At 39.6% G+C, this 64922-nt stretch overlaps 2 protein-coding genes across 4 annotated transcripts in view; one reads left to right on the top strand and one right to left on the bottom strand.

Annotated features, from left to right (window-relative positions):
* The first annotated feature begins 12610 nt into the window (after positions 1–12610).
* ACBD5 (acyl-CoA binding domain containing 5) lies at positions 12611–43254 on the top strand. Of its 3 annotated transcripts, XM_039548426.1 has the most exons (13): positions 12612–12812; positions 13966–14086; positions 15560–15632; positions 19309–19420; positions 19549–19581; positions 29901–30038; positions 30785–30985; positions 31716–31822; positions 33800–34076; positions 35301–35500; positions 37067–37117; positions 37399–37508; positions 41257–43254. In XM_039548426.1, exons 1-13 carry the CDS (start codon positions 12737–12739, stop codon positions 41267–41269), a joined length of 1512 nt encoding a protein of 503 aa, XP_039404360.1. In that variant the 5' UTR covers positions 12612–12736; the 3' UTR covers positions 41270–43254. The 3 variants fall into 3 exon arrangements, with proteins under 3 accessions (XP_039404362.1, XP_039404360.1, XP_039404361.1); XM_039548428.1 differs by lacking the exon at positions 37399–37508 and having other exon boundaries at positions 12611–12812; XM_039548427.1 differs by lacking the exon at positions 19549–19581 and having other exon boundaries at positions 12613–12812.
* Positions 43255–50058: 6804 nt separating this feature from the next.
* Positions 50059–64922, bottom strand: part of MASTL (microtubule associated serine/threonine kinase like) — a 17103-nt gene continuing 2239 nt past the window's right edge. Inside the window, exons 3-12 of the mRNA XM_039549892.1 lie at positions 64458–64597; positions 63622–63710; positions 61694–61800; positions 61211–61346; positions 60451–60623; positions 58031–59266; positions 57100–57238; positions 53703–53816; positions 53515–53616; positions 50059–52094 (exon numbers count right to left, since the gene is read on the bottom strand). Coding sequence (XP_039405826.1) covers positions 51937–52094; positions 53515–53616; positions 53703–53816; positions 57100–57238; positions 58031–59266; positions 60451–60623; positions 61211–61346; positions 61694–61800; positions 63622–63710; positions 64458–64597 — 2394 coding nt within the window. The 3' untranslated portion in view covers positions 50059–51936. The remainder of the gene's footprint in view (positions 52095–53514; positions 53617–53702; positions 53817–57099; positions 57239–58030; positions 59267–60450; positions 60624–61210; positions 61347–61693; positions 61801–63621; positions 63711–64457; positions 64598–64922) is intronic.

Raw genomic sequence — 64922 nt, 5'->3', positions numbered from 1 at the left:
AGAAAATTTGTTGAAACAGGCTCTCTTTTGAAAACTCCTTTGGTTTCCAGTGGAAAAAAAAATGTTTTGTAAAAAAAGTTGGGCCTTTCTCAAGTGCCTAATACACATAATTTTTAATTATTTTTATTGTGTGTCCGAAAGGTTCCTTATCTCATTTCAGAGAATAGAATTCAGTATTCAAATGCCTTCTTGTTCTGCATTAGGAAAAGAGCAGCAAATCTGACACACAGATATTATGTCTTCATAACTGAAAAAGCCTCATTTCAGTAACCTCTTTAAGTACTATTTACAATAGCCTCCTGCTATAATAGTCTATTAGAACAATAAAATTGCTATGAAGTGATTTCCCATTACAGTTCTGTGATGGATATAAACGAAATCAACCTGTAACCCAAGACTGTAGCTGAAGCTGTTCCATTGCTGCAGTTCAGCTGAAAGCTGGGAGGTGTTGGCTAAAGCAGCATCAAGCCAGTCCCAACTCTGCCACCTTCCAGCAGGGTCAGTGCTGGCCTTCACCCACCGGGGTTAGGCCGGAGACTGGCAGCTGCCAGGCATTCCCGTGGTGAATGGCAGACAGCTGCATTTTCTGGATCAGAGTATCACTTGTTTTTCCACTTAAGCAGTATTAGTGGAAATGAGTGGAAGAGTTACCAAATGACAATGTGAATATTGTGTATTATCAGTACATAACTAAGATACTAATAGGAAGGGCTAGGAGGTTATCCCGTACATATGTTGAATATGGCAAAATTGTCCTCTGTACTTTATATCCAGCTTTTTATACCCTCTAATTTTAAATGTACCTAACTGAAAACAGCCTGGAGCTTCCAATCCAGCAGCTGTCAGACTGTTCCACAGTCCACTATGGTACTGGACAACTTGTGCAATGCTAAGAGTGACAGTGCCATATAACTTTTCACAGATTTGCATAGAAATGTACTTTGCAAAGGTTTAGTGAAGCCACAGGGGAATATATTTATTTATAAGTGCCTAGGAATAAGGGTCACAGCAATAATCTAACAATTTATGTATAATCCATTGCTAGTGCTTATTCACAAAATAGACTGTATAAATTATGCTGTCTAATTCATAACCATTTTTGTATGAAAGGTTTTAATCAAATAAAAGGAAATGTCCAGAGAAGGTCGACCAAGCTGGTGAAAGAGCTGGAGAATGTCTTACAAGGAGCAGCTGAGGGAGCTGGGATTGTTTAGCCTGGAGAAAAGGAGGCTCAGGGGAGACCTTGCAACTCTCTACAACTGCCTGACAGGAGGTTGTAGCCAAGTGGGGGTCAGTCTCTTCTCCCAGGTAGCAAGTGACAGGATGAGAAAAAATGGCCTCAAGTTGCACCAGGAGATGTTTAGATTGGATATTAGGAAAAAAAATCTTCACTGAAAGGGTGGTTAAGCATTGAAAAAGGCTGCCCAGGGAACTGGTGGAATCAGTATCCTTAGAAGTGTTGAAAAAACATGTGGATGGGGCACTTCAGTGGGGAACATGGTAGTGCCAGATTAATGGTTGGACTTGATGATATTAGAAGTCTTTTCCAACCTTGACAGTTCTAGGATTCTAAGTATTTTTTATTCATATGCAGAGTAATACCAAAACTATTATATCAGTTTTAAATTCATGCCTTAATTTATGTCAGAAATCTCACAATAGCAGGCTGGATTTTGTGTGTCCCTCCCCTCCTCCCCTTGCCAAGCAGATTTCTCCTATCATTTGTCTTCTGAATTTGTGTAGGAAAACTTCAGAATAATGATAAGACATGTTTTGCCCTCAGCTGGCATGTATTTATATATTAAAGCAATACACCAGTATCTGATATATCTCATACTTCTTATCCTTCTCTGTTGGTTAGCAGGAAGATATTTAGTCACAAGAGGGTTTATTTTCATATGAATCAGTAATCTGAAAGCTAAATTCAGGACACAAAAGCAGTCAGTCTCTGATTTTAGCTGGAGGGTTGGTATGAATTTCTTCCTTTTCACTATTCCTGCCATTTAGAAATCTGGTTTGATATTTGATTATATTACTCAATAATTAATCCAGAATAATTTAGCATACCTCCTAACACTTAAAGTTATTTGGTTTTGCTCAACCCTTTCTCAACATCATACTTGTAGAAGGGGAAGGACAGAAATTTGATTACTATAAAACATACTGCCACATCTGTTATACAGGGAGAGCCATGTTACATCATGAAAAAATTAATCCTATCTATCTGCTTAATACAGATGTTTAGGACACACCTGACTTTTGTGCAGGTGTGAATGGAGAAATGTGTCTACCTCACAAATATCCTGCTCCAGCAGGATAGAAAATACCTGTTACCGTATTTCCAAAGTGCTTCAGCTCAGCTGTGGGAGCCTGGTTCTTCAGGGCAGCATAACTAACCCCAGGCCCAATCCCAACTGTGCCATGACCATGGGGGTTTGCTCAAACATCTACATCCATGCAAGAGGATGTGCTGGAATGGTTTTGTGGCCAAGACTTGGCCATGCTCACACAGCCCTGCCAGGGCAAATCTGTAACAGGGACTTGGTCAACAGCTTTAAACTGTTTGACTGAACCTCCTTTACTCTGGCTGGAAGGAGTAGAGGAGCATTAAGGAGAGCAGTTTCAGAGGCAGATCAGAGGAACAGCAATCAGCAGCCCTACATGTGCAGGAGATGGTCACCTCAGCCTCTTGGAAGTAGCTAGCAAGAAATGTGTGGATGCAGCTTGAATTTGTGGAAATAGGTTTTGAAAATTATTTACTTTATTAAAATGTAATTTGCCTCTGTCAGTTAAAACAGGGTAAAGCTTGAAAATTAGTAATTTGTTCTATTTTGTTTTTCATTCCGAGCCTTGGATTGAAGAGGGAATTCAGTTATGCTACAGGGTGAGTTGACACCCTTGTTCTGGCACCATCCTGCTCTTTTGAATAGTGCCTGATCTGTGAGCTAATCTGATAAATGAAGACATTTTGTGCACACATGGTGTGCATTTTAAATAGCTTCAGTGTGTTAACAAACTGCTCTGAATATGGTGGCCTCCACCAGAAAGCACATAATTTGATGAACATGAGAAAGAAATGCAGAGCTGAGGAAGTAAAGAAGGTTCATTTGGAATGACTGAATAGCCACCACAGAGCTGCTTTCTAGGATGGGCATGAGCTTTCACTTGCTTTTAATACAACTATTTAAAATGTGCTTTCTCAAATCATTCCCAATCACTTTTCGATACCTCTTTTCAAGAATGCAAAATATCCAGACCCATTGATTTGGGGGCTTAACCTGTTTCTTTGTACCTTCAAATTTTCTGTTTCAAGACATGTAAGACAGCTTAATATTTTCAATATCTGTGGTCAAAAATGTAACAATTTTATAATTTTTGTGCATATTTATTCTGTTATCATTGATTCCCTATACCAGTTATACCAGAGATTCTTTAATGAAATATATTACAATGATGCTTTGGTGATGCAGATGATGGCATCCAGCAACCATGAACCTCTTTCACAATGACTTAGAAAATACCCATCTGTGAATCCTACTGTGAGTGCAAATCTGAGTCAAGAAATAAGGGAATGGCAGGTGGCAGGAGAAAAAACCACAAGGCCAGAACTCCTGACAGCCAAGGGCTTATAAATGTATATAGGACTAAATTTTATTATTATAAAATCAGTGGGATGCTCAGGATGTTGAGGTTGAACATGTGCATAATCACAGGCTTAAGTCAGCACAACTGCTATTTTATCTTCAAAAGACACATATTTGGCCTGTGGTTACAGTGGTTTGGTCTTTGATTTGTGAATGTGTCGTGTTCCTTCCTCTGTCCTGCACATAATTTTGGATTTATTTTTGCAGAATAAAAGGGGAGCTGTGGTGGGAGTGGGGTCAGAAGGTTTGTGCAGCCATATGAGCTACAGCACAACCCACCTAATCCATGGGAAAACCCTGCCTGGAGTACTGCATCCAGCTCTGGGGTCCTGACTACAGGAAAGACATGAACCTATTAGAGCGGGTCTGGAGGAGGCCACAAGGATGATCAGTGTGAGGGAATAACTCTCCTATGAGGAAAGGCTGCCACAGTTGGGGCTGTTCAGCCTGGAGAAGAGAAGGCTCTGGGGAGACCTTGTTGTGGCCTTTCAGTACTTAAAAGGGGCAAACATTTTATCAGGACCTCTTGCAATAGGACAAGGGGTAGTTTTTAAACTAAAAGGTGGTAGATTTGGACTAGATACAAGGAAGATATTTTTTACAATGAGAGTGGTGAAACATGGGAACAGGTTGCCCAGGGACCTGGTAGATGCTCCAACCCTGAAAACATTCAAGATCAGGTTGGATGGCGCTCTGAGCAGCCTGATCTAGTTGCACATGTTCCAGCTCATTGCAGTGGGTTTGGACAAGATGATATTTAAAGGTCCCTTACAACCCAAACTATTCTATGATTCTGTGATTTTACCAATAGGTCATAATGTACTCATCAATTTCATATAGAACATCACTACTTTATACTCTATTATGTATGTACAAATATACATGTATATAGTTGGTCATTGCACTGTTCCCTCTGTTATAAACCAGAAATACATTCTCCAAAGATTTAACTATTTTAAAACTTTTTGAAAAAGGAAGTCAGTAAATAGTGTCTGCAGTACATTTATCATGACATAGACTCTGGAACAGAGAACACTACTAATCAAAAGCTTTAATCACAGTGTTTAAAACCCATATTTATATTTATATTAAAAGGAAAAACAAGGGAGATCTAGTTATCTGCATCTTCTAAAATTAGATCTCCTTACATAAGCACATACAGATTAATCACATCCAAGAATTTTTAATGAGCCAGCAGAGAGTGTTACAGACTGTTAATATTCATTCTCAGACAGTTTTCAAACATTGGAGAAGTTCCAGAGCACTGAAAGAAAGCAAAGGTTGTGCCAATATTGAAAAGAGATATATAGGTATTATAGCCCTATCAACTTAATATTGATCCCAAGTATATGGCAGAATGACTAATAGGAGATTCCACTAAGAAAGAATTAAAGAAGAACAATTTAATTAATGCAAATCAATAGGAATGTATGGAGAAGTATACATATTTTCAGGATAACTCAATATCCTTTTGTGTGAGAATACAAGTTGAATAGATAAATGTGTTGTAGAAATGTATTTATACTTCTGTAAAATATCTAACTGTAAAATATCTGTAAAATATCTAACTAACAAAACTTTGAGACACCACAATAAAAAAAATTAAATAATTATTTTAATAGGAAATCATTATGGTCCATGTGAAATAAAAAAAGGCTGATATGCTTCAAAAGTGGCCATAAAGGGTATACTGATCTTGACTCCTTGTTGCTTAACTTATTTTGATTATCCTCCAGGAAAACAATAAAATCATTGCTGATAAAAATTTGCACAGAGCACAGTGATAAAGACAGTGACAAATAATTAAAATAACAGACTGACATGATGACAGTCTGATGAGCTAGTTTCAAAAACAGCAAAACTGATTGCAACCCAACCTTGTTCCCACCACTCCGAACAAAAACTTTAGGAGTACACAGTTAAAACAGGGGTCCTTGACTACAAGTAGGGTAAGAAGGTCCTGTGCTTTGAGACCTTCACCCACCTCTATATCCAAAAGGGCCAATGAATTCTGGACATAAGAGTGAGAATATTGAGTTTGGAGAAGGCAATACTTCAGTCTTGTATTACCTCTGACATTAATGCAAGTATTCCTGAAGCATTGTACCTAGTAGTAGTATCAATGATTCACAAAAGCTGTTAAAATATTGGAAAGATATAGCAGTGAAAGAATGAATTCACTGGAGTGAAAACATGGGTGAATTCAATTCTAAAGAAAAGAAATCCAGGAGCTGCTTGATTTCTATTTATACAGGTTCGTAGGATTGTTGGAGAACCCTTCAGGAGGATAATAGGGAGCTTAATAACCTAGTAGACATGGCTGCATGGGGATTGAAAACTGATATTTTTAATATTGTGCATGGCATTTTAGTATTATTCAGGGCATATTTTGCTGTTCTGTTTCTTTTGCATGGCAAAATGTAGTATTAGTATTTGTTTTCAGGATGTGTTAAAGTAATCTCTATGACACTGAAGACTTGGGCTCTTTAATGGGTACATCTTTGGGAGGAGACTTATAATGCCTCCTGAAACTGCCCTCTGCCCTCTGGTAGATAACTCTGTTTCAGATTCCAATGTAATTGTCACAGTGACGTGGCCGCCCAGCTCCCCACTAACTTTAGGGCTGCACTTCTGTCTTTATCTGCTGCAGACATTTAAACACCTCTCTTTAGGTGCATTCAGAGACTTCTGTGGTTTCAAGGATCATTTTCATTTTATATAGCTAAATTGTCTCTATTTCTTGGGTTATTTTTTAAAACCAACAGTAATTTACTTAGGAATCTATTCAGCAAGTTGATTTTTTTCTAGTTTTTGGGAAACAAAAACTGACAGCTGTCTTTTCTCATTAACCTATCATTTACAGAAGCTTTGATATTAACTTTCTCATGCTGAACATATGTTATAGTGATCAGAATATTTTAGTGCAAAGAAAACTAAAAAACCACTTACGACACTTGATTTCCTCACTTTTCATCCATCCTATTTATTCATACAATAGTTTTCTACTTTAGAATACTCAGTCTAATAATTAATTTTTTGTTTTAAATGGCAAAACCCATAAGGTCTGATCATGAGATGTTGTACATTGTTGTAGTTCACCCATCTACCCCATCTAAGTGAACTGGACAGGCCTTATCACCCCAAAACTATGAAGCAAAGACAGTGCCTTTATTTCAGTTGAGCAGAAATGATTTAACAGTATAAACTGAAACAGTTCCTGAATGTCAAACTTCTTTCTCAATAAATCTTCCCAGATAAATTTTGTTAGAAATGTCTTGCAGCAAATGTGATCTGAATATGAGAGTGAAAAATCCATGGTTTACAACTGGAAAAGTGTCTAGCTGGCACTGATTTCTACAGAAGTCTTGTTGGAGTGAAAGCTCCTCTGGACTCAGGCCCAGAGGGAAGCCAAAGCACAGGGGTTGAATTAAAACCTTTGGACAAGCTGAGATACATGAAGCCACACCAAAGTGAAATAGAAATACAGATTTTTAACTTTTAGTAGAAATATATGCTAAGTGCCTTAAACATTAAAAAGCTGTAGCAGAGACCTTAAACACAGTTCTTGCTGCAGCAGTGGTACCTTTTCACAGAATTCTTTACATTAGACAAAATATAGATAGAATTATACTGTTCACATTTTTTAGATAGAGTGTTCACATAAACAATAAGAGCTGATAGAAACTGTATATGCAAATCTGTGTAATACCTATGTAACACTTGTGTAAGACTTAAGACTGATAGAATTAGACCTGGATAGGTTAAGAAAAGGAAAACTAGAATTGTGTGTTAATCTTATTGGTCAGTTAACAAATATAATCCATACTTCTGTACGAAAAAAAATAGAGTCTAGAGTACAGAGCATATAGAGTATAGAGCATATAGAGTCTAGAGTACAGAGCATATAGAGCATAGAGCATATAGAGCATAGAGTCTAGAGTATAGAGCATGTAGAGTATAGAGCATATAGAGCATACAGAAGAAGAAGAAGCTGGTTTTGCCAGCTGTTTGCTGTTGCTGCTTGCCTTTATCATGTAACCCCCTTCGAACTCTGCCTTCAAGAAAGCTATGAGACTATGAAATAAAGAACTTAGCAGAACAGCAGCCTCCTCTGCTCTTTTACCCTGGTCCAAGAAGGAAGGGTACCCCATCAAAAGCTCTACAAAGTCTGATCTTTACTACGACTGGTACAGCAAAAGAGCTGGGTGCTTATGGGGATTGCAATGGAATGGGGGTCCCGTGCTGAGACACCCGATTAAACTCACTCTTAAATCCTTCTGAGAGCTTGTTGGAGGACTCATTCCAGTAATTCACCAATCTGTTGAATTAATTGTTGAAACCCATTTACTAAAACCACAGTGGTATATTTTCTGCCTGGATAAATATCCACAATGATAAACACAGGCCTGCAAATACTTGAGATGTTTGCCAGTTATATTCCAGGCTTTGTACACACATTAAAAATGTCATTAAAATCACCAAATTTTCACAAGGTCATTTTTCAGACTTGCTAGAAAGAATAATAAAATTCTTTGCTAGAGTTTTAAAAGAACATGCATAAAGTAAGGGTGTTTCATTTTTTTCCCCCTTCAGATACTGAAAAGAAAATATCACAAGAGCTGTCTGGCTATAAATACGCCATTGCATAAGCACATTAATATGATCCAGTCACAGTATTTTGTCTCCTATTCCCAAGAGGCAAATTACACAGGGATAGGCTGCTAAAACTTTAGAAGCAGTAGCTGAGAAGACAAGAAGCACAAATGTCAAAACGGAAATAATATACCAGACACAGTTCAATTTTTCAGAGTCAAATTCTTACTCATTTGCATTATGAAAATGTGTAACACCATAAATATTATTCCCAAAATCAATCAAGTAATTCCAAATTTATATCACTGTAAATGACAGCACAATTTGACCTCCAGAAACTGTATATTTTACTGAAGGGAAAGGATTAAGTATTTATTACGAGCTGTCTTCTGTTGTTTAATAAGACACAGTTTGTCATTGCTGCAAGATGAAACTACATACTTTTCAAAGCTCAGTTTACGGCTCTGTAAGGGAACGGGATTTTTAAAATGTTCTTTCTAGAATATGCAAAATCTGAACAATTCTCTTATAACTATCTGCTGGCTCTACAAGAACAAAACCTTGAGGCAGTAAGGAAAACTGAACTTTATTAAAAATTTCATCAAAGAGATGAATAGTAGGCTTGGAGAAAAAAAGAGGGACTTAAGACACAATATGGCACTGCATTATACTTCAGAACCTACAAAGATATAAACCTGTAAAAGGTTTTGACTTCGTAAGTGCTGTATAGTTCAATGCAAAGTCAAATACTGCTGCATGTCTTTGAAAGTATGATCATATTTTGTTCTTCAAAGAGCATTTTATGAAACAGATCTAAGCTTATATTCTTGTAACTCCATCTACTTTTTTGAAATATGTGTGAAGTGGGGGAACATGGCAGAAAACAAAAACATGGGTTGAAATATTGATCACTGAAAGACCTGAGATGCCTGAATTGAATCACTCAAAAGAGATTTGAAATGGGATCTGTTACCTTTAATGCCTTTGACAACAAGGAGGCTAATCCTTAAGCAGAGAAGCTGCTGTTAATAATGGTTAAAAATAATTCCGGTACTTAATCCCCAACTGTGAAATGAATGGGTATTTCTAGTCGAGTTATTAAGGGGTGTAACTGAACCTCACAAGGAAACTTCTATCCCCAAAAGCATTCTTGTTTGTGTCAAACTAGTCCTTTGCCCAAAGGGCTTTTCCCAAGGAACACAGATTGGCCTACATAAGTGAACAAATTTCAGCTGCTGTTTTTGCCATATTCATGATAAGTAAATAGTTCTCTTTCTCCAGAGCTGTTGGTTTTGACACTAATATCCTTCACTGTTTCATTAAAAAATCCTCCAAGTAAATGTTATTTGAAACATTAGCCTTTCTACTGTAAACAGTATAGAAAGTTGCTCCTTACAAAAAACTCTTCCCTTCTTAGACAACATCTTTTCATTCTTCATCAGCATGTAGATTTGACTTAGAAATTGTAATGCTAATTTAGTTCTCCATAATTATGACTATTAGGTTTTAAATAATTCATTTTTCCTCCCCGCTGGATTACATACTTCAAAAAGTAAGCCTTGCTAAAATTACATGCTCTTGGATCTGGTAGCTTACAGAACTTGCTCATAATGCATATGAGACTATGGTCCACTTTCTTGAGAACAATTTTTAAAGTATTCTGTAAAATACACTGCTGTGATTCAGACCCTTGAGGGAGCAATAGGCATAATTGGTTCCAGTTTCAGCTTTTCACTTGCATGATTTAACTGACTCCTTTGTCCCTCAAGTAAAATGAAGGTGCTCTTCAAGCTGGGCTGGGGTCTAGCTCAGCACTGCAAGCAACTGCTAGAAAACTAATGCAGTAGGATACAAATGAAAACTATATGAAGGGAGAGTGGCAGCTCACAAACAGCACAAAATTAGGATTGTGAGGTAGCTCTACACATCAGACTTTGATAGACTATCCTGTGGCATAACAGCGCTGAACTCAATAACCATCCCTAATGCACCTGTGAAGGTCCAAGGTTACACTCAAAATCATGATTGTCTGCCTTTTCTTCAGAGTTCCCCTAAATGTATGCCTTCAGCAACTCCAAAAGCATGCTTCCATACAAGATTTTATGTGTCTTAATGCTGCTAGGAATGCCTCATATTAGTGATTCATGGGATCTCCATAAGTAGTTCGTGAAACACCAAGTGAAGAGGAGTGTGAGGACTGCAAATCATTCAGACATGTCAAGTGTCACACATTGCACTTGCTGCCAAATCACACTGGTAGTAGAGTGCCATGGTCTCTCCTCTCTCACATCTCAACTGATGGGCAGCATTGGTCACTGTTTCTATCACAGTTCCCAAAGCTTGGCTTCTCATACACTGGATGCTAAAAAAAATAAGAGCAAGTCATACTTAAGATTACTTTGGAAACTGCTCTTGTGGAACAATAGAAACACAGCCCAGTTTAACATACATGTTATAATTAGATTTTGCAAGCATGAATATAATTTTGTTCCCTAAAGAATGGAGCCTAGGTCCTCCTTGAGATAAAACTGCAGATCCATTCCTGGCTGTCTGTGAGAGATGAGAGGGTCTCCTTTATTACCTGTACTCCACATTTAATTATTGTTAACTCTTCATGGAAGTCACAGCACTGAGAATGCAAAATATACATAAAGACATCTAATAACAATGCTAATTAGTATTATATATGAGCATTAAAATTAACTAGTCATTTGTGATATGTTCTCACAATATGTTCATCAGTGCTCAAAATTTGCCTCTCATTTACTATTTCATGCTTGTGTCAGAGCATGATGGTACTGATTATTTTGGGTTATTTCAATTACCTCATTCTGGATCTGCAGATCTTACACTCTCACACATCTTCAGTTCAAAGAGGGCAGCTTCTGTTTCTGTGCACGGCCATTATATAGGTTGTCATTTGCATCTCTTTTAAAGCCTACTTCCAGTGAAAGTCTGGGAACATTCATTATAAAAATGCAGACTGCATTTCTCTTAAATCAATTAAAAGGTGAACATCATTATGGATTGTCTCGGATAAACAGAATTTACACATCAGCTGGCGTCACAAAGAGCTCCTAATTTTTGTATTACTTTTTTGAAATTAACTCCTTGAATGCTCAAAGAATACAGAGACCCCTTTATCTTCAAAAAGCACTTCCCTTTGATCTGAGCTTCTGTCATTGCTACCTTCGTGGATAAAAAAAGATGATAGATCTTAGTATGAAGCTCACAAATGCTTTAGAAATCTAGCACTCAAAATGAAAAATGCAGAGAAATTATTCTGTAACATTCAGGAGTGGTGCAGTGCTCATAACACGGCTTCATCGTTTGCCCAGTGTGGGGAATCCTATCTGAACACCTCTGGAAGTGTCAGCTTCTCTCCAGCAAAGCTCTCCCCAGGCCAGCTGGCTGCTGACCTTGTGGAATGTACTAGCTCAGCAGAGCTGGGGCTGATCTGCTCTAATTCCCTCTCTCTGGAGCTTTTCTGTCCCACCAGAGGACACTGTGAGCACACAACTGCCTTCAGAGGAATTTAAAATATATATTGTGTACTAGATAAATGAACTGACTTGAATGCCAAGATTTTGTACTCAGTTCCATTCAATGGGGCTGTTAATTCATCCTGTTGCTCACTGGGTAAATTATTCCATTTGCTACAAAAGCAGTTGGTTTAGCATACTTTTGTTTGACTTTGCAGAGTGCTGGATGCGCAGCGCTTTTGAATAAGGCCATTCATTTATTTAGCTACTGAGCTAACTGGTAGTACTGTGCTGGTATTCACCCACATCTCTGGATACCATGGAAATAGTTGCTCCCTGGGTTCTAGGCATGCCTAAAATTTTAATGTAAATAAGAGTCATTGAAACTATTTTTAAAAATGTGTCTACAGTGGTAATTTAGGTGAATTGTGTGGGACTAGGTGCGGGTATGAGGATGGCTGTGAGGAGGGGAGGTAGCAGCACAGCAGGCTGCCAGGGTGCTGGATGGTAGATGTCCTGAGGATAGCTGAGGTCCGTAAAACGGGTGGATTATGACACGTTTCTAAATTTTCATTTTCCTGTATTGTGGCAATACAAGCAGGGGAGAAAGAGGGGAGGAAGAGGAAGACGAAGGAGAGAGAAAGAAACTACGTTTCCCGGCGTGCCCCCGCGGCCTCGGGGCGGTGCGGGAGGAGGGAAGGGCAGGGAGCCACTGTGGGAGACGCAACATGGGCGCCTGAGGCCGGGGCGGAGGTCGGGGTGGGCTGAGCGCGGGGCCGGGCGGGGGTGCGGACGAGGCCGGTCTGAGGTGCTGGGCGGGCTCTCCCGGCCCCGCCGGAGGGGAGGGCGCGGGGGCGGGGGCCGAGGCCGGGAACGGGGTTGGGGCTGGGGCTGGGTACGGCCCGGCACCTCCCGGCACCGCCCCCGTGCAGGCGGCTGCGGCGGGGGCGCTGAGCTGAGCCTGCCCCGCGGGACGCGGCCCGGCAGCCGAGCAGGAGGCGGTGAGGGGCCGGGGCCATGGCCGAGACCGGCTCTGTGCACGCCACCAGGTTCGAGGCGGCCGTGAAGGTGATCCAGAGCCTGCCCAAAAATGGTGAGTGCGGCGGGGGGGGGGGTCCGGCGGCACCTGCGCCACCGGGGCCGGGCGGGCGGCGGGGCGAGGCCGCGGCCGCGGCAGGATCAGGGTAGCGGGGCCGCCCCGGCTGGGCGCTGTCAGCGGCTGGAGGGCCGCTGGAAATTCGGCATTAGTGCTGCTCTCCGCCTCTCGGGGAAGCGCCGGCTCGGGGGCTTCCGAGCCCTGCCAGGAGTTCCTGAGTCGGGAGCCTGGACCAGGGGATCTGTCAGCTCCCCGCGATTTCAGCCTCCCTGAAATCTTGAAGTTGCTTTAACAAAGCTGTTACCGTGAGTTCCCCTCTGCTGAAAGAGTTAACAAAATGGAAAAGCAAAAAAAAAAAAAAATCAGAACGTATCTTTTTGATAAGAGTTATGATAATAATTTTTTTTGGAAGTTGATTATTACATACATCATTAATTCTGGTGTAAGTAAAATCGCATTTTTTTGAGGTTTTGAGGTAAAGGTCACTGTAAACTTCTAATGATTAGAATCCAACCTCAAGCTACTTGATTTAATGGATTGGTTATGAATCTTCACTGCCAGCTGTTAAGAGTTTTATATTTACATTTTCTACCTCTACAAAAGTGTGTTCCACAAAGGAAGAAAAGAAAAACAAATCGGGAGGTATATTGAAACTGTTACTGAAAGTGTTGTCAAATACCTAAAGTAAACAAAAACACTGCAGAAGGCTGTGTTTTGAGTTGTGTTTGTTTGGTTTGTTTATTTTTGAGTTCTGGAGACTCTCAATAAGTTATCATTTGTTAACAGTAAAATGACTTGCAAGATACTTTATTTACTGGGAGCTAAACCTGTCCCTTTAAACTGAGTGAAAGGACATTGGCTATATGTTACTTATTACCTTTTTTTATTCTAATTGTGGAGTCTGACCTTAGCAGTAGTAAAGGTTATAGTCCTTTAAACTCCATCTGAAACTTGCTGTTTGTACAGTAAATATTTTCAGTGGTGCTGGTTCTCGGTAGATGAGGTGAAGATGTTCTCTGTTGACTTATATTGTACTGCTGTGAGTCAGGCTGTAACAGACTGCAGGCTGTTTTCTCACAGAACCATTAAGCTTGTAAAATACTAATATTCTTGATGACAATTTAATTGTCTTTTAAAATGCTTTCACTAGGTTCATTCCAGCCAACGAATGAAATGATGCTCAAGTTCTATAGCTTTTATAAGCAAGCAACCCAAGGACCCTGTAACATTCCTCGGCCTGGATTTTGGGATCCAATTGGTAGATACAAATGGTAACTTTTCATGAGTTGTTGTTTTGGGGATTTCTTTTATGCTTGGAGTGGAGATGTTTAGAAGAGTAGCGCTTGGAGAAAGAATCTCACTAAACTCCTTCTTTTTAAAATAAAAATAACATTTACAAACTTTGATGCTCGAATTAGTTTTCTGTTGTACTCCAGCTTTCTAGCTCAAATAATTTATAACTTCTCAGAGTTGCAGGTGGAAATGTTCCCTTTGATTATGCAGGTGGGCAGGTTTTTCTTGGACAACCAGCATCATGGTACCTCTGCAGTGTTTATCCCGTGTTGTAAAGTGAAATTTTAGGTGCTCTGCAGAATAAGTGATGTGGATGAGTGTCTGGAGTTCTTCCTTCTTGAGTTTTCATGTGTGATGTGAACCTGAAGTAAATAAGTGCTCACTGGCAACCACTAATACAGCTTTGAGCTCTTTGTGGGGAGGTTGGGTTTATGTGTCTTTCTGGTTTGTCTGCTCAGTGGAAGGGCTTCCCACTGTCTGTGTTTGCCTTGTCCTGGGAAGACCTCTGATTCACCAAATTGCTAAGTTCTGTTTGAAAAACCAATGTGAATGTTTTGCTTACAGTATTTTAATGATGATTTGTCCTGAAGAAAATAATTCTTGCTGTGTTATGGTCGTGGTGGTCTTGGGAATCTGTGAAATGATTCCTAGGACTTTTTTTTCCCTCCTTCCTTCCTCCTCAGCCTACCCAAACCAGAGGGCAGGGGACAGACTAGGGCAGGGGGCAGACTAGGGCAGTGAGCTTTCATCCACCTGGCTGATTGTAGCTGGAGTGTGAGCCACCAACCTTGGTGGTTTTCTGTGAGTGGGACGAATACTCTGGAATGTCAAGTCATGTGCAAGACTGAGGAAATGTTTTATTACAGTCTGTGTTCTGACAGATTCCTTGTGCAATACTGATAAATTTGGTTAGAGTCTTCTGTCTTGCGGAGTTGGAGAGGGGAAGATTTTATTTAGGTTATAAGTAGCTGCTGTGGTAACTGGGCTGATGGCTACACTATTTGCCTAGTAGGCTGATGTGTCTTTTCCCAATTGCTAAACTCAAAAAGGACAGATTTTTCTTTTTGGCCTGTTCTGCCCCAGTGACAGCTGTTTGTAAGTGCTGGCTGAAGTGTCTGGGCCTGTTTGTTTTATACAGCAGAGGATCTTAAACTCAACTTAGTCAATAGGGTAATGTTTGTGTCTTACTTACAGCTTACTGGGTACAAAATCATAGGCAGTCAGTGAGGAGCTCTTCAGTCCCTAGTCTGTTCAGTTTGTTGCTGCTTCTTCCGCTGTGTGATTATCCTAGCAAATTATATATTTGTACTTAAAAAAAAAAGTGAATCGCTCTTGCATTTTACTTGTATCAGAGAAACTTCAGACATTACATAACTGACCTACTTAAGGCCAAGTTGAAAAAAATCCAGTATGCCCTGAAGATACTGAAGGTGTGCGACTTTCTTTCCTAGGGATGCTTGGAGTGCCTTGGGAAACATGTCCAAAGAAGAAGCCATGATAGCCTATGTTGATGAAATGAAAAAGGTATGTTTACTAATGCAGGGATTTTCTAGAACAAATGTTCCAGAAATAGAGGAATGTGAGTTGGGTCTTGCTGACTACTACTGCCAAAGCTCGAAATGAGTTATCCCCTATGTGAACTGTTACATTTCAGTACTATACTGTTTGGCCTGTGGGGAGAAGAAAATTACAAAGTTCCTTTGTAAGCTACAGAATTTGTGTTGTTTTCAGAGAAACATGAGAGTTCTAGCTGATTAGAAGCTTCAGTGACAGAGCTAAAGAAAGTGAAATACTGAAATCATGATTAAGGGGGCAGTAAGGAAAAAAAAACTGTACTGCAAACTGCATCAGTTCTTAGAGCTGAGAGAGGTAAGTGATCCTTATCCCAGAAAAGAGACTAAAACAACTTTCCAGAAGGACTTCAGGAGAAAAGGTCTCACTCTCATGACTGGAGACATGAATATAATCATATATGTAAACTTAATATTTTTCGATTTTTCAGGAAGAACTCAGCAACCTGAATTTTCTGTACTTGTCATGAAAATACACCATGTATATTATAGTTGCAGTGAAACTGTTAGCATTGAATAATGTGCTCTGTTTTGGAATAGATGTGTAGCTTGTAAACAGTCACAGTTACCATATTAAGCAGGAATTGCAGCATTAACTAAATTAAACAGAGTTAAAGTTTCATGTCTTTTATTAACTAACCCTTTTCACTGCAGTCTTTTCACTGAAACTTCTCGAAATTACTTTTCCAGTTTAAAGATTGTTTGCTGTCAATCTGGATAAAAGTATAATTGTAATCTATTATTATAATGAGGTTAGCATCAAAGGGAGAAGATCAAGGGGAAAAAGTTCTACTCCAAATACACGTGCTTTTTTCCTAGGCCACTATCTTGACATCAAACTCTGAACCTGTTTAATGGACAATGCAACAAAAATTTTTACTAGGCAAGGAGCTGGAGTCTGATTTACTGTTCTTTTGCCTATCCATAGTTTTGGTAATTTAGTTCCTGCTGGTATTACTGTATCTGCTTTAAAATGAAAAATAAGCTACTCCTGAAAACACAGAAGGCCAAATACTGTTTGTTTGATTAAAAATCCTACTAAATTTTAATAATTACTTTGAATGTGTGCCACAAGGTTTAGTGCTTAATTTCAAATCTTGGATTCAATATATGTTGATATTTCAGTAGATTGCCTTGTGGGTTTTTTTAGGTGCAGTAACTGGTTTGGTCAGGACACCAAAACTAAGTGATACTGCAATGTTTGTTCTAAAACAACTCTAGTAAGCCTCCTTCTAGGAAGTCTGCTTACTTGACCCTAATGAACCACAAATACTCTTCCTCTGTGCGGATTACATGTAGGGATTGGAGAGCAAAGGACTTCTTGCCTTGCTCAGCTTTGAAACTGGAGAGTCTGTTTACCTTGCTTTTGGTTTCAGCTCTCACATTTGGAATACTAGCTTCAGCTTTTCCATCCCAATTGATTCTACTTGAAATGTCAATGGAAGTGCATTTCAAATGTTTCCACTGGGTGGTTCTATCAGCACATACTGCACTAATCCTTGTGGACTTACTGTGGGCAGTCTGCTGTTGCTGCATCCATGTCTAAGAGACCAAAAACCCACTTGCAGGCTGATATCCCAGAACTGTGTTTAAGGGTGTATAAGATTCCCATATTCTCCCAGTCCTGGGGCATTCCCTGGCATTTGCACATTGTATTTGGGCTATACATGCATCAGATGACCCTGTCACAAAATTCTAAATTTGTTTTGGGTTTTTTTTCTCTCCTTATGTGGTAACCTTGAAAATCACAGTTGAGGAATGTGTCTTGGGTGAGATTTTGATATGCTGGTGAGAGATGATGAAATGTCTTATTTTAAAATAAACAAAATGCACCTGAGCTCAGACTCAAGGTTAGTTTGTTTCAAGTAGCATTTCTGAAATTTATTTTGCAATGCTGTTTAAACTAATTTGTTTACATTTCAGATACAATGTTTTGTTACATATTACAAATAAGTGATATCTTAGCCTGAAGCATTAACACTATATGGTGATTCTAATTTAAAACATGAGTATATATGAATTATGTGTCATCCAAGGAAAACAGTAAATCAGGATACATAATAACTTATTTTTCACTGTCAAATTTTGAGATTGCTTATTAAGCCTGGTGGCTATATAAGTAAGGAGTTGCTTTTGTTTGTGGAAGTGTTTTTTCTTTCCATGCTCACGTAAAAGCTAGCAGGTAGAAAAAATTCTAAGAATTGCTCTAAGTAGCACAGAATATATTGAGGTCTATTTAGAATACATGAAGAGCAGTAATGTGCAGACATCATAGAAATGCATGTATGAAACAGTTTACAGAGCTGACTATAGAAATAAATACGTAACAAATACAAGCCTTATTCTAGAATAGGCTTCTTGTTTCTCTCAATGTTATTGAAGTGAAAAAAGGCAATCACAAAACTGTTCAATCTCTGTTTCATATCCAGCTCTGTATCTGAGTATTTCTCCCTAACAAAGACAGAATGAATTACGTTCACTGGACAGATCAGAGAAGTGGCAATGAAACCGCAGGTCGATAGAATTGTTGTCTCTTGGTATCGTTGACTGGTTTGCAAGTGTTGACTTGCTAGGTGTTAGCCTGCCTGGAGCTCCTGCTTTGTGCAATAATGCTGCAGCTTTTGCTCCTGCTGCTTACTGGTGTGCTTGGTGCCTTTGAGCAGCATGTTCTGTGGCAGCATGTACCTTCATCTGTTGCTTTCTTGGTGCCCTTCAGGAGGAGGAGGTGTGCTGTAGCTGTTAGTTTGTTTCAGTCTGAGTTTCTACCTATAGCTATTGCCACTTTTAAAATATGGTAACTAAAGAAGTAGAGGATGAAAAAGGAACAAAGCTATTGGCAAAAAGCTTGTTTGAAAGGACTTAAACTAGAATGGGACAATAATACCATGTGCTTTTAAAATAGTATCCAACTATTTAATCTCTTCTGTTTAATTTATTTTAGATTTAAGATTTTGCATTCCTATCATATGATCAAAGGTATTGTTTTTGTAACTTAAAATGAAGAAATGCTCCACATGACTTCAAGAGCAGAACTTGGTTCTAGTTTGTTCTTCTTCTGAGTGTGTCTTTGTGCTGTCCCAGTTTTGCTGTATTGTGTCCACTTCTTCGTTTGGGTTTAGAAGCACCTAGTAGTGCACTTCTGATCTGCTCCTTGTGTTCCATTGAAGATGGCAGGGTTTGACAGTACAAAGAATCCTCTAAGACGAAAAAAGTATTTCCGTTTTATTTTCTTTGTGGAAAGACTTGTCTATAAAATAATTATATCAGATAATAGCAGCCTTTTGAATTTTGAGATGGTTTAGTTCGAAATTGCAGAAATAATGGATTCCAACGTCTACTAATAAATACGGTGTCAAGAGCTGTGTTTTAGTCTTGGCAAATGTGTTAGCTCTCTCATCTTGTCTTCACCTGAAGAAAATTAAGTAGAAGATTCTTGTTCAATAACTTAGTTTTATGTTTTTTCCCTGTAATTAAGAAAAGTTTAAAAAAATCAGAATAACATGTTTAGTGACTTAGTGAAGCGTTACTGAGCTTTACAATGACCAGCAGTTTCTAAAATCAGTTGAAATGAATGAATGAATCATTAAAATGCTGTTTCATAAGATGCTTCATGTTTTGGATTTGTGCAGATTCTTGAGAGTATGCCAATGACGGACAAAGTTGAAGAGTTACTACAAGTAATAGGCCCATTCTATGAAATAGTAGAAGATAAAAAGAACAGAGGATCTGACCTAACATCAGGTTCGGACAAATAACTTTCGTTGTACTACTGATAATCATAACTCAGTGTTTTGGGGGGCTTGTTTTCTGTAAATAATTTAAAAGCTAAATGTTACATGTCTCTGTTCATTCTCTTTACCATATGGCAGTTCGAATGGAGAAAGTCTCTAAGTATTTGGAAGGTAGGAATAATAAATTATGTGTAAATCCATCGTTTCCATTGTTTTGGTGCTGTAGGAACTTCCTGCTAACACTTGTGACTTCTGAGCTTGCCACCTCATTAGGCTGGATTTTGTTTTATTTTACTTTTGGGGTGATTAGATCCAGAAAGTTGCATGTTTAGTCCTTGTAGATGGGCTTTTTGAGCTTCTGAAGGAAGCCTGGAGACAGGAGAGTATTTAAAATAAAACAACTCTCCCAACCAAATCAAGTTGTGCCTTTCTATTATGAAAAGGAACAACTAATGTGTACTGATACATTCTGATGTAGCTGTGGATTATCAAACTGAATGCAGTTCTGGTAATCCAGCTCTGTCATCTAATCTAAAATTAAAAAAAACCCACAGTAAAACCCCATGCTTTTTAAATCATGGCTTCTTTAACACACACAAATTTTCTGATGCTCAAGTTCATTAAAGGAATATTTGAATAGTTTAAATTACTGTCAGGTGGCAAACCTAGTGGTGTCACAGCTGCATAAAAATCAGTGTGTTGATTTATATTTAGCAATACCACTGTGAGGCTGTTTTGATCATACCAGTTATTATGTGTTCATAAGGTTGTAATGTGTTCATAAGGTTGTCATGTAAGTCTTACAGTTCTTTAAATCTGGCTTAAAATGACATTTAAGAACTGAAATGCAACAGGGCAAAACTTGAAACTGATTTTAAAAACCAAATCCATTGCACAAATAAATTGGTTAATGTCCTTAAGAAGTATGAGTCGACTGGTTAAGTTGCCTTTTGTGTGTGGCTTTTTTCCCCCTACCTTAAAGGAAAATGGTTTTGTTATCAAGCATCAGAGAAACAGAAATAGTTTTTCATTGTTTTGGGGGAAGAGTAATGGTAGAAGTTTTTACATGGCCATTTTGAAAGTGCATATGACTTTTTCTCAACTGAAGTTGTGTATATTTCATGTGTGGGATGCAGTAAGTTTGCCTGACAGCTGGATTGATAGGCAGGTACGAGTATCAGTAGATTCAGGTCGGTGATCTGTCTAATAAGGATTTACTTAGTCTTGGTGTCTATGGCACAGTGCCAGAAGCCACTTCTTTAAAAAATGACTTGCCTAGATACACAGAGAATCATGGAAGTTAAAGTGTACCTGTTTCCATAACAAATCTAACATACTTGTTTTTTAAAGAGGCAGTTTAAACATAAGGTGGTGTAAGTTAAACAGAATAGCAGATTTCAGCTTTACCTTGTTCTGTCATTGTTGCAATAATTCTGGTGATATGTCATTGTTCATACCGCTTACAGGTGCAAGCAATATCTGATTATGCCACAATAAATTACGGCAGAATTTTCACAAAGTCCCTTGTGTGTTACAACTTTACCATTGCATTTAAGGTTTTGAAGCCCTTTCTTTGGCGCTCTTACCACTTCCCTGAATAAAAGCAAAGCTGGAAATAATTATTGTTGTTTACAGTACAGATATCAAAATATTTCACAGAAGTATGGAAGCATGATTACCGTCAGTCTTTCAGATACACACTAAGGAATAGAACCAACGTACCCAAGTCTGTGTTTGAGATAATACAGACACTGGTGACAATACTGTTAAAAATTGACACATGGTTATGTTTTGATTGTTTGAGTTTATCCAGTCCTGTTTCTTTCCTCACCTCCAAGCCCCTACAGTCTGTATATTCTGTTGTGGAAGGTATGTTTTTCAGGGGTGCACAGTTGGTATGTTCTGAAAACTGGGACCCTTCTCTGGACTACCTTGCTTCATATTGTACCCTGTCTTCTGGTCCATTCTGTTTTGAGTTTGCCTTCTGTTCTTCCATCAAACTTTAATCATGCAGATCATTATCTAACTGTTTAAGAATTGGATGCCACTACCTCAAAATCAACAGTTTCTTGAATTAGTGGAGAAGAATTGTCTGTAAGTTCAGTGTACATCACATATGGATTCTGTATTGTCTCTAGCAGATTGGCCTCAACAGAAAAGTATAGCCTTTTAAAATTGCATTTCTAGTCTTTGTGGTTTCTTTGAAAATGTTAAATACAAACCATTGAAATACTGTCTTTCTGAACCAATAGAGCCTGTGGCTCCTTAATAAAGAACACAGAAGTCTGTCATGTCAGCATTGAAATAAATGACTTGTAACATCTACTAGAAAACCAAGACAAACTTACTGGATCCATGAGTTACAAATATCCAGACTTGAATATGTTGGTAAAGAAAGAAAAACAAATAATTCCCTCCAATAGGCTGAGCAAATCTGAGAGTTATTTTGAAAGCATGTAACCTGGGTAGTGTTTGGAAAGGTCACCCTGCAGCTGTGTGAGAAGCTTGACTTCTCTGGAAAGCTGTGTCAGTAGTCTCTTTCTGACAGGTATGAAGTGCTTCTTTACAGAAAAAGCCACTGACAAATTATTTTTGGGTACATGAAATACTTGACATCAAAGAAGAAAGTGGGCTCTTAGCTGACATAGCACTGCAGAAGGGAAGATGCAACTCTTGCAGCATTATAGAAAGACTCTTGTTTGTAGCTGCTGGAAGAGTAGAGGGACTGTCCCATAAGGTGGGAGGGTGCTTTAGAGGAGCAGCATTTTAACGTTTTGTACTTGCTAGTAAATGCACAAGAAATCTGATGTCTAAGCCAATGCTAAAAAGGCAAAGAAGTTTCCAAACACCATTGCTCAGTAAATGTGAAATTTTTAGAATGCACATTCAAGGTTTCTTTTGTAATACTTGAAGAAGCCAAAGGTGGGCTAGGATTGGCACCCTAGTCATCTGATACTGTGTGGAAAATATTGAGAGTTTCAGAACCAATTCATGCTTCAGAATGTTCCCCTGAAATGTTTGTGGATGCTTTCTTTTTTCTGAATGAGAGTAAACCAAAGCGGGGCAAGAAAATCCCTGTCTGACAGGCCCACACTAAGTTAAGGTATCTGAACAACTAAGCAAAGTATCTGGAAATTGTTTACAAGTTGTTCAGTAGAATTTTTCTGTATAATCTTTCTGCTTTGTGATAAGACATTTAATCTGTTCTAAAATCCTATCAAATAAAGACAACCCTTTGCCTGCATGCTGAGTAGTAATGGTGTTAGTAAGCCTGTGAAAATGAAGTGCTCCCTCCAGTAACAACAAGCTGAATACTGCAGAGGTGGTAGAAAGTTTCAGCATTATAATACTCTTAAACTTTGGCTTCCTAAGGAGTGTTTCTCGCCCGAAAGCTTTGCTCCCAGCTGCGTTGCAGTTGCACCAGATGAAGGTCTATTGAAGTAAGGTGCTGTGTATTGTTGCATATGCTGGTTTTGGGCAATGCTGATGGCAGCATGGGCTGTTAGAGAGGAGCCTGTGCAGGGCACTGCTTGTGTGCATGGCAGAAGTTGGCCTGGCTCACAGGCAGACACAGCTGTTTAACAATTTGCTTGGTGTCTTCCTGCATTGGATGTGGGAGCTATGTTTAAAAAACAATACTCACTGAGGTCTGTGTGCTTTTAGAACAACCAAATACATGTAAACATTTGTATTTCAAGGGCAGTAGTTAGTACAGGACGTAGGTCAGCTTTGAAAAAAGTGAACCTGTTCTTCATTATTACTTTCCAAGTGGAAATACTTTTCTTACTCTTAAAACAGTATGTTTTCCAACTGTGTTTCTTTAGATTGCCTATGACTAGTTTATCTTTTTGAATAGTTTTGTTTTATCAAAGACCTTCTCAGATTATTTTCAACATCTTGGCTTTCTAATGGGGAATTTGGTGGCTCTTCCTACTCGTGTGCGAGCCTTTGCTGTGAAACACACTGTTTGCTTCATAAGCTCACTTTTTCATGGCAGTTTGACGTCAAAGATACTTGCTTAACAGATTTCCTTCTCTTTCCTTCCACCTTTCTTCACTAGAATTCAGTGTTGGTGAATCTTCTTAGTCATTCATAAGAAGAGGAAAAAGAGCTAAAATCCATGTTGCTCTGAAGTGCAGTGCGTTATTAGGTTCTGTTAGTGGCTGCACCATAGTGAGGAAGTGCATTGAGGCAGGAGGAGCTGCTGGGTGTGTGGGTGAATGAGGTTTTTAAAATCCCATCCTTTAAACTTTTCTCCCCTTCTAGTTTCCAGTGATAAATTAACAGGTGTAATCAAGGTTACAGATGATATTCAGAAAGGCTAGTGTGAAACTTACTATACAATTTTTTTTGTTACTATCTCAGCAATTTAACCTTCAGAAGTGTCTAGAACATTCTCTCCAGCATTTGCTGCAGGCTGGGATTATTATAAAAGATAAGGGCTGGGCCAGCAAGTGTCAGTCAGTGGAGAATCTCAGTGAGATGTGGAATCAGTGTCTCAACAAGCCATGACTTGTCCTGTTGCAATCTATACCTGCTTCAGGTTTTACACGCCAAATCTCAGCCTCCTTTGTGACTCGACTCCAAGCTGATGGCTTTATGTCAGTGCTGTCTAACAGTGCTGGAAATTAGGGCAGAGCATCAGTGTAGCTCTAAGCTTGAGTATTTCAATGGCTCTCCTCTCATTCAGAGTGGTAGAGAATATATTGCCATGGGTGAGCAGCAAAGTATCCTATTGTGAAAATGTAAGATTAAAAATTGTTTCTTTCTAAGTGGAGGGAGCTATGAGAAGATTTCTTCTATGAAAAAAAAAGCCTGTCTGTATTGTGATTCATGCTGGGTTGAGTCAGCAGTAACAGTTTTGGTGCATAACTGGTTGTTGAACTTGGATTTTTTTCCTTCCAGCCAGACAAGATTTCCCTGTAAAAGGGAAAGTAAATGTCAAAAGCTCTTCAGGTTTCATAATCTAGAAGAAGATGTACCCACTTGCTATAAAATTCTGGTGTTTTATATTTTAGCTGTCTCATTGTAGTTAAGATCTTGTGATGAAAGAACTGGAATCCCTATTTCTCACAGCTCTGTTCTATAAAGACAAGCTACAAAGAAGCAGTGGATAGAGGTGTGGGAGGCTGGGGAAGGACAGCTGTAGGTAGTCCTATCTTGATTGCTGTCAGAAAAGTTCCCAGTGGACACGGACTGGTGTTTGTTTCATGTTTAACTTTGTATAGCAAAAATAATTAATTATAGCCTTTAAGATGCATGGAAAAGACATTTATTTTACCTCTGAGGCTGTGTTTGATACGGGCTTTGTAAAAGGCAGTTCAGATGGTAGGCTTGGAGCAGATGGCAGGAGAACATGATCTTAGTGTTGTTTCACTTTTGTTTGTTTTTTTCTTGTACAGGGCAAAACAATTTTTGATTCGGGCTACAATATGTGACTCAGTAATGTGGCCTTGTGTTGTTTTCAAGCATAATTCAGTTTTCTTTATAGAGTTCTGAGTTCACTGTGCTCGTGTTTTGCATTTTCTGGGACAGAACTCAAGAGTGTAATAATGCTCCTTCCTATTTGCCATGGAAAGTGAAAGTTCCAAATGATGACTGTATCTCTTCTGCACAGAAGAGAGCTTAGCAAGTTTTGCTCCTCCCAGAGGGAAGTAGTACCGAACTTGGGGACATCCTGGATCCTGGAGTAATCTTACTATGCTTGCAAGTTACAATATCTAAGAAGCAGCTGTTGTTCATGTTCATTCTCACATGTTGGCTAAGGTGCTGACAGTAAGCTGGCAAAGCCTGGATCCGTTGGTCTTGCTGCACGTGCACCGCGTAACCAACCTGCATGTGCTTGGTGGCCCTGTGCTCTGGACATCTGGGGGCCTTCGTGGAACTACCTGCTAGTGCTGGGAATGCCTGTGGAGCAGCTGCTGTTCTCCCTGGGCTTCTGTCTGCCAGGAAATCCCAGGAAGGTTGTCTCTACTGCAGAAGGCTGAGGAGCATCAGGGAGGAGGGAAATGCATCCAAGTCAACCCCAAAACTTGGTATCTTTATTTATATGGCACATATTCTGAAAATTCAAGGGAAAAGGTACTGGTGAGATGGATGGAAATGACAAACTCAGTAGATAATATCCATTAGATGCTGGAAAGTGTAAAGGTCTGGGATGACTAGTCAGTAATCCTAAGTACTGTACTTGCAAGTTAATATAAATGTCTGAAAAGTTGCTGTTTTCTGTGTTTGTTCTTATCCACAAGCTATTGTTTTAATGCTTATTAATGGTAAATAAAGGGATTAAATTGTTTTATTAAATACAGTGGCATCTCTTTGGGTGTAACAGCCTGAAAAGCACATAAGCAGAGAGAGGAGTGCTGACAAAACAAGGCTGTAGTCTTTTGGAGTATATTAAAAGAAAAATAAAAATGAGGAGAGGCTTCTTTTTCTGTTATAGTAAAGTTTAGGAAAACTAAACCACAAAAAAAAAAAGGAAAACTATATAGAGGAAGATGTGGCTGCCCCAATATGTGTGTTTAGGGTGTACATTTTTCAGAGACCTTGTACCTAATGCACTTAAATTTAAAAAAAATAAAACCATGGTAGTTAAAGTGATGAATTTTAGATTTTTCAGTCTGTGTTTCTGACAGACTCTTCTAAAATCTCTTTTTATTTGTGATGGGCTCTTGTTTGAGTAGTGTAGAACAGATGTTACAGAGCAGGCTGGGCCCCCGGAAATTTTCTTTGTAGTGTCCTACATTAAAAAGAATGTAAGGAAATGAGGGTATAGAAACTCTTGTTCTAGCTGAAGAGCTTATTGCTCCCAGATGCTTGCATGTACCTCTTGTGTCTCCTGCAGGCACTCCTTGCAGTATTTCAGTGTATCAGTTTCAAAATGAGGTGGGGATTTGTGTAACCACGTGTATTGGAAACAGCAGAACATGGTTGCACAAACTTGGAATTGAAGCAGAGAGCCTACTTGGATCGGTAACAAGCATGAAACATCAAGGGTTGATGGCTAGAAAATAATTATAGTTACCTGATTATCAAAACAATTTTGTACAGTATATAGGTCTCCTGGCGGTTTAACATAAACACAGGCGTGCAGGGAGATCCCTTTACAAGGCGATACAAGTGTAGGTCATGGAAATAATCTTCTAATGGCTAAGATTTTGCTGCTATTGAGCAGATAATAAAGTTAAGGTATTTCATGAAAGCATGTAATTTTTATTAAACAATGAGGGTGTACACAGCTAGCTAAATATTTTATCATGTCTTTCATGTGCTGTTGTAGACTGGCTCCTGATCACTGCTGTTTTCAAAGCATGTGAGAGGCTGTAGTACTTGTATGAGGATGATACTGGGCTAACCATCAGTACAGGTCCAGCAATGCATGTTAATTTTGTATAAGCATTACATGCCTGTTCATAAAACAAAAATACAAGGCATTTGAGAAAAACCTGCTAGGCAAGGTTCTCTTTGCAAAGTGACCTTCAAGCTGGGGCATATCTACAGAGGCATTTAAGCTCTGAACTCCCATCTGGGTAACGAAAACAGCCTCAAAATATGTGGAGAGTTAGAAATCACATACTTCTGAGAAACTTAGCCCCATTATACAGGTCATTGAAAAGAATTGTAGTGCTCCCTTTAAAGAATATATTTAGAATGGCTTTAGAAATCCCTCAATAGAGCTGTAGAGCTGTGACTAGAAAATAAACATCTAGTGAAAGTTTGTAGAGAAGCTGCATGTCTGTTCTTCACATCCTTTCCATCTTGCCTTTTTTTTTTTTTTTTTTTGGTGAAATCGTCTTCCTTTCTATTTCGTCTTCTTACTGTTATACAGCTCCTACTATTTAGCTTTAAAAACTGTCACAAATCTCACAGGTTGATGTTGTATGTAGTGAGATGAAAGTAATAAATGAAGAGGAATTCTATAGTATATAAACTATGGCAACAGAAAGAGCTACTAACATTTTGCATGCAGTTGAAGTGAGTAAATGAAATAAAGGGGTGAGGGGTGGCTGGGTGGGATTAGCACAAACCAAGTAAGGTTTTAAAAGCTTGCTTAACTTGTGTCATTCACATTAAGAATATACATTCCTCACAGAACAGCCATTAACCTACTAACAGGGGATGTAGAAGTCACTGCTACTTGGCTCTGTTTAGTCTTTAACCCTGTCACCCCCAGGATTAGTCATCATATCTGGTTCCTTAGCAGATACTCAGAGCAACGAGGATGGTAGCCAACCTTGGTTTTACCGTGTAGTGAGAGCAGTTGGGGATGGACCTGAGGAGGGATAGCAGTGTAAGGGTTCTGAGGAAAAGCACACAATCAGGCCTGGCCTTTCAAGTGGCCAAACTGTACAGGGTTTTGTTCTTAGAGTCTGCATCAAAGCAATGCCTCTTTATGGTCTTTGGGAGCACTGTTGCTAAGAATGACTTTGTGGAAGAAATATGCTCCTGATGGATTTCAGTTATCCAGGTGTCCTGTGGTGTGATACCATAAATCTGTAACTGTTGATACATTCTCCTAGTTCCTCCTCTTAATTTAAATGTATGTGATATATCACTTAGAAGTTTCCCCAAATGAATAATCTCCTTACTGAAAGTAAGCAAAGAAAAAACATGCTTGAATGTTCAAAGACCTTCCTTTCAAAAAGAAAATAAGTAAATCTTAGGAAAAAGCTTATGGTATAGCTGGGGCTTTTTACAGTAGCTTTGGTAGGCTGAGGAGCTTTACAGTTTTAATTCGCCTTCACAGCTCAGTGTTCCTCCTGGTCTTGTCTTTCCTGTTCACTCCCACGGCTGGGTAGGACGCATGGATGATTGTGTCCCCGCTCCCTTGTTGTTCAAAAGGAAGGGTGATGTGTGCCTTACGGTGCCAAGGGGGCTGTGTCTGTGCCTAATGCTCATGCTGTGAGGACATAACTGTTGCCTTATACTTCTTATGCTGCTACTTCTCAGAAAAACATCTTGAGAACTTGGATTCACAATTAATGAAACACACACATGAGAAAAAAGATGAGAATATGTTGGTATTTCTCTTTTGTGAAACAAATTTCTGTGCCAGTAAGAAGTGTCCTTCAACAAGGAGAAAATGAGCAGGTGCTTATATTCTTGTACTGTACAAGACAGACAATTGCTTTTCCAATTCTCGTTTTACAATAAAGCAGGGTTTTTTTAATCTTCAGATAAGAGATGGGTTAGCAATCCAAAACAGTGATGCAGGGTGCTCACAGAAACATTACCTTGCAATAAAACTCAGGTGAACTTAATATTTAACATACTCATTGTTACTATACAGTAAGTTATTTTACCTTTTTTTCTTTTTTTTTAAGTGCTGTGGATAAGCTTGGAAACTAGAGAAGTGTGGGAAGGCTCTTCATGGGAAGGTTAAAGTAGAAAAAAGCCTTAGCCTTAAATTAACCATGCAGCAGAGAAAGTAGTGAAGCTGATTTGGCAACTCCAGTGTAATTGGATACTATTTTGCTGTTTAATGTTAAGCCTAAATGTAAGAATAAATCTTTCAAGGTTCTGACAAGGGAACGTAGCAATTATGTAAATGAAATGCTGTGGTGACAATGAAAACAGTCAGATTTCAGCCGTGGAGCCAGTAAACTGTGTCTCACAGAACCTCTGTACCTTTATACTCTGTCCTGACATAGGAGGCTTAAATGATCGTCAGGATGTATTTGACTGTAACTTTTTTTACAGGATGTGGGAGAATTGTCCTTTTATATACTTCATATTTTTAAAGAGTCTTTACATTTCAGTTCTTTGTACAGTTACAGTAAATTGTGATCAAAGATATGGAAAACAAGGATTTGGTAGTTACTTAGTCTATTTCAGTATTTGTTTTTTTAAATATTTATGAAAAAAATGCTCAGTGTATATATTAATGTCATCAACTTTTTCACTGAAATCAGAGAACTTATTTCCATGTGTCGTTTGCTAGGTAAAGATCTGTATAAATGTAAGTCTTCTTACCATATTTTGCATCTGCATAAATTACAGCAGATGTGTGGAATATTGTATTTACCTTATTCAGAATTCTGTTGTTCACATAATTGAATAGATTGTTTCAAGATTTGCCTTTGAACTGTGAGCAGTTTTGAAGCATTTCAGCCCAAAAGGGAAATTCTGTTAAAACACTGACTTCTGGGTTTAAAAGAACGTGGCCACATCAGTCCCAGCTGCAGCTGTAACGTAAATACTGTAATAGGCTTGGTCTGAGTCTTCTTCTGGAAGTGGCTGCAGTCTCTTTCCTGTGGGTTGTCTCAGAGTCATTGAGAATATCTGCACCAGCGGTCAGGCACTCAGTGATGGGCCACAAAAGAGAAACGTTAAACCAATTAATAAAGAGCTTACAGAAATAAGCTGCCATTATTTGGTACATCTTCTAATATGGAAATACTTTCCTAGAACTGTGACTGATAGTTTTGGGGGTGGTGGTGTATGTTTGTTTCTTTTAAAATACATCTTTTTTTCTTTGCTTTTTTTCTTAGACCTTAGTAATGTTATGAATTCCACTCCAAATATAAAGGCTGTAAATGGAAAAGCTGAAAGCAGTGATAGCGGAGCAGAATCGGAAGAAGAAGGGCTTCGTGAAGAGGAAGAAAAAGAACTGCAGATAAATGGAAAGGGTAAGTTTTCCAGACCATTGGGTCTCCCAGAGTTATTCTTAGTCACCTAAGTGGTGAAGTATCATGAATGCTGTACTTTTCCAAGAGAATTAGATGCGAGTACATGTGAATGCGTATGTGAAAAATGTCTGTGTTTCAACCTAGGCTGTAAGAATTAAAACTAGTACAAATTTGTAAACTATGCCATATGATTTTTGACTTGCCTAGCAAGTTCTGTCAGAAGGTTACCTAAACATCTATACCCTGCATTGTTTTGGGTTTTGTTGCCAGTGCTTTTTTGTAAGAGCGGTGACTGGCTACATGGCCTGTATGAGTAGAATTGAAAATTATTTTCTTCAGAGAAAATAAAACAGAACTTTCAGTGAGATTCATTCAGAGAGTCCATAAAGAATTGGATGCTGAAATAAGAGCATCTGCTGAAAACCAAATGAAATTGCATACTTAGAATTCTATACCGATGTTCTCCAAGGACATTAGGATTATTATTTCGTTTAGCAGAGAGACGTACTTTGGATTTACTTACTTATGTTTAAAGTATCTGCTCTTTATGCAAATTAAATTTTACATTTATACTTTTTATAAGGACAAGACAATCCACACAAATGGGAATCTAGGAGCATTTACATGTTTTGTTCTGCAGATACATTGTACATACGGTCCATTAGCAAGTTAGGTGCTTGAAGAAATATGTTTTGAGCTATTAGGTGTAGAGCTTTCTCTTTGCAAAGTTTTCTTTTCTTTTACAGATTATAAGAATGTGAAACCTGAATCAGCAGCTGCTAAGGATTTGGAAAGTATTGTTAGTAATGGCTGTTATAAGGACAGCTTTATCCCAGATATGCAAAATGGCATCCAGACCAAATCTGCCTTGAATGGCTTGAACCCAGAGGAAGAAACAAATAAAATGGAGCCAAGCCTAGAAATAGCTCATAATGCTGCTCACCAAGGTATTGTCCTTCCAAGACCATGTTTTCATTTGCATATGTTTTTCATGAAATACATTCTTTTTCTGAAAGCTTAATCCCAGGATTCAGAGAGTAGCAATGGTGTCTTTCAGTTGCAAAAACCTGAAGACAGAATACTAAAAAAAAAACCCAACTAATTCCAGTTTAAAATAAAGCTTTTTTTTTTTACTATGTCCTACAGAAAGAGAGATGCATTCAGAGACAGAGAGGCCCAAGCCTACAAAAATAGAATTGTTTTCTTGTAATATCATTATGTTACCTATGCAAATACTATTTGCCTTTGAAAGTGAATTTGTAGTAAAACAAAAATCACTTTTATCTGATCTATCATTCTGAAAGGCTGAACATTTTATAAATGCCAGTTTGTTGAAACTGGGATCTGAATATATACTTTTAATACTAATGTAACTTTAGGCAAAACTACTTTATACTGAGCTTAGGAAGGAGATGGTAATGAAAAAGGCAAAATTAAAATTTATAATGCAGAAAAGTCAGTATGAGGTATAGTTTTCCCACAGTAAAGGTTTTATGTAATTCCTAAATTAATATAACATCTTTATTCAGAATCTAAGTTTAGGATGACAGTCGTAGATAGACAGGTCATTAACTGATGCTCACCTACACATTTTAACTCATTGCACTAGTCTTTGCCAGGGTTGGCTCAACTGACTCACATTTACAAAGCAGGTGTGCTATCCCCCCTTCCCTGCAGGTGCAAGTGAAGAGAATACTGAAGAGATCTCAGCAGCTCAGCATTTAACCAGTGATTCAGACAGTGAAGTTTATTGTGACTCTATGGAGCAGCTTGGACTAGAAGAGGTAGGGGTTTAGTATTCCTGGGTGCATTTTGAAGCTGGTATGCTGCTTATTTTTTAATAGGTTCCTCTCCATCAGGTGAACATGGACATGCAGAGGTGAATGATGTGGCTCATGCATGCTGTCCTTCTGTTTGAACTATTTGTCAGCATTTTACAACCTGGTTACTGCTGATCTAAAAGCCTTGAAGCCCTCAGAGAATTTATGTGAGGAGAAGGCTTCAAAAACAACAGTATAAAGAAACAATTGTTAAAAAAGGAAGAACAGTACAAAGAAACTAAGGTCTGTGCCCACAAATTAATTTATGGTCTCATAACATGTGTAGGGACCAAAATTCAGCTATTTTTAAGAAACGGGAAGTATCTTTGTAACAATTCACTTTTTGCTTGCTTTTTTTATGCCCTGATGAATTCTGCATTTGTTTCTTAGAATAAATAAAGAATAAGCATTAGCAGGTGGCCTGTAGACCAGTGCCTGCAAGTAGCCTAGGTCTAAAGTGGGAGATAACAAGGACTTCTGTGTTCTCTTGTATTCTCTTCAGTCATAATGTACATCTCTGACTTTCCTATAAAAGGTGAGCACCAACTGTGCTGCCGTAGTTTTGACTGGATTTGTGCTCCTGCTCATTACTACTCATAACTGTAGCCTTAGGTGGCTTACTGGTCTAGACCGCCTTCAGAGGCCCAGGTCAAGTGTGGGCTTTGTAGATTGTACTCAGATACCTTGTTTCCTAATTCTAGAGAGGAATATGTGAATGGGGCCTGGGATCAGAAAAGCCAGTAAGCACTCAAATATTGCATCATTCTCTTGTCTAGCTTCTCCCTGAGTATGTAGGGAATTAATTTTAACAAATCAAAATTTTGCCCAGTAATGAAGCATGCTGGGAAATGTAATTTGAGAGAAGTGCTGCAAGCTGTCTTATCTAGCTGATTTCCCAATCTTGTGTATTGTTCAAGCTTGTTTGAGATTCTTTAATTGAAGTGGGTGGATAATTTGTCAGTTTCCCAACCTGCATGAGGAAAGTTCTAGTTTTGCACAAAATAACAAATGTTTAGGTATATGTAAATAAATACACAAGTAGAACTACAGGTGAATGAACTCAAACTAGAAGAGGTTCATTTAAAGAAATAAATACAGCTGTTTCTTGGAAAAAAAGTGGCAAGCACTCTGCCCTTCAGTTCTGATGATCCAGAACTGCTGTTTGACAAATCTGGGCAGCAGTTTCCATTTCTCTGGCCATCCTTTTGGTTATTTTGGCCTCTCCATGAAAGTATTTTTTGGCTAACTGAGGTCCCGAGTCTGCTTCAGCATATCCTTGTGCAAGGGCCTGTCCTTGCCCTATGTCAAGGGCTGATAGAACCACCCACCATAAGACAGTCCTGGTGCAGAACCTGAACAGCCCCTGTGTCATCCTTTTTTAATGTCCTCCTCCAGTACCACCAGTTTTGAGTGAGAAGTCGATAGAATACTCTGCCTTTCCTTCGTGTGGTACAGGGTGCCGCCAAGCTGTTTTGAGCAGGCTGATGATAAAGCAGCGTGCTCTTTTTGCTGTGAGTACAAACTGCCTACCAAAGGTTGCTGACAGCATGGGCCTTCTGACTGTGGGTCCCAAATTCAAGTGAAGAGACTGTTTTACTGTCTAGGTAGCAAAGCCAGTTTTACAGGGAAAACTGAATGGTTTTAGACCTTAATGTTCTATTTTAGTAATTATTGAGTATTAGTGTATGTTGGAAATGTCTAAAGAAATTCCTGTGGCATCACTGTTGTGAGATTTGCCTGAAATGCCTTCTCAATTTGGAAATGACATTTAGACAATAGTAAGTATATTCTACAGGAAAACAACTGCTGCCCTCAAAAGAAAAGTCTTAATTCTGGGCAAAGTATTTTCTTAATGTGAAAGTAAAGATGATATTTTTTCCTTTTTAATGTTTAACTGTCATATTTTACAGAATTTAATTACTTGCTAATGTTAATTTGTAGCCCTTGGAGATCATCACATCAGCTAAAGGATCTTTAAAGCATTCATCCCATTTCTTGGATGTAGATCACAGTCTTCTGTTAGAAAATACGGATTTTCCAAGGCACACTTGCATGACTTATGGGAATCTCCAACCTGGAAATACTGGAGAGGGAGTAGCTGAAGAACAAGGTGAAGTCAAATGTGGAGGAGAAGATGGAAAAGCCAGTAATGGGGGTCCTCACAAGGAGAAAAAAGGTGGAGAAAAATCAGATTTCTACAATGTCAGAAGAGGGAGAGGTACTGTGACCCTGCATTTGTGTTCCCCACTCTCCTCACTGCCATAAGTTACTGGTGCCTGAGAAGCACCTGTCAACACGGTCCAGTGGGACAGTCATGTGTATAGTGCTTCTGCTCTTCACAATAAAAATAGATGACAGAATGCTAATACAGTGGGTAACTTATACTCCAGCTGCTGCTTATGGCACCTAGGTTTTTAGAGATGTAACCCTCAAAACCAGTCTGTGCCTGAGAAGAGTTTCTTTAGAAGTTACGTATTTATTGTTAAATACATAGGCATTTATAGCTCTGTGGTGGTTTATCTGAAACCATGGAATGCCTTGGAAAGGTATCAGTGACACATTGTTTTGTATGTAATTGGACTGTTAGCCACACCTTTGAGTGATCCTGATACTATCCATTATGATTCTTAAAACTTAATGATTCTTAATCCCATAATAGCCCAGATGTTCAATTTATGTTGAACCTCTGCGCTTTTTAATTCCGTAATACTTCTAATACTGTCACCTACAAGAAGCACCGTATTCCAGTGGCATGATCTGTAAAGTCAAGGATAAAATTAGTTTATCTTGTACTTACAAAAAAAAAAGGCAGAAAGTATTTTATTTATATATAGCATGTCTTTTTGTATAGCACCTATAAGTAATCGGATGGAAAAATTAAAAAGAAAATCCAGATAAAACATTTCTGTTGAAAACTATTATAAAGAACATACTATAGTTAACCATCTCCTCTCCTCTCGTTTTACTGAAGTTTGCTACTTACAGGCAGAAACATGACAGGCTAGTGGTAGTTGTATCTAGTTTAAGCAAGTATTGTAGATTTCAAATAATTACCTTATCACTGTATTCCAGAGATCTTTGTTTTCCAGCTGGACACTTTGCCAAACTTAAAACACATACTAAGACAGATCTTACTTTTTGCTAGGGCAGAATTTACTACTGAACTTGACTGGTTGTGAATTAACAGCTTTTTCTAAATGTTTTTGCAGTTCTAGGAATTTGAGTTGTTCTAGGAATTTGTCACACTGAGGCTGTAGGGAAACATCTCAGATGACATTTCAGTGACCACCCAGTGCTGCTGAACTGTCTGAATATAGCCTGTGACGAGGAGTACCACACTCCAGGGTGAAAATTGAGGGAGGAAATTGAACTGTTAAACATTTTCAGTAGAGTCATAGCCCATTCTGTGTTTTTTGTTTCTGTTTTTCCCCCCTCAAAACAGGACATAGGCTTCAGCCTTTAGGACATGGTTCCCAGGGTGGCCAGATGGGCAGTGGAGGGGATGGTGAGCGCTGGGGCTCCGACAGAGGTCCCCAGGGAAGCCTCAATGAGCAGATTGCAGTAGTGCTGATGCGGCTGCAGGAGGACATGCAGAATGTCCTGCAGAGGCTGCATATGCTGGAGGCTGTTGCAGCATCACAGGTACTATTCTTTGGAGTTACTTGATCACCTTTTACTAAATGTCTTTGGATATTTGTGTGCTTTTTCAGATTAAAATTTCAGACAATATTTTCTTAAACTGTAAAGACATTTCAGTTATATTCTGTAGCTGAGTCCAAGTGAAAATTTCCTATTGGTACTTACTCTCAGGAGCACAATTCAGGACTCTGGTACATGTGAGCAAAACCATGCATTTTCACCTAGAAATTAACCATATGTTATTTCACTGATTCTGATCAGACTAATCTTAGCCATAGTTACTGATACACATTACACAGTTTCTATATGGAGACTCCGTAGTTAATGTTAGTAGTACATGATCCCAGAGAATTCAGAGTATTTTCAGAGAAAGTGAGAAATTATCTTCATCTTTCAGATGGTAGATGTTTGCAGGCAGAACTTCAGATTCCATTTTTCAGTTAGCAAAAGACTTGATTGTTCATAGCTTTCTTTCCTCGTGAAGTAATCCAGCTTTATTGGAATTGTACATCATGTCCTCATGCAGCCAATAGAGCTCTTAAGCAAGTGTGGATGTGGATTGATACAGTGTTTCTTTTTCCTTCTGTTTCAATAGAAATACTGTATTCTTCGGGAGAATAGAACATGTTGTGAATATAGTTGAACCAGCAACCTGAAAATGTTTGGTTTTGTTTGACTTGCTGATATATTTCGATCTCCATGAGAATGAGCAAGCTGTACAAGCACTATCCTATGGGATGCACATGTTCCAAATCTAAGGCAGCCATGGAAAAGGACTTATTAAAACTATAATTTTGCTGCATCACAGATACTCAAGAATCTAATGTTTGGTTAAATACAGATTGATTTTCTTTCTTTGCCTGAGCAATGTGTGAAGAAAGAGTAAAAGATTCTTCCCCAGCAGTTCATGCTGTGCTTGCTGTCCTTATGTAAGGAGAAGCAGAAGCTTCTGTTTCACGCTTACATAAATTAAGAAAGACCTAGAAAACCAGCTGCTTTGCTTCTGTGGTAGCACCACAACAGTGTATGGGAATAGTCTTGGAAAGTTTCTTGTACTTCCATTTTCAGGATTGCCTGGAAGACATGGAACAGAGTATTCTCTTTCCTTTACGGTGTTAGACATGGCTGTAGCTGTAGCCTAGGGCAAACTAAAACAGTGCTTTTGACCTTAGTATAGACTGGTGTTGAGACATGCAGTCATCCAAATTAAGCTGCTGGGATTTCTGCTCTGGGTTGGAACTGGGACTAGACCAGAGTTGAGAAAGTTGTAATGACAAATTGGGCAGGGGAGCCTTCAAAAGCTGTAAAAGAGGTCCAGTAGGAGACACTGATTAATTTTCTAAGACACAGAGATGTGATAAAATTACTATAAAGAGTAGTGGAAACATGAGAGGTAAGTTAGCAGCAATGTGGGATCGCATGGGGGTGGTTCTGTGCATTAAACTGTGATATATACAGATTGCAAAGCCATCACAAGATGAAAAACCTCATATTCTTGTTTTGTGAAGCAGAAGAATTTTAATTGCAATTTCCTTTTTTATACTTACCAGCATTTGTTTGTATTTAAAGGCAAAACCTGCAACACTACAGTCAAACTACCAGCCCGCCTCCTCTGTCAAGGTAAAATACTGTTTTTATGATCTGTAAAAAGTGTGAACTGTGAAAAAAGATGAGTTTTTTATCTCTAGCTCTTGGTACATGCTTTTTGTATTGTCTCTTCCTTGACTAGGAGATAAAAAATAATCTGTCTAAGGAAATTACTTGATAGAGTAATCTTTTCTTCTTGTCTTACTATTATTTTCTGCTTTGGTACTATAGCATTTGAAGTGATGGAAATACACAGGTGGTATTCAATATGTGCACATAGATGGCTGACTGGAATTTTTTTCTATTTTCCTTAGAAACCATCATGGTGGCCCTTTGAAATTTCTCCTGGTATTTTAGCTTTTGCTATTGTATGGCCATTTATTGCCCAGTGGTTGGTACATGTGTATCTCCAAAGAAAGCGAAGGTAAAGAAGTGCATTCAATAGAACACATACACTGTGTGTCACTTGTTTAAACCAATAGGTAGTATTACCATGTTATTTAGACAGGACATAAAATTCTTTGCCTTCCAAGTTTGTCAATATAAGAAAGTATTGGTTAATTTGCCTTTATATGTAATATGCTTTATATGTGGCAATTTATGTTTAAATCTGTGAAATGGGATGCTGGATGAATAATTTCGAGCATACACAAGTGGAGTGAGGCTGGATAGCTTGGAAGCATCTCCATGATCCTCTCACTTCTCATATCCTCTTGAGCTATTTTCGCTGCTTCTAGACTCCCTATTCCCCTTGTGCCATGAGAATTGTTTTCCTATCACATCCTTTGTAGAGTGCCATCTGTCACCTATATTTACAATCTACTAGCACCTTACTATTATATTTTTGTAACATCTACCTTGACTTCCTTCAGCTGAAGGACAGTTGTACTCTGGTCTTGCCTTTTCTTAGCTCTTTAAGCATCAGATCAAGTGAGTGTTGTCTAGTTGCTGTCTGCTTACTTCAGCCTCATACCTGATTTTGTTAGCTTAGTATGCTCTTGGCTTTTACATTTTTTTCCTCTGTCAGTCTGCAGAGAGTTTGCATGTGTGTGGATCCTGGGAGAATTAGCTGAATTTGTTCTAGCTTTTTAATGTTTGCTAGTTTTTATGGTATAGTTTTGTCTCCTGTGGTAAACCACAGGAACAGAGTGGTTGAGGTTGAAAGGGGGCTCTGCAGGTCATCTGGTCCAACATCCCTGCTTAGCCAGTTGCCAGTTGCCCAGGACTGTGTACAGGTAGGTTTTGAATAGCTCCAAGGAGGGAGGCTCCACCACCTCCCTGGGCAACCTGTGCCAGTGTTTCTCTCTCCTCAGAAATGCTCCAGTCCTTTAATGTGGCCCTTTGTTGGACTCTCTCCAGCTTGTCCATGTCTCTCATGTAGCCAGAAGCAGACAGAGCACTCCAAGTGTGGCCTCTCCAGTGCTGAGTAGAGAGGAAGGATCACCTCCCTCACCCTGTTGGAAGGGATAATGCAGCCCATAAAACCATGGGCCTTTGCTGCAAAGGCACATTGCTGGCTCATGTTTACATGGGGTCCACCAGCATGCCCAGATCCTTTTATTGTCTAGCTGCCTCCCAGCTGGGCAGGCCCCAGCACATACTGGTGGCTGGAGTTGTTTCTCCAAGCAGTGCTGGGCTCAGCACTTCCCCTTGTTGTACTCCATGAGGTTCCTGTCAGGCCATTTTTCCAGCCAGTTGTGGTCCCTCTGGATGGCAGCACCAGCCTCTGGTGTATCAGCCACTCCCAGTTTTAATCTGCAGTTTTGCTGAGGATGCACTCTGCCCCATCATCCAGGCCATTGTTAAAGGTGTTAAACAGGACTGGCCCCAGTGGGGACCCCTGGCATTCACCACTAATTACTGGCATCCAACTACACTCCTGTCGCTGATCACCACTCTTTGGGCCCAGCCCATGGCTTTGTAAACAACACAGCACCCACAAAGGCTGCAAATCTGCCAGGGAGTTCCCCAGGCTCAGAGCTGTCAGCAGCAGCAGCACTGGTGTTGCTGCACTGTGATGAAACCAGAGATTGCACTACTAAGGCTTTCAGGCAGTTACACACATTTTGCTTATTCTTTGCACTAGCAAGTGGAAATTTCCCCTTGTCAGCAAGGACAAAGTTGGGTTTTTATAAAACAAAACATTTTTTTTAGTATTTTACGTGAAGCTTCTATGAACTTCAGTGTTCTGGTAATTGCTCTTGCATGGCTGTGTTTTCTCTCTCTCTCTGAACAGTGCTGTTCTTGAAAACCTTTTTTGATCATCTGTTCTGATCTCTGTAGCACTCTCAATCCAAGCACTCTCAATCCAGTCACAGGTTCAGTCAGAAATCAGTTTTTAGAAAAGCATCCTTTCCAGCAATTTTTCTAGTATTTTCTCATAGTGATTCAGAGCTTTGATGAATAAATACATGGTACACTATTAAAAAAAAAAAAAAAAAGCCCTAGGGTATATTACTGTGTCCTGCAGCCATAGGGAGGAGGAGAGAAGATCCAGCAGGCAGGAATTGTGCAGCAAGATTGATTTATTTAATTATTTTACAAACTCTTGACTTTTTTCTTCATAGTCTAATTGGACAAAGGATCAGCCACCCCTTGGGGTGATTGGCTAAAATCCTAAAACATCCATTGTCAAAATAGTTTTCTACTATACCATAAACAAGACTTTTCAAGGCTGCAGGTGTTTCATTGTTTACATAACTCTGCTGCCTCTTCTGTGAGAGAGAAAAGTCTCTCACGGGCTTAGAAAACAGCAAGAAAATCCTTGCTAGCAGCATTTTTGTATCCACAGTACACTACTTTTAGTTTGGATTTGTCTAGCTTCAGTTTTCATCCATTAGATTTTCCTGTATCTTTATGTCGCTGACAAAGAGCTTGTGATGTGTTTTTCCATGGGTACTTTTTTGCTATCACCAGGTCATCTCATAATCTCTTGCTTAAACAAAACAAATGGAGCAACTGGAATCTCATTTTAAAATTGTTTTCCAGTCTTAGGATGATTCTTGTGCCTCTTTCCCAAACACTTCAGTTTTCCAACATTCTTTTTGAGTTCTGGACACCAGTATTTGTACCAGTGGTAAAACCAGTGCCAGTGTGAAACACAGAAATATAGCCCCATGTTTTGTTTACTCATTCATGGATTGTTTTGAGATGAACTTCAAGAACAGAAACAACTAAAGAATCTTCTGTGTTCTTCAGCTTTTCTGTCTGTTTCTGAAGAAGTCTACTCATAGCCAGAATTTAAGGACTATGTGCTTCTGCAGCACGTTTCTGCCTGGAGTTCTAGCTCCTTTAGCAATGCGTAGGAAGCTGATCAAGTACACTCAGTGAGAAAATGGAATTGCAAAATGAGTCTTGCTCTCCTGTCCCGTGGCCAGTTTCAGTTTGTGCTCGGTTAAGGTGTGCAAGCTCTTAGGCAACAGCTGTTCACAGTGCCTGCACTGACCGTGTCTGTACTTTTTGTTTTAAACTACATGAACTGTCCCTGCAGCAGAAACCATGAGTCTCTGCTACCATGCAAACTTCTCTCATGCTGCAGCTGTGGAGCCATGAATTCTAAACTCTTTTGCACAGTGAAGCAAATTCCGTGTAACGGGTGGAGGGACAGCCTTCTGTAACCAAGAGCTTTGTGTTTAGCTCTTGTCCCTGGACAAAGGTAGCTCAGCTCCCTCTGAACTCCCCACTCTACAGCATCTCTTAACCTGTCCCCTCTTCCTTTATGGGAAACTTAATGCTGAAAATCTGGGTATTCATACTGGGGCCTTCACTGAAGAAGGCTTGAAAACCTGAGTCCTGAGGGCCCTAAACCCAGATAGAAATATATTTTTATAGTAATAAAAGTTGTCTAGATTCAGGGCATGATTTTAGAACCCACTAACCGTAAATTTTTTGAAGTCCTGGGGAAAACAGCTCTTAAGTGCTGCTCTGCTGAGCCAGCACACATGGGGTCAGGGATTGTTCTGAGGAATTCCATCTGCAGTTCCAAATTCTTAGTGAATTTTCTACTCCTTGGTGTAAGAGGGCAAATTTTCAGGTATCTTGAAGCTGTGTTGTGTTTTATTGAAATGGAGACCTTTCACATGTGACCTTAATTGACTGGTTTGTTTAGACAAATGAAAAATCATGTCATATTTGAAGGTATATTAAACTAACTTATTTGTTTCCTCTTCTAGAAAACTGAACTGAGAATTCGTGACTATGCTTAAGGACTTCTAGAAGATGGCCCTGGAAAGCAAAGGAAGTATGAATTCTCATAGAATCTCAGAATTTGGGATGATCTTCCTTATATTACAGTAATATTTTGTACTACCTTTGAGCTAAACGTTTAAGGACTAATATTATTGAAACTTGAATGATTCACAGCTCCTAGGTTACAAATAAATTTAATAATTCCATCCTCAAAACCATATGAACAATAATTATTTTGGAATGTGCTTGTGGATAGGGCTTCAGTAATTACTGGCCTTGCTGATGTCAGTTGATGAAGAGAATAACATCTTTGTAAAAGAGTAAGTCAAAAACATGTAAAGCTGTCACCTTAACATTGAAATAATTTTACAGTCCCAAGATCCCTGCCTGTTTTTCCATAGGGTTACATATTACCAGGTGAAAGCTCTAATAAAGCATAAATTCAATGCATTATAAGCTGTTGGAAAAATACAATATTGCTCTGAGGAATTCAACTTGTTATTTTTGCTGCTAAATCAGTGTGGGGCAATTTCCATATATATTGGTCTGAAATGAAGTTGAATCCTTCACTTATCCTGTAAAATTGTAAAGGAGATTTGGGAATTTGTATATATCCTGAAAGTTAGAGCCATTAATAACGGGGACTGTCAAATACAAGTTTGGAAACAGCGTGTGGTACAAGGGATCCATGCAAAGAGGCTGCACCTTATCTTTTTAACTTTCATAATTGTATTCTTGTTGACAACAGCTTATTTTAACTGAAATGCATAGTTTAGGCACAAGGTGCTTTAAAATGAGATGAAAACTAGCTCTGTAAGTCTAGCTCTAAGCCTCTAAAGAGCTCAGTGCTGTAAGAAAACTGTAAGTTTTCTGTTGGCAGTTTACGTTAAAATAAATTAAGATTTAATCTGTTGTGGATTTTCGCCAAGTCACATCATGAAACATATCAATTCTGGTATGTCTCTCTTATCCTTCTACTTCCGATCAAAAAAACCTTTTCAGCTAATTTTGGAGCTGATTTTTTTTCCCCACAGAGTATTTATTAACCCATATACAGATAGAGGAACAACATCATGAAATTTGCTTGACTAAAGCATGCTTTACACTTAATTTTAAAATAAATTATAAGGTGTCTAAATCTCTGGAAAATGCAAATGCACTAAAATTAGATTTGACAGAAAACTTACAGTTTGCTATGAAGAATTGTATCACAACATAATCCATGGTTAAGCTCTAAATCTTCAGAAATTTCACCACTATTGATGTGCTTTCATTTTCCACCTGGACTACATCGTATAAATAATTTTTAAGGAAAGTTTTTTTGGTCCTTCCTGAAAATTTTTTATAGTTTGGAAAACATTTTTCATACAAGCTACACTGTATAAAAATGTAATCACAGAATTTAATGTTGGTTTTACCAGAGAAATTTTAATCTTGTTTTTTAGTTACGTGCAGATTTTTTTAGTTACTTTTCCCCTCTTCTGGTTTTCTTATTGTAAAGCTGAATTAAAAAATAAAATAGTTGTAAGCTCTTTCAAGACTTCTGTAACAAGCAGATGGTTTCATGTGCCAGAGATGAGTTTTGGCATGAGATGTACTGAAAACTCAGGTTTGAACAAAGCTTATCCTGGAAGGGAAGTTCCGCTGGGACCTGAAGCCATTGTGCCTGAGCTTAAAATCCTTAAAGTGATTGATTTCTTATCATAAGGGATAGAAATCACACAGGAAGGATGCTTGAGCTTGAAGGTCACATGAAAACCCCAGCCTCCTGAAGCAGCATGTCTTCTGCCAGGACAAAACACCCTGGAGTGCCTCCCCAGCTCAGAACGGTGTCACCTGTAGGAGTCCAGCTCTTAGAGAGGGGACAGACATTCCCAAAGGTACCTAATTGTTAATTTCCCCCTGAAATAAATATAGGCTTGTACTATTCTTGTTATTTATTGATGTTTCAATAAATCACTCCCTTAATATTTTGTATTTTATCTTGAACTTAATATTTACTAAATGCTCTACATCAGATGCTGTGACTGTACAGAAGAGCCTGGTGGCTGTACCATGAAGAATCAGTCTCAACCTGAAAGTTGTAATACAAAACAACATCACTTGAGTAACAATTCACTTGTAACTCAGAACTGGGCCTATCTCAAACTCACCATAATTTGAACAGGTTCCTATTTAGCTGGTATTTCAGCCTAAAGGTAAGGAAAACTGATTTTTATTTTTTTTAATCATTTGCCCAGGTGCAAAGAGACACAGCTTTGATGTGGAGGCAGTAATAGAAGCAGATGGCTGGAGGTCAGACCTGGGTTACATAGTTTCAGCCTGTGCTCTCCTCAGGAGGGCTGGGAGCCAAAGCCCTTCTGCAATAGCGCTGGAAAAGGCCAAACCCAGCCCAAACCTCCACTTGTGAAGCAAACATCAGGCTGGTTTCCTGCAGCAAGTCAAACTTCACCTGAAAGGCAGAAGTTTGCTCTGTATCAAACCAGATTAGAGACATTGCACCCCCTCAGAGCTGCTCAGCTGAGAGCATGGAAGCAGCGCCAGGTCTGTGTGTGTGCATGGTGCGGTTGTTCCATCCTCAGGGCTCTGTTTCTTCTGTTCTGGTGCTGTGGCAGCACAGCAAGTGCTGAGGAGATGGAGCCATCTTTTCTTGACTCATTCTAGTTATGCAGAGGAGGAGACTCCCACCCTGCACCAGTTACAGGCCCGCTCAGGACTCTGCTCTGCTGCCATTAAGTACACAAATGTAGCTGGTACTAAAGATTGCAGGCAGAGGCTAGCAAGTTATGAACTAACTGAAGGACATACACTGTATGAGAAAGTAGTAGGTATTTCCTTACTTAAAATCACTGTCTTTCCTGAGGTAGTGGGATGCAGTCAGGGTTTCTTTGTGTAAAAATCCATCTGCCCCACTCCCAGCACGGGCAAAAGTACCACAGCTTAAAGAAAAACAATATGCAGAAGCAGCAGCACAACTACACTATTTTATTTTATATATTTACGCAAAAGTAAAGTAAATTTTGAAGAGTGAATTTTGAAGTAAGTCTGAAGTGAACTTTTGGAGAATGGAGTATAGAGGAAAAGAATGTATTTTATTGCCAGAGTAACCATGGGTAAATCTGATCATGCTGAAACTAGAACCTCTGAGCTTGACAACACATGGCAGCACTTCAGCACCTTGGCCCCCAAATATTGCCCCGTGTGTGCAGGGGAGCCCAACAGCACATGAGGGCTGGGAATAACTGTCCAACACTGCTGCTTCTGTATAACAAAGTGCTACACTGATCTCTACAGTAGTTTTTAGATGGACTGTACTAATGGCCGATAAACTGTCTCCCAAGATAACCTGGTAGCTACAGAATTTATATGTAGGTTTTGCACATAAAGTTTACGCCTTCAGGGAGCACCATGTAACAGCTGGAGTACTTGTCAAGTGGTACTCCACAGCTCCTACGGATCACAAACTTTTGCCAGCCTACACAATTATTTGTAGACCATTACTAATGAGAAGAAACTTTAAATCTCTTCCAGCTACTATATTACACCTTTTAAACTTTTACCTGTAGTTTCAAGTCAAGCAACAAGTGGGGCAAAACCTGTGGGATTAAGAGTTGACAAGGAATTCCACGTTGAACAATAAAGCTAGGATTCACCTTTTTATAAAAGATAAACCCCACCAACCAAAACAGCCCACAACAAACAAAACCACATTGGGGAGGCCAGTGGGCCTGCTGGACAAGGAACAAAAGGAGTCCTACAGTGAGATAAGTCCTAGGTTCCTTTCCAGCTTATGGTGGCTCAAAAGCTTCCCCCCAGAATGCTCTGTTCTGTTATGTTAATGTACCCCAGTTCTGCTCCCCTGGTTGGCTCCATTGGCCACCACAACCCTTGTTACCTGATACACCCTCAGAGTTTCTCGATTAGTTCCCTTACCCTGGACCCCCCATTGCTCTGCCCCAGGACTTCTCTGAAACCTTGCACGAGTGTGGATGCATTAAATCTCTCCTGTAGAACCCTATGCGAAAACTCTTCCTGCTCATTCATCGTCAGACTGTTTTAGCTGGCTGTCTGTTGTGTGTGCGTGCAAGTGTGCTGGCTGCACCAAGAGGCTTCCTTGGAGGCACTTTTGGGAAGGTCATGGCATGTTACCATCTAATAGAACCGCGACAATTGGCGCCCAAACAGGGACTTCTTCAGAACACCCCTAAAAGTGTCTCTAGCAGCCTGCGCTGCTGGAAGTTCATGTTTGGCACAGCTGCTTCACCGAAGAGGAAGATTACAGGGTCAGTCAGAAGTGGCGAAACAGCTTGCCCAGAAGGTGTGGGGATGCTGCCAGGGCCCCCAGGCGCACCTTGGTGCGGGCCACCAGGACACAGCCACTGTGCATTCCTCCGCAGGACCCCACCGCCTCCAGCAGGCTGTCCAGCGAGTGCTCCTTCAGCCGTTTCAGCAGCAAGTAAGTGATAGCCTTCAGCTCCTGCTACAGAAGCAGCAGCAGTGCCCACGCCTCCTGTCCCCCGCAACTCCGGGAAGCTGCTGTTGACCACACTGTACAGGCAGTGGCAGCGCTTTCTTGTTCCCCCAGGCCCTCTAGCAGCAGCTGGGGGAGGAGGGCAGCGGGAGGAGGCTGTGTTGCCCAGCTGCCGCTCCAAGAAGAGGCAGCAGGTCACAGTCCAGCTGGGGGCGCGGAGCCAGCCCCACGCCACTCCACCAGGAGGTCCCCGTGTGGTGCCGCCTCAGCTGCTGCTCCTCCATCTCCCGCCGCAGCAAACTGCACGCGACCGCAGAAAGGGCCCCTGAGAGTTTTCTTTGACCCCAGAGTTTCGTGAGAGAGATATTAAGTCACTTTTCTCTCTTTTCCTTTTATTATTTTTCTCTCTGCTGTTTAGAAGATGGGAGATGGGAGCTAAACTGAGCCACTCCCAGCAGGACATTTATATCCAAATCAACTCAGTTCTTTTGTTCAGGGAAATTGCTGTTTTTCAAGGGGGGAGCTGAAGCATTTCGTTCACTGGCTGTGTAAACATTTTCCTTGCATTTCACGGGACTCACTCCTTTCTAAAGACTTTTGGGATCAAGTTAGGACAAAGTTGGGCGTTCTACAAGCGAGAGGGGACTTAGTGGTGGGAAAGTTTTATCCTTTATTTGCAATGATTGTTAAATGCGTTAAAGGCAGTGAGGAGTGTTCAGGAAATGTTATCCCCAGTTTAAAAACCCCCTCACCATGTTTCTCTCCCCCTGTTCCCAATCCCCTTTCCCTGCCTTGGAGGGGATCGAGGGATGGATCTCGCCCAAGGGCGCTGGGCTGCTGCCATCTTCCTGGCACTTCCCCTTCCCAGGATGGCACCAGTCCTGCTGTCCCGGCTCTTCTCCAAATCTCCCACCTATACCCACTTTCCAAGCTATGTTCCAACATGGCGCCAGCCATGTGGTGCAGGCTATTTCGCAATCTTGTAACCTCCCCTCCCGCCCTCTCCTGTACATGTCATCACGCACGACATGTCCCCCAACCCCACTGCCACCCCTGGCCGGCCCCTCCCCACCAGCTCCCGAACTCCTGAACCTGAAAGTGGGAGCAGCACCAGCCCCCACCGGGCCACGGTGGCGGAGCCGCACAGCCCACTGTGTTGCACACTGGGATAACCCCTCCTCCTTCTCCTGAGAGGGAGACAGCAACCTCTCAGATGCTGAAGATTATTGGGCAAAAATAAAGAAAAAAGTGGCAAGGGGGGGGGATTGGGAATTGGCAAACAGGACTGAGGTTAAAGCAGCTCCAGTTCACTATGATAGAGGGAGGAGGAACCCGAGGTGGGAGGCAATCCCTTATGAACAGTTGAAAGAGTTATGCAAGGCCACGAAAGATTATGGGCGGGGGTTGCCCTACTTTGAAAACTTGCTCCAAGTCACTCTCTCCGTCTCACCCTAGTGCCCCAAGATATTAAAAACATTATGTCACATCTCCTCTCTCCCACGGAATATATGCTGTGGGAAAGGACATGGAAAAAACAATTAAGACAGCTTCTACAGACTTATCAAAGAGACCGTACTAGGGCTCATTTGACAGCCAAGCATCTGAGCGGAGAAAGTGACTTTGAGCGCCCCCAGACCAGGCCCAAATCATCCCCAAGGATGTCCTAGGAGACATAAAAAGAGTAGTAGAGGCAGCGCTTCTCCAGGTCCCAGATGATGCCACTTCCACCCTGAACTTTTCAGATGTTAGGTAAGGCACAGAAGAGACTTTTACTAAATTTATTGATCGTCTAAACAGTTCTATTGAGAGGCAAGTCGAGAATGCAGAAGCCCGCAAAGAGATTTTGCATAGTTTGGCAATCACCAACTCAAATTCAGAGTGTAAGAAAATTTTAAGGGCCCTCCCTTTTGACTTTAAGCCTACAATAGACCAAATGATCGAAGCCTGTGCCAAACTGACATCCACTGAACACATAATAGCAACAGTGGTCTCAAGAGGGGTGGCTGAAGCCTTAGTGGCATCATCAAGGGATAAGCAGAGGTGTTTTAACTGTAGAAAGCCTGGACATTTTATAAAAGACCGCCTAAAACACCGTGTAGCCAAAGACTCTCACCGACCGGGAGGGTGCCCACACCACCAGCAGCAGCATTTGAGAAACAGATATTTTGCAATCTCACGACCTCCCTCCGCCCTCTCCTGTACACGTCATCACGCACAATGCATCCCCCATCGCCGCTGCCGCCCCTGGCCAGCCCCTCCCCACCGGCTCCCTCACTCCCAAACCCAAAAGTGGGAGCGGCGCCAGCCCGGTGGGAGAGGCCAGTGCCCAGCCCCAGTGTAGGCAGAGCGCAGGGTGGGCCTTAGCTACACCTTTTCGGGAGCAGTGTTTCCCTCACTCCACACAAGAGAGAAGGCCATAGATACCATCTGACACTTCCTCCTGGTGTTTGCCACCCTGGGCATCCCTGCAAGCCCAAGGTAGCTTCCAGGAAAGAACATCAAGCCTTACACCGGCCCAGCAAACACTACCCCCATGGACACAACCCCACCAGAAACCAACAACAACCTAAAGACCAAAGAAATGCAGCCCGGAGACAGTGCAAATCTCCATTACAGACACCGACCTGCCATCCCGTCACCAGAACTTTAACCACGACATCGACCAGGTGTCGACTATTATGGTGCCTCCTTAAGTCTTTCCCAAATTGCCTTCATTATTGTAATCCCTACCCCCTTCATCCTCCTGTTGCTTTCCCACCAGCTAATACTCCCTACCTCCACCCCTCTGCTTTGCCCTTCCCGCACCCACGCTCCCCAATACCCCTATTGGGATGCTTTCTGTTGCATTGCATTCCCCTTTTATTTACTCCTTGTTACCCCTTCCTCAGCCACGTAACCCCATACCCCTGTCACCTTACTACCACCCCCTTTTTCCCAGGCTTTTAATTAATAAAGAAAGGGAAATGCAAAGAGGGAGAGAAAGGAAGGCCCCCCTCCTGAAACTTTGCAAATTTTTTTTTAACAATCTTGTTTGAAAACCCCTACAGAAGCAGCTACCCGAGCCCCTACCCGCACCCAACACCATGATGCCTAGCACCTGCCTCACCACTTTCTTCTGGATGCTCTTGGCAACATTGGCCATGGATGCTTGGTTGGTAGTGAAGCCCAAAGAGAACATACAGCGAAAGCATCCATGCCAGCATCCAAAAGATGAAATACTTAATCATAGACTTGAAGAAAGAAAAACCACCTCAGTGGTTTGAGGGCTTGCTGGGAGACTGGGGACTCACGAGGTGCTTAGCTGCCCTGTTGAAAGTTGTGATATGGATTGTTTTAATAATTTTAGTTGTTTGTGTGTGTTCAGTTGCTTAAAACTTTTGCTGTTGAGATCCCTAGGAAAAGCCCTTTCAATTAATATAGAAGGGGTGTAGTGAAGGCCGGTGGGTCTGCTAGACAAGGAACAAAAGGAGTCCTACAGTGAGATAAGTCCTAGGTTCCTTTCCAGCTTATGGTGGCTCAAAAGCTTCCCCCCAGAATGCTCTGTTCTGTTATGTTAATGTACCCCAGTTCTGCTCCCCTGGTTGGCTCCACTGGCCACCACAACCCTTGTTACCTGATACACCCTCAGAGTTTCTCGATTAGTTCCCTTACCCTGGACCCCCCACTGCTCTGCCCCAGGACTTCTCTGAAACCTTGCACGAGTGCGGATGCATTAAATCTCTCCTGTAGAACCCTATGCGAAAACTCTTCCTGCTCATTCATCGTCAGACTGTTTTAGCTGGCTGTCTGTTGTGTGTGCGTGCAAGTGTGCTGGCTGCACCAAGAGGCTTCCTTGGAGGCACTTTTGGGAAGGTCATGGCATGTTACCATCTAATAGAACCGCAACACCACATCACAAATCTCAACAATCAACATCTGACATTCAACTCCATGTTTGCTATAACCAGGATAAATACAAGATAATGAAGAGAACAGGGTATTGCAATATCTTCAGGGCTAATTGGGAAAAATTTAAATTTTGGACAGCAGTGTAGTGATAACTTTACAATAAACATTCATATTTGTCAATTGGCTTATTTACTGTTCTACATAGTCTATGTTTTTGTACTGCATTAATCAACTGGCAGATACCTCACAATCTTAGAATAAAGTTTTTATAGAAGCTTACTTGACCCTTGTAGATGATTAAGAACTATTTCAAGAGGTTAGAAAAGATTTTATCAGTGCAAAAAGTTTCTTCCACCTTGATGGGAATGTGTAATACTGCCAAATGGCAACAGGTGTAACCATTTGTAAAGCACTGAAGACAAAGAGCTGTTGTGGTGTTCAGTTTATATTATTTCTTCAACATGTAATCATAGATAATTCTTCTAAGACTTGCTTTCTTAAACCACACTACTAGAAATGGAAGAATAAATTGCATAAAATACCAGTGATTAAGGTACCCTCCTGCCCCGGTTTATACATTCTAACTGTACACAGGAAAACCACTAAAGAACTTCTTATCACTTTCAGAGAATGTTGTCTATGAATACTGCTTCAGTAGCGCATTAATTTGTTTGCACCTTTTCCATCATGTAACAATTTCAGTGAGACTGAACAATTTAGAAGTTTTCTGAAACTGCAGTCCTTAGCACAAGGAGTGAGATTCACTGTATGTTTTGCAACTTGCCAAGATTCTGTTTCACAAATTTGAGCTATCACACAAGAGCTGGGATTGGTCGTTCTGAGCTATTAAGAATCAGCTCTCTTTAGATCTTTCTAGGAAACTTCCTTTTTCTTCACCATTCCCCCATTCCTTTCCCAACAACCTGAGGGGACAGCAGGAAGCCTAACAGACAATGTTTGCTCAGAATTCCATCAATAAATCCTGTCTTCCAGGAAGCAGGGTAATGAAGGGACAACTCACTAGCACTACAAAAAGGGTCAGTTCACGAAACCAAAAGCCACTTGGCAAAAATCAGTGCCAAAATGCTTGGCTTCTGGCACATGGCCCTTGGCTGGCAACAACAGCTAGCACAAATGATCTTTATCTAACATGTATAAACCTGAAAAATTAAAATCTTCTTTAAGTTAGAGGTATCTATGCAAGAAAAATACTGAAGATTATTTAAACAGGATTATGTACAAATAAACTTCTAGAACCTAGCAGACAGAAGTTTTGTATTGCATTTAAAGATAAATTTAAATATACTTCCCCCTAATTCAGGTTTATAATACAGAATATACACTTCTATCTTATGTTCTAGTCAAAACCCAGTCTCTGGCTGTGAGTTTACAGAACAGTCTGTTAGTCTGCAATACATTATGGTCTTCAATATTTAGCAGCTTCAGTATGAATACTACTTGTCAGAAAACAGAAAAATCACCTGTCACTTGTCATCTGACACAAGTGAGCACATACACGCTGGGCATTTTCTATATAAAACCAGTTACTACTAAAATGTATGTTCAGTCCAGTTTCCTACAGCCCAGGTGGCTACAATGCAACAATTTGAGCAGAGCAGTCCTTTAACAGACTTGCCCCAAGTATCCATTCCCTGCCCCATTTCTCCAGGGAAGGATAATAACCAGAGGAACTACTGCCAGTCTCATGTGCCACTTCTAGCTGTGTTAACTTGGAATACTTTTGTATCTTCTTGTCCCTTCCGGGGAATAAGATAAACAGAAGACATGACATTTCAATGCTGCATTAAGATTTCAATTTTCCATCTTGAATAGAAATGACTAGTTTTGCACAGTGGCTATATATTCACACTGATCAGAAAGGACTGCTCCCAACCCAGCCTGTCACCACACTGAACTTACCAATAGGTAAGTTATTAATTAGATACAATTAGAATTCATTTATATCCTTTCCATATTACGTTTAGCTGGGAAATAATGCCACACTTCCTAACTGGAATAATTGATTGCTATTAAAAAGCCCCATTATTGCCAAAAGTTATTAGCTCCAAGAAACACAATGCTCTGGCCTCTTAGTAAGGTGCAGTGAGATAAAAAGTAGGATGAAGGCACTTGATACCAGTTTCATACAGTAGTTTCACTTTAGAATAAAGGAAGCTATAATAAAAATAGACTGGTAACTTGAAACACACTAAATTTGGCCAGGAAACTTAGCTAAGACCAAACTAGGGTTACAAGACAACCTGTAAGTGTGCAAAACCACAGAGAATGTTCACTTATCTTGATGCTATAAGCTAAATCCAGACACAGTCAGGTGCTGAGCATTGTTTCTAGCATCAAAGTAAGAGGTGTCAGTCTCATCATCCGGTTGAGGTATAAATGGCATAGTTTGATTCTGGAGATTATCCCAGTCCACCCCGTGAAAGAGGGGGTGATGCTTCAGCTCTGAAACAGAAGTTCACATAAGCATTATAAACTTATTTATGTCCAAGCCCCATAGTGACTCCTCATCTATAACTGTCAGTAGATTTGCTCTATATTCCTTTTTAGAAGTTCATAGAAGTGTAAATTGCAACTGGGCTTTGATTATCCCCAACTTTAGTAGGATCAAACTGTTGGCATGACAAGTAACTGCCAGCCCCATCCAGGGAACCTGTTCCACACAGTGCACAGAGCCAAAGGTGGCTTTAAAGCTGCTTTACCCAGAAAGATTGAACTTAGAGAAGCACAGCAGCACAACATAACTGGGATTTCCCAGTGCAAAAGGCTTCATGCTGTAGCAATAAAAGGGAGAGCACACATCTTGGAGAGGGGAGAGAAGATGACAGTGATGGAAACTTAGATATGAGAAAAACTGAATGGTTGTCCTAAAAACTACTCATCCAGCTTCCCTTCAGTGGACTATAAATTGGACAAAGAGGCCAGATATAGTTTAAGTCTTGACAAAGAATGACTGTCGAAGAAGGTCAGAGTGGAAGAAACAATTGTGTCATCTATTTTAAATTTCTGTCCTTGACAGGCAATTAGATTTCACTCTAAAATCCAGAAATAAAGACAATAACTTGTGTTTAACTAAAACATTTTCAAATTGCTTTTTGGGAAATACTAACGCCACAGGATTTTCTGTTGACTTAATCTTAATTCATAATCCTGTGCCTTCACTAATTTGATTTGGTTTGATTTCAGCTTCTAGTATTTAGTCTCTTTATGTGTAAGCATTTCCATAGTAATTTCCTTCTGTAGTGACTTCTTTCTCTATTTCCAAAATATCTCACTCTAAATTTCTTTCATGTTATCAACTTTTTAAAAATAAAACATAGCCACTGTTAACAATAGCAAATGTTTAAGCCCTTCTACAAGGGAAAAAAAAAGCAAACTTTGTATAGTAAGTATTGTCCAACTTCGTATTCTTCTATGCATTCAGCAAAGACAGACTGATTCCTAAGAAAAAAACACTCTCTCTGAATTAACTGTTTGTTGTAGGAGGCTTCTCTCCCAAACTATCATCTTTTAATCAAAGTTCCCAATGTCATTTAGGTTAAAAATTCTAAATACCAATTAGATAAGAGAAAACTTTGGTACATCAGATGTCAAACACTAAAAATGCATAGCAGAACAGCAGTAAAGCAAAACAGAAGTTCAATCTAAAAAAAACCCCCAAAAAATCAACAAAACAACCCACCCCCAGAATTACCTTGTTCAAATAGGAAAAGTCCCCCAAGAAATACAGAAAATACCACAACTTGTTAAGTTCTGTGGTACTATACATGGAACCTAGTTAGGCACTGAAGTTTATTAAAGTTTCAGGAGGAGATCACCACTTTGAAATTTGCAATTAGTTTCAAAGAACAATTTTAATACTAACCCTTCAGTCCAGCTCTCTTAGTAGTGTCAATTGTTAGAAGAATATCTATTGCATTTTGGGCATTATCAGACAGCTTTTCTTCACCCTCAGGCCAGGGAATATCTACAGACAAAGATACAAATGAATTGCTAACTCAAACCATAAAATGTTGGAAATGCATAGTTACCATGATTAATGAAACAGATTACCTCTTTTCAAAATATTTTGGAAGACCTGTGTTGGGGTTTCATCATTAAAAGGTGGAATTCCAGTTAGAAACTCAAACAGACAAACTCCAAGGGCCCACCAGTCCACAGCAGAACCTGGTAAAATAAATCCACATCATTACACTTACACAAATGATACTTGCAAAGACTTGAAGACTAGCAGAAACTGAGGACTGTTTAAATTCTGCAAGTTTCTTGAAAATTATGAAGAGACAAAACAAGTTGTATTTAATATTCATGCAGATTAGAAATATTAAAAGGCTTTTTAAAGCCACTCTGCTCCTTAATTCAATATAGATAACACTGGGTTTTACTGATAAAACCAAAGGGCTCTTAGTAACAGTCTAATTATCAACTCCCATCACAGAGAAATCAGAGATTGTTCAAGAATCTCTTCAAGAGATTGTTTTGTGATAAGAAACAGATGCCTCGTGACTGCTCTAGAGTCTGGATGAACACTCCATGTTGCCGCCTGTGCCTTTCTCTCGGTTCTTTAAAAAGTCTCCCAAACTTCAAACTATTGAATCTAATTTTCATTTGTCTAAATTATTGTGAACATCATGAAGACAGCTTGCAGAAACGAGCCAGCACACATGAAGCTGGCATTACCTTCCATTACACTGAATTGACTGGGGCAATGTGTAGTTACTAGCTATCTCTGCTCTGTAATTACATGGTTCTGGTTTTCCACTTTCCAGGGGTTTGTTCCTTTTGCCAATCTCTTAATTATCTACATCAAAACAAGCAGCCAAAGCAATCCCAGACACCGCTGCATGCATTCTAAGCCTTCTGCATCTTCAAGCCATGCCCACTCCACTGTAAAAAGAATAGATGCCACAATTGCTGTTTAAAAAAAAAAAAATTGAACTAAATCTAATTGTTCTTGGCTTTTCTGGCATATAAAAAAACCTAAGACACCTCCAAGAAAATGAATGTTTTGAGCCATTTCACAAAGACTACTGTTTAGTAATGTTTAGAAATGCTGAAAACCAAAGTGTTTTACCAGTAATCTAATAAATACACTTTTAGCAACTTTTAGCAGCAGTAAGAGTGCCCCACCAAGCTAAGCACATCAAAGCATTGAGTTCACATCCACTGTTGTTAGAGTACTTGAATGTTCAGTAAAATACTCCCAGCTCCAGTCAAAGTCTAATAAGATCACAACTCTGAACAATGTAATAACCAGGTTTCAGCAGCAATTTTTCCCACACAAAGTCTAACTAAAATTAGATTAACTCCTACCATATCCCTGCTAAACAGGACCCAAGGACAGCATGAAGCTGTGCCAGGGGATGTTTAGGTGGGATATTAGGAAAAGCTTTTTCACCCAGACAGTGGTTGGGCACTGGAACAGCTCCCCAGGGAAGTGGTCACAGCACCAAGCCTGACAAGGGTTCAAGAAGCATTTGGATAATGCTCTCAGGCACAGGTGTGACTTTTGGGGCTGCCCTGTACAGGGCAGGAGTTGGACTTGATCCTTGTGGGTCCCTTCCAACTTGGGATACTCTGTGATTCTGCGATTTGAAAGAAGCAATAACACCAAGCCTTGAGCACCTGAGCCTTCCTCGCCCAGAAACAAAGTAAATCAGACTGACTGCAATAAAGTGAAAGGCAGCAATGAGAAAAAGAGTCTCTGGCTTTACCTCCTGTTACACAATTTCAGAATGCTGACTTTCTTTCTGAAGTACCTGCTTACATGTGTGATTCCTGATAGCTTAGTCACACTAATACTGATGTTTCCTGACTCTTGTGAACATCACACATTTTTATGTGGAGGAATACTGGACATGTCTTTCTATATAGAAACATTGTTCACCCAAACAATGTTCTCAGAAATTGTAATCCAGTTATACTTTGACTGTTCAGTTACACTGAACACTTCAGTTCTGCACAGAATATAGAAAACTCACCAGAGATGAGACTCCCTGCATATGAAAAGACAATGAAGTAAAAATATTACAATTATTGCCAAAAAACCCATAACAAATACGAACATTGAATATCAAGTACGATATGAAGGCATAGGAATGAAGATATTTTTCTAAGGTGGTATTCCACAATAAAGAAAGATGGTAATGTTAAATCTAAGTCAGAAACAAAAATAAAATAGTTTTGTAACACAATTAATTTAGGATTAAAAGTACATTTACAAGCATCTCGGCATGTGAAATATTTAGTGAGGGAAAATTTGGAGTTCCAAAAACCCTTTGGCTTTGCTGAAAGTAATGGGAGATTTGTAATTTCCTGACATAAACCCCAGACTCTGCAAGTTTTCACTGAAGTCCCGAAAACCCAGTAACCACAGAGAAATCACATTGTGACCAAGTTTCACATTGTCTAAGTAGCACTGACTACATTTCCAAAATATTATCCAATTTCAACATCTGCCAGATAACCAGGAATCCTAAATGGAAGTGCAAAACAACAACTACATATGTTTAGTATTTTCAGAGTTTTTACACTCTGAAATTTTAAATTGCTAAATCTCTTCATGGAGTTTCAGTTAATTTATATTAGCAGAATTTTATTGTTCCACAGGATACCTCTCAATTAAGGTCTCTCTCTCATATAATTTTCCCAAGACTTGTAGCTCTACAAAATAGTAGCATACTTTTGACAGGGAAATAAAATGCAATTATACCTCAACAACTGTATAGGAGATAGATACGCTGCATTTAATTTTTGTTAATGCTTCTTGCAAGTTAGCAGAAAACCATTTCAGACTTTTTGTTAATCTCAGTGGATCTCAGAATTTGAGACAAAGAAATTTATGCCCTTCAAAGTTGTGCTATTTTAGTACAGTATTTTGAAAACAAACAAACAAACCGATCTCCAAAAATTTGAGGGCTACTGCTGCACCCTTATATAGAAGATCCTGTCAGATGTCTGAAGTGTTTCATGAGGTCACTCAACTCAACTGATTTTAAGGCAACTTCATTAAATTGTCTAGCTTCACATAACACTTTAATATCAATAAACACAGAAGACATTCTAAAAATAACTGGAGGCATAATCCTGTCACTCCAAAATTTCACTAAGTTCCTCCTTTCCCATCCCAAAGAATCTTTAAGGACACTCAGGATGACCAAGTTGTTACTCCTAAGCCACATACAGGTCTCAGGCTGCCAAAGCAGCTTCCAATGCTGACTGCCAGCAAGCAAAACTGATGGACTACCAAGACCTCTAGTTACAAGAAAGCAGTAAATGAATGGAAGGAGCAGCTGAAGCAAACACAGCCATTCATGATGGCAAAAGCTTCGCACTAGCTATTTTTGAAGAATTCCCAATCTTACTGTTTGAAGGGTTTACAGTTCTAGTGACATTTAGAAATGTAAAGATGTCACCTTTCAAGTACTTACAAATGGCTGGTTTGTCTTACCATGAGGCTGTGTCAAAAGCAGCTCAGGAGCCAGGTAGTCTGGGGTCCCCAGGATGCGTTCACCTTCTACAGGGGCAGCTCCTCTTCTAACACTCTTTGGAGTCCTGTATGGTGTGCCAGCATCCCCCCGAAGAGGGGTCTTAAAAGATGGGACAAAGATTTCAGATGTCAAACAAAACCAGCTCAGAAACTCCCATCTCCAGGTTTAGTCATGGATGTAATAATTGATACTTAAGTTCAAGTCAAGAACAAGTTACAAAACATTCCCTGCAAAGTATGTGTGAAATGTGCTTCCATTGCTTTATCTCAACAGTCTTGAAGCATAAAGATGCCTACTGTTAGAGAAACTTTTCCCTAAGTTCTTCCTCCAGTGTCACATCCACAGCAGCTATCACTGTTTACATCAATCTTTGTAATAGGCTTTTAACTGGCATCTGACAGTATACATTACACCATCACTTTTACCAGCATAAAAAAAGAGAAAGTAGCAGGTACAGTGGCAGTTAGGAGCAGCTGAACAGCATTTACAGACTGTCCTGGGAAGGGTGCAGGATGAAAAATGATAAAAAATAGTCAAAGACTTCCCATTACATTACACAACCTATAATGCTCACAGTAAACACTACACTGCACTAGAAGCAGAATGAGACAAAACAGCACAGGCTTTGTTCACTGTAACTACAAAGATGTCTCAGGGATGGACAGTCAATGCCTGTTGAGCCAAAGGCAAACAGTGAACACAAAGCTACTGCTAAACTCTTACAGAAATTATCATTTTGGCCACACAAGTGCAGTAAATGAACCCTGTCTGCAAAGGTAATTTTGAGACTACCTCAAACTACTCAAGTTTTCCCTAAATTTACAACTGAAATAATTTCAGGTCCCTAATGTCCAATGCATGCACAAAGTTTCTACCTGTCTCCTTACCTACCTGATAGACCTGATATGGTCTTCCTTTCTGTAATGGAGTGATAGCTGTTGGGTAAGAGCCACTGCAAGCAGGTGAAAGATCCATTATATCTAAGGAAGCCATGCTACATGGATCAGATACATTAGATATATTGATTGGACTATTATAACTCCGAAAAACAACAGCATTTTTTTTTAAGAGACTCAGTGCTTCCATCATCTTTTCTGAAGGAGAAGATACTGTGTCAAGGTAAGTTTCTTCCACGTGTTTCTGGTTATTATCCTTTATCTGATGTAATGGTTTGCAGTCCTGGACTGTATGTGCCCCCTCTCCGATCTGTGAGGCATCTCGGGACTCTGATGATGTTATTAGCACAGCTTCAGGTTTTGGTTCCTCAAAGGAGAGGTCTTTAACACTTTTGTCCAAATCTAAAAGCTGCTTTTCTATATGGCTTTCTGTAACAGACACTTCAGGAAGTAAGTCAGAATCTGCACTGAAGACTCCCAAAGGTTTTTCATCGTCAGTGCCTAAAAAACTTGAGTTCATGTACTCCTTTTCATCATCCTTTCCACAGTCTGCATCCAGATCACACAGAAGATTTTTGGCTACAGTTGGAGTAAGCAATCTTTCTACTGTTTCCTGGTTATTAATAAAACTCTTAACTTCTTCCTTGCTTTTGCAGGTGTCACACAGGCATCCATCATTACAAAGCATTAAGGACTGAATTTCGGTTGTCAAACCTGTCCCTTTGTTTGCTGGAAATTCAGAGATCTGACAGCCACGTTTATATTCTGCATTGCTTTTTTTAACATAGTTAAGTTCCTGACAAGGACTAGTGTCAACTGATTCAAAGCTTCTTTTTACACCTGGCTTTTCAAACATTTCTTCCTCTTTGACAGGCTCATTCTGCCTTGAAGGGGACTGTTGTAGACTGGAAGTCTCTGCTGTTTCATTAGTCATGTCTCTTTTATTTACAAAGACTTTTTCTTTCCAAATCTTATTTTCAGAAATACACTTTCTCACTATGCCTTTCACACCCAGAGTGCTCACGGGAGTATCTGCTATATTCAAATGTTCACTTCCCAGCTTCTGCCTACTGCCAGAATCATTGCTGCAAATGGGAGAAATGGCAGACTCAAGTTCTTTTTTCTTTAAAACTTCAATACCTTTGCTATTTGGCAACATAACATTTGAAAGGAGAGCTGACCCACTGTTACTGGTTTTGCATGTTGTAGAACAAGGTTGATCTTCACTTTGCTGCAAAGGAGCACATTAAGTTTTGAGTATCAAGAAAAATACAATTACAGCACTATATCAATGTTTAATACGTGTGAAATACTTTATTACAACCTCCATAATGAAACGCAGATTTGCAAGCATTACTCATTCTTTCTAACTACTACCAGTGAAAAACCATAGTTCAAAATACGAAAGTCAAAACCAAATAAGGGTAACTTGATAATTGGGCTTCTTTTAAGAACATAAAATAAGCTTGCTAGAATACAACAGAAAATACTGTATTTTTAAATGCCTAAGGATGAAACAATAGAGCAATTGAAGCTTTATTAGTGATTTTACGTTAAGAAGTTAAGCTACGAAGTTTTCCATTTCCAAGAAAGTCCAAAGGAAAGAATCCCATCATACTACCCTGTGGTATATTACACGTCAGAGATGACAAAAGGAAAATCTGATATTACTAATGTTTTGATAGTACAATACCAAAACCAAGGCCTAAGAAACAGATAGATACAGAATAATAAATTGTTTTAAATATAAGTTGGTTTGTATGCTCTAAATAGGAATCATGGCAAGGAACTACATAGCACAGCAGCATTTTCTTTTAGGTCTGTGTTTGTGCAGAATTTCAATAACAGTTTAAAATAGGATAAAATATTTTAGGATAAAATATTATCAGCTGTAATTATTGGTGTTAGATTAGTTGATACAAAACCCTTCAGTAATAAAATCATTAAACTCTTTCAGGTTTAAGAGCTAGTAGAAGTTTGAACTGTATTTTATTATTTTCCCAAGTTCTGTGTTTTGAAGAAATTCTTTTGTCTGCAATGCTGAGCAAATAAAGCTATAGGGATAAGATCAGCTTCCAAATAGCCACTGCTCCCAGCAATGCCCACCTTGTGCAGGATAGGGCTAAACCAGTGATGGTCAGTGAAGCCTTCTCTTTCACTCCTTTGTTGCAGGCTCAATAGCATTTGCCTTTCCTGTTATATTGCAGAGGACTAATATTTGTTCGAAGAAAAAGGTTATATCAGTTTGATCCAAAACCCTCCTCAACAGGAATCATAACCCCTGTTTCTTCTACTCTAGGAAAGTTTCTCAACACTTGAAATAACTGAGGCAAGTAAGTAGAAGACGTTTGCAACACTGCATACACAAGTACAAACTAATTTTAATTGAGAGTGGGAAGATGAAACAGTCCTGACCTCTACGTCTTTCTCCCACTTAGGGCTGCTGCAGTTTTCTGATTCCACACTGGACAGGTATGTGTGAGACTGACTACTGGCACTGGAGGTACCAAACCTTTTTCTTGACTGAAGCAGAGTAGGAGTTAAACTTCTCACTGGCATCACAGGTGTCAATTGAGGATTATCCAGATCTTAAGAGAAAAAAAAAATTCAAATGTTGATACAAACAGACAACAAATACTGACTGACTTCACACTATGTTAAGCTTTCACATCAAAGGAAGCTATGGAACACTATGTGTGACAACAATTTCTCTTGTCATCTTTCCTGCAGTCAATTCACGCATTTTTGGAATTAGGGACTTGCCAAGAATGTAGAAGCAGTACAAACATTAGCAGCATAGCTGCCTTCTTTCTCATTTCAGGTTAGAAATGAGAAAGCAGCAAGATAAGACAATTTAAATGAAACCATACTACATTAAACAATTTTCAGTGAAAATATGCCAAGAACTGACACTATTCCTGCAAAATGTTAAACGATAATTTTGAATTCAGGGGTCATAATTTGAAAAAATCCAACCAAACAAAACCACTTCAGAAGATGACATAAGTAGAGTCAGTGAACACATGTCAGATGTAAGGCACTGGAGGAATGGTGGACAGCAAGACACCAACGAAATCACACTTTTTATGAAGTGGGTCCAAGCTACTCACATAAAATTAAAAGACCACAATCTTACAGCCAGAGTATTCCTCAGCACAAGGCCTGCTATACTCACGTGTTTTGAACAATTTAGTTGAAAGAGGGGTATTTTGCTTTTGGGCCATAGGTACAGGAGAAACCACTCCATGCAGACTGTCAGATGATTGACTTGAATTGTGCCCTGGCACTTTCATTCCAACAGGAGGAGTATACTAACAAGCAGAAAGAAGCACAGTTAAAAGTTAATGAAGTCTGAACAAATTCTCAATCTAGGAGTGAGAGTGTAACTTCACCCATTCTTTATTATATTTGCATTGGAGCTTGGCCATGCCCATTTACAAGTCAGCAATTCAAAATACAGTCCAAGGTAATCACTTCAGAACTTCAAAGTACTCTAAACATATCGTAAGTCATTTCAGCAGCTGCCAAAAGAGATGCAAGAATTATTGAATTTAATTTAATTTAATTAATTATTGAATTAATTGAAATCCATATTGAATTTAAGATAGTAAATAAACTAAAAGGATGAAGTACTTCAAAGACAGTGAAAATTACTTACAAAGCCCAGAGAACTGATAAGAGACAACAATTGTCCTGGAGTACGTGAGTAGTCTTGTTTTGGCTTTGCCATTGATGGGGTAGTAAGGATATCTATCATATTTATCTCTACAGAGAAAAAAACCAAAATCAAATAGGTCAGGTTTTCATTTTGATATTAAACAAAGGCAAAGTTACAGACATTTACTTCAGTTTCACGAAGAGGAAGAAAAAATTTAGTCACATACTCAGTTGAAGACTTACCTGTACATTCTTACTCAACCCAAGCTGTTTTTTCCTATACATCCATAAATTTATACATACAGAAGTTGTAGAAGTCCAATTTCTTTTCCAACATACTGTGCTAAAAGCATTACATTTTCTAATTTGATATCAGCTGAGGGAAAGGTATGCATCCACAAAAGGCCAAAGCCACCAGCTGCAACTGTCCCCAGCTGAGTTTGGGGTGGGGGGAGAGCACAGCTCACAGAAGCCAGGTTTACACAGACTCCCCCCAGCCGAGGGGGGAGGAGGAGGTTTTGGGTGCATGGTGCAACCTCTGGTGAGAGGCAATAAACACCCATCCTCCGATTACACAAACCAGCCCAGCTGTGGAAGCCCCAACCCCACAGGGCACATCCACAGGACATTTATGTGAGAGGATTTGCCCCACAGGTCTGCACGTGATGCAACAGACCCAGAGTCTGCTGTGAGCAGATATACCCATCGGACTCTGCCTTTTGGGGGGAACCTTCACCACCACAAGACCAGCTGGAGACATTGTTGGGATCCACAGAGTGGCGATATTTTCCTTATTCTGTCCCTGTCACTCTTTCTGTCCCCTCCACCTATTTTCTACTTCTTTCTTCCTTTCTTTCTTTCTCTCTCATATTTAACATCAAATAAAACCTTTACTATGTCACTTGCATATGGTCTCATTTGCACCTTAATTCAGGCAGAGGCATTTCTAAGAACCTTAAAACTGGATCATAACACTCTCCAAAAGACATCTCAAAAAAGCTACGGAAGATTTTTTCATAGGTGAAAATTCAACCTTGGTTACCTTTTTTTGCTCACTAGCAGTAAGTAGCTTTAAAGCTTCCATATAATGTTCAACTAGACACAATAACCTGTCCCATTAGAACATCAGTTAAAGCAGTATATCAAAAAAATACAGAACACTTAGGATTTTCCTTTATATTCTTAAAACCATGAATCAAACTCCACAGACAACTCTGAATTTCTACATTCCTTTAACTACATAAAAAGGATGCACCCTCCAGCAGCTGTCTCAAAAAACGTAAACTGGTGCTGTGCAGCATAAGTTTGGATGATCTGGCTTAGGAGGTACAAACCAGTTCAGAAATTGGCTACTCACCTTAAGACCTGCAGCCTGTGCCAGATAGTCATGACTATTCAGCTATATTTTCTGCTTCTTGAAAAGAGAATGTTCAGATGCCAAAGCACTGATCTAATCTTCTGTTAAGGACTTAGCACCTTCTCCCGTCCCTCAAATTAATGTCTGGAATGTCCCAGTTAATTTATTGGAAATTAATATATACAAGGACTGAGAGACATGAACTGAAGGGCAGAATTAGTCAGAGAAACAGGAACAATCCAGAATTACTCATTCACCCATTGAAATCTCCTAGCGGACTCCAGAAAACTTTGAAATCCACATCCCTCCAAAGAAAGGGCTCCAGATCATATTTCATACACTCTTGTCCCAAAGAATAAATATTTTACCTTCCAAACTGCAATGCAAAGAGCAGACCCTTTCCTAGCACATAGCTAATCAGTACCTACCTATGAGAAATCAGGTATTACTCCAGCATGTACATTTATTCAATTGAAAGCTGCCCTCTACAGGGATGCAAAGCATTCAAGAACACAGAAATGTGACCCAAAAATACATTTTAATATAATTGAAAGGATAGGGACAACTCTTACCTCTGTTCAGAGTAACTCTGGATAGCCCAAAGTCTGTCAACTTTATATGTCCTTGATTAGAAATGAGCATATTGTCTGGCTTCAAATCTCTGAAAATACGAATATAGTTGAAGTCAGCAAAAAGAGCACTGAGTAACACTAAAAGTTAACTGACCAGAAACACTCAATACAAAACATTGGTTAGAGCTGTTTCACAGTAACATCTCTTAGCCAGCAGAAGATTCCAGTTTGTGGAACACACTAAAAGAATTAAATATATTTAGCATTAAATATGGCACAAACATCTCAGGCTTTGTAAAAACCAGTGTGCATGTCAAGAATTGCAAATTTTGTGTTTCAGCAGGCTCAACAAGTAACCTTCACAAATACCACCATCATAACATTTACTAATTTGCAGCTCCTACAGGTGACAAGCAAACCCCTAGTAAAAGTTTTCATGTGTGTTCTCTGTAGCACTGCTGAATGCAAAAAGAACTCTCACTATGGGGGAGCTTTAGGGTAGTCAGTGTCCCTTTGTCCTACAGGCACATGAGTGCAGTACCCAGAGGGTTCCTGAACCATCACAGCTGCTAATACACCACTGGACTGGGAAAGAGCCGGCAAGGGAAAGCAGCATGCTTTTGTGTGCTCAGCACACATGGACAGATTTGACTTTAGCCATTGTTACACGACATCGCTGCAGCGCACAAGTGCAAAAAGAGCTTTCAGGAGCTCTAGCAAATGAGGTACCTGTGGAAGCTGCCACAATGAAATGGTGACCATTATGTGTTAGAGTGGAAAAATAAAAAACCCCAAACTACCAATACTTATTTGTTAGAAAAAAAAAAAAAATTCACCTGTGGATTATTCCATGCCTATGAAGATAGTCAAGAGCCAATGCTGCTTCAGAAATATACTTAACAGCCATTTCTTCATCAAAATATCCATAAATATGGAGAAGAGATTTGACATCTCCACCAATAAGGTACTCCATCACCTGTCATTCAAGCATTTTAAATTTAAAACACATTTCAAAATTGCAAGTAGAATACAAAGTAACTTTCACCCCTAGAAAAATATTATTTCAAGGAGCAGAAGCAGATAGAAGTACCTTTGTGCAAACCTCATTTCCCACACAATACTTTTCACTTGGGTAAAATAACCAAAGTTTCAAGTAACAGCAGACATGAAACATTTTCTTTCTGTAGACCATTTGCTTATTTTATTTGCCTAGATTACTCTTAGAAGCTAATTAAAAAGCTGAGTACAGCTATTTGAGAGCTGACTACAGCAAAAATGCTATATTATATATTTCTATATTA

Source organism: Corvus cornix, chromosome 2, assembly GCF_000738735.6.
Source record: "Corvus cornix cornix isolate S_Up_H32 chromosome 2, ASM73873v5, whole genome shotgun sequence".
In the NCBI taxonomy this organism is placed as follows: Eukaryota; Metazoa; Chordata; class Aves; order Passeriformes; family Corvidae; genus Corvus; species Corvus cornix.
This window is presented reverse-complemented; position numbering and strand designations above follow the sequence as displayed.

What these genes read in the sequence shown, in the direction of transcription:
- ACBD5 (XM_039548426.1), top strand. Translation starts at nt 12,737, where the DNA reads ATGGCCGAGACCGGCTCTGTGCACGCCACCAGGTTCGAGGCGGCCGTG. An exon ending in ATGTTGATGAAATGAAAAAG is followed by an intron (nt 15,633 to 19,308) that starts GTATGTTTACTA and finishes GGATTTGTGCAG; the next exon opens with ATTCTTGAGAGTATGCCAAT. An exon ending in CAATGTCAGAAGAGGGAGAG is followed by an intron (nt 34,077 to 35,300) that starts GTACTGTGACCC and finishes CCCTCAAAACAG; the next exon opens with GACATAGGCTTCAGCCTTTA.